Genomic DNA, 67688 nt, shown 5'->3' with positions numbered 1-67688 from the left:
GTGTCCCAGCCTGTTGGGGGGAACCCGGCAGCCTCCCCCAGAGCTCCTGGTTCTGCCCCTCGTGCCAGCTCTGCCGCCTGCCCCCTCCTCGGCGCCGAACGCAGCTCCCGCCGGCCCGGGCCAGGCCGGCCCACCTTACCGTCCCCAGCAGGCACTGGGACTCCTGGATGGCCCCGTAGCAGCCCAGGAAGCCAACAAACATCATCACAGCACCCACGGCGATGAGGATGTAGATGCCTTTGGGGGAGAGGGGGACGCTGGTGAGCCGCCGCCCCAGACCTCCCCCAGCCGAGGCCACCACTGACTCTGGAGGGTCCGAGGCACCGACGCCCGCGTTGGGGGAAGACACGTGACGCTGTGGAGCAAGGGCCCTGCAGCCCAGCCTGGCTCGGCTGGCCACGTGCACGCCACTCTGTGCCTCAGTTTCCTCTCCTGTGACGGGAAGGACACCGTCGACGCCACAGTGAGAAGTGGATGGCACCGCGGGAGCACTGGGAGAACACCGCGATCGGTGCTTTACACAGACCGTGTACCTCTGTGTGTCCCGCCACGCTCGACCCGCACCCGCTCCCAGCCGCCTCCGGGGGTGCGGCCCTGAGACCCACCGCCTGTCTCAGCGTGGGGGGTGACGCGTCTGATGCTGCGTGGCCGGCCCAGCTGCTGGCCTGGGGGCGGGGGGTGGCCCTGGCTCTGGATGGCCGACAACTCCCAGCGCAGGCGTGTGGAGGGGAGCTGGGGCCTTGCTGGCCTCCCCCGTCCCCCCACCCCGTCCCACCGCACGGCAGCCCCTGCAGTTGCGCCGGGTCCCGGGGAAGCAGCGTCTGAACTGGTTGCTCTGTACGGCTGGGGTCAAATGGGCTCCTGGCACCCCAGCCCCCGAGTGCCGAAGCCTGCTGGACGGGGTGGCAGCCAGGGCGGCCTGCCCCGACTGCCCCACACTGAGGGGCCGGCCAGCACGTCCCTGGGGAGGCAGAAAGGGCCACCAAAGGGCGGGTGCACGTGGGCTGGGCTGAGTGCCCTGGCTGCCCTCGGGAAACGCCGGCAGTGTCTGTCCCGGGCCCTTCCACGCCCCGTCCCTCAGCAAGCTGGGCACCTCCCCCGGCTGCCACGGCAACAGTGAAGGCAACGGAGCCTCCTCCACATGGCCAGGCCCCTCGTCCCCTGCCTGGTCAGCCCCGGGGAGAAGGCGCCTGGGGCCAGGGCCCACCGCCAGCTCAGAGCCCGCCCAGATCTGGGGCTTGGCCTCCTGCCGGCTGGAGGCTCAATACCCTGGGCCGGGTCTTCCCCTCCTTAGGCCCATCCTTGAGGTGTAGTGGGCCCCCCGGGTCCCCTCCCCTGTGGCCCTAGGTCAGGTTCAGCAGGGCGGAGGTGAGGGGGAGCCCAGCAGCCCCTCTAGGCCTGCCCCACCCGGCCTGCAGCATTGCAGGGCGGGGGTCCGAGGGAGCCCGGCAAACCCGCCCGGTCCCCGGCCCTGGACAAAGAGCCTTTGTGGAGGTTGCATCTGCTCCCGCCAGCCCACGCTGGGGCAGCCAGCAGCTCTGCCAGGCCGACTCTGGGATGGGCAGGGACGTGGTGGCCAGAGGGGATCGGAGCAGCCCCCACCCACTGGGGACATGGCAGAGCCCATATCCCGGGGTAGCAGCCCTGCTGTCCAGTGACCAACCCGCCGGGTGGTCCCGGCTCCCCTGGGGGCGGTTTCCCCAGCACCAGGGAAGCCGTAACTTAGGACAGGTGGGTGGGCAGCCCCAGGGCTCGAGGCCTGTTGTGGCCCATGGGGGTGCCACGTGGTCAGACACCTGCTTCCAGCACCAGCCTTGCCTGGCGCGCTGGAGCCAGCCCGGCAAGCCCCTCTCCCATGGCACTACCGCCCTGCTGGAGCCTGGCGCAGCCCTGACCCCTGCCCTCGCCCCAAGCAGCCCCGGCCAGAAGCTAGGTGACCCTGTAGCTCCTCTCTGGCCACACCAGGCCAGGCACTGACCTGTGGGCAGAAGCTGCCCCAGCCATGAGGTTCAGCCACTGCAAGCCAAGGAGAGTGACCCCTTCCAAAAACGCCCGCCCTGGGACTGCCTAACTCCACCACTGGCAAAGCCACACCCATGGCACCCAGGTCCTGGGGAGAGGACTCTTGGGAACTTGGTGGGCAGAGGCTGCCGCTGCCCCCCGGACAGGAGGGCGAGGAACATGGCCATGGAAACTGCGTCAGCTCCTCTGGTGGCCCTGGAGGACAAGACCCAGGCTTGCTGGGAGGGTACCCCCAATTCGGACCAAGCACCCCAATTATCTGGGGAGGAGGGGCCTCCCAGGGGAGAAACAGCCCTCAAGGGTTCAGAGGATACTGGCCGGGCCCTCTGACACGTGGGCAGAGCTGCCAAGGATGCCCGGCCCCCGTGCGCAGGGGGCGATGGTCTCCACACACGCCCTGGGCGGGGCAGGCTTCCCCTCCCTCCCCCTGGCACTCACACCTGTGAGGGCACCCCCCACACCTCGGGCCAGGACCCACTGCCCGCCGCAGGCTCCAGTCTCTAGGGAGGACAAGGCCGGATTGACGGGCCTACAGGGGAGGGGAGAGGGAGTGGGCAGCCACGTGACCAGGGTGTCTAGGAGGGATGTTGAGTGGCCTCCTGGGGCCCTGGTCAGCAGCCAGGCCAAGCAGGACTCCACCAGGTCTGCGGGCAGCTGCCCCCCGAGCCGGGAGCCCTGAGGCCTGGGATACACATGCCGCCTGCCCTGCCGCCCACCCCTCAGCCTGCGGGGACAGCAGGACGTCCTGGAGGCCCCTCCTTTAAAGGACAGAAACATCTCAACAAAGACTCCCAGAGAGCTGCCAGGGGCATCAGGAGGAGGGGTGCTGCTCCGCACGGGACAGTCCTCCTCCTCCTCCTCCGCCACCCCTGCTCCTGGGCGGGGCAGGCAGCCCAGGCCCCCACTCGTGGCCTAATAAGGCAGCAAGGTGCGGCTGCCTGCCGGGGCGGCTGAGTCACGCCAGCCTCCCGGCCTCTGTCTCCATCCCTCCCTGCTCCGGGCTCCAGCTGCCTCAGCTGCTCTGGGGCAGCCCAGGCCCCCAGCCCCACCCCTCCCCAGGGAGCCTCCCCCAAAATACCACACGTTAAAATAAGCAAGGTCTTGACACGGCTCCCCCCATCTTGCCAGCTGCGCCCTCCTGCCCTGGCTCAGCCCAGAGGTGCCTGGAGGGGCCCCCACACACCACAGGCCCGTCTCCCGCTCACCCCTGCCGCCCAAAGAGCCCTTCCTGGCCAGCTGCCTCCCTGCCCAGCACGCGCCACACCCCACTGCCTCTGTCACCCCTTGTCCTACCCTCAAAGCCCTCCCTGACCGCCTGTCACCTGCCGGGGGCACCGTGAGCTCATGGTCAGTCCCCCCCCAGGTGGGCACTCACCTACGTAGAAGGTGTTGGGTGCTGGCCTGTCTCCCAGCTCCAGATAGAGGAGGTTGGTGGTCTGCGGGTCATGGCGGAGCCACAGGGCCACGCCTAGGATCACACCTCCGGCCAGCTGGGAAAAGAGCAGGAACCAAGTCACACGCAGCCTGCAGCACTGTGGGAGTGTGACCGCGCCGTGCCACCGTCCTGAGTGGCGCCCCTACTGGGCGGAACTGCCTGTCGGCTCTGCGGCCTGGTGTCCGAGATGCCCCAGGGAGCCCTGGGAACCGGGCGCCACGTGGCGGGTCTTTCGGCGCCATCCCCTTGGAGCCCGGCCCCCACCAGCACCTGTGAGTGCAGCTCAGGGCAGGGTGGCCGGACAAGGGGCGGCACACGAGTTAGATGTGCGTCTCAGACACATGACCGGACGCTTCCTTAGCGTAAGTGTGTCCCAGACACTGGATGAAATATCTTTAAACACCAAATTGTAAATGGAACTCCTGTATTTTCTTCTGCTAGATCTGGCCAGAGCCACACCCACCGGACCTGCGCACCCCAGGGACTACCGAGCCCTCCCCCCGGGGGTGGTACCAGCCCAACAGTCCTGGGCTTGTTTGGGGACTGCCTGGGGAACGCTGAGAGCCCCGGGGTGGTGGGAGCTCAAGCCTCTGCTGCCAGGACAGGGGTGGGGGTGTGGTGCCGCTGGCCCTGTGGGTGGTGGCATCCAAGGCCCTCGGTGGCCTGTGTGACAAATCCCCACTGCTGTTGGCGCTGGGAAGAGACACTCTAGCAAGGAAGGAAGCGGCGCTGGGGCCTTCAAGACAGGCGGGAGGAAGAGGCTTAGCCTGGCACGCGGGGCCTGCGCACACACGCCCAGCTTTGCCAGGTGGGGTCTGCCATGAGGCTCGGCCACCCTGGGCATCTGACCAGCCAGGCTCGGCCCCTCCCTCCCGGGGGAGAGGTGTCACAGCCTCATCTGCCAATGCCCCTGGACTAGCACACACACGGCACCTCTCCAACACGTGGCCCCTGTGAATGACCAGTGACCCCGAGCCCTGCCTGCCCCACGCCAGCACCCCTCGGCCGCTGCCCGCAGACGCTCCTCCCTGGTCAGATGGGCGGGGGCCCCTTCAGATCCCTTCTGGGGTTTCTTCCAGCCCCACACCCCTCCTGCGGTCTGGGGACACTGCGTTCCAAGGACAAGGACAGCCAGTCAGTTCCAGGGTCCGTGGGGAGTACGGAGGGCCAGGCTTTAGCCCGTCTCCCTGGAAGGACATCGTGAGAATCACCTGAACCTGGTCCTGGCAGGGGCCGCCGGGGAAGGGTGCACAGGGGAGCAGGCACAGGGGGTGAGCACGCAGGGGGCCTCGGGTGGGAGCGCCTGGGCAGGTCCCGTCCCCTGTGCAAGCAGGGCCAGCCACTGAGGCCTCGCCACGCCAGCACTGGCTGCTTCTGGACACTGAGCCCACCACAGATCCGGGGCCACTGGTCAGATGCAGAAGGGAAACCGAGACCTGGGCCCGAAACACCACCTGGCAGCCCCGCTCTTGCCCCAGGGGCCCAGCGGGGCGGGGGAGGGGTGTGCTCAGCAGAGCGGTGGGAAGTTCAGGCCCCAGCAGCACGGCCCACCCCCGGGAAAGCCCACAGGGGCCCTGGGGACTCCCTGCGCAGGCAATGGGGGAGGTGTGGGCTCCGCAGCTGGCCCGTCCCCTCAGACTCCTGCTGCCAACCCCACCCCAGGCCTCCCGAATGGGGCCTGGCCTAAAGGAAGGCCAGTGGGGTCTGCGGGTGCCGGCAGCTGCGGGCTCTCACCCTCACAGGGACTGTGGGTGGCAACCCTGGCAGGACCACCAAGCCCCCTCTCTGGGCAGCCCCGCCACAGGGGTTGGCGCTGTGGTTTCTCAGCCCCTTCCTGGTAGGCCGCGCCCCAGCCGCTCCTAGGGGAGTTTGAACTCAGTTTTCAAACTTTGGTTGGGGGGGAGGGGCCCCGGCTCTCCCCACTGGGCCGTGGAGGTGCGTGACGTTGGGGCCCACGGCGGAAACCATCTGGCAGCTGGGACCCCAGTGTGCCCCTCATATGACAAGGTCTCAGGTGCAGACAGCCCGGCCTCCTCTGTGCCTGTCGCTCCCATGGGGGCCGGAGGGCGGCCGGGGTGGCCCCGGCGGGGAGGAGGAGGTGGCAGGCTGAGGGTTGCTGTGGTAACCCTGGCTTCCTCCAGCGGCTCTGAAAACATCACTTATTTTGTTTTGAATCTGTGTTCCAGAGATCGCTGTGAGACGTTCCAGGATGGAGGGGGGCAGGTGCATGGGGGAGCCCTGGCCCCATCCTGCCCTCTGTGGTCACAGAGACCTGGTTACAGCCGTGACTCAGCTGCGGAAGCCGTGGGGCTGCTGCCAGGCCGCCATCCTCCTGTGCCTCAGTGTCCCCATGCGCAAAGCAGAGCTGTGCTCGAAAGCCCCTCCATGGGTGCCAATCGCAGCCCACGCCCTCCGTGGCTGCGCAGGGACCACCCCGTCTTCCTGGGCAGCCGCCCTGGCCCCGCGGTGTGAGGGATCCCATCTAACAGGCACGTGGTCCCGGCCCTAACGTGAGCGCGAGCTGCTAACCCAACCTGGGGCCCGTGGACCTCAGGCCAAGCCGCCCGTCTGGCTCTGCTTGGGGAAGGGGCTTTCCGCTCAATCGCCCGGGCTGGGGGGAGGCTGCCCCCAGGCCCTCCCCGGGGAGGGTGACAAAGAAGCCGCCCAGCCACAGGGTAGGGAAGCCCACCTGAGGGGCCGTCAGAGAGGAGGAGCCTCCAGGTCAAGGAGGGGGCTCACGGGGGCTCCAGGGACGCTGTGGGGGTGGAGAGCACGTTCATGCTCCTGATGGTGGTGACAGTTTCTCTGGGGACAAATATGTCAAAACTTACTGAGTTGTACACTTTCAATATGTGCATTTCCTCTGTGTCCATCAGAGTGTGATTAAGTGGGATTAAATAAAGCTGTCTGAAAAAGCCCCGCACCCCCAAACCCCCGACGACTGAACTCCTCAGGGGTCAATGTTTGCTCCGGGCCCCAGAGAGCGCAGGCTGCCCTCCGGGCTCTGGGCGGGAGCTGGCGCTCGGGGCTTTCTGTGGCCAGCAAGTGTCGTCAGACACGCTCAAGTCCAGTTCCTGGAACTGCGGTTCGCAGAAAGCAAAGCCAGGAACGTGGGTGACGGCGGGCACGCGTGTCAACTACAGAAGAGAGCCCAGCGCTGGTGGGAACAGGGAGTGACGGGTTGGCTGAAGGCCCGGAGCACGGACGTGAAGCGTGACTCGAGGACCTGCGGCCGGTCCCGTGGCCTGGCTGACCCCAGGCTCACTGCAGCCTCTCTGTGCCTCCGGAACCCTCTCGCGTACACGAGGAAACAGGCACAGAGGCCGATACCCAGGGTGTCCAGCGCGGAGCTCTCGACGGTGCTAGCGACTGTCACCACGGTTGGGTTTCATAAACAAAAGTCGTCCCTCTCCCCACAGACGCCTCCCTGCCGAGAGCCCACCCGTCAGCATGGCACCGCCACCTGCCCCTGCCTCCCGAGACACCCCACGCCGCGTGGGGGCCGGGCGGCTCTCAGGAAAAGGCCCGAGTCACGTGCTGGGGTTCCCGGAGGGCCCCGCGCGAGGGTGCAGACACAGAAAGGAGTGTGCGTAACTCCGCGAAGATTCTGTTTCTGTTTCCTTCTTTCTCCTTCCTGAGAATTAATAAATAACAGAGCAGCTCTAGCCAGCGGCTGCCAAGCACACAGGGTTCCTGCCCAGCCTGTCTGCTCGTTCCAGAAAGCGGCTACAAGGGAGCAAAGGGAGCGGGTGCTGCCCGGGCAGACCTGGGACAGCCCCCCCCCACCCCGTGCCAGCCGCCACTGCCCCCTCCCCCGAGCCCGGACAGCCAGGCGCTGCGGGGCCAGGGGCGCTGCCCTCCAGCACACACGCCCACTGCCTCAGCAAGGGACGGGGATCTGGTCGCCCCCACCAGCCGGGCCAAGTGGCCACCCTGCATCCCGCCCACACGTCTGGGGGAGCGAGAACGGCACGCGTAGGCTCGCCCCCCCCCCCCGCCCCAAGCAGCAGCCGAGCGTCCCTGAGTCTCCAGCCCAGACCTGACCTGGATGCTCTTGGAGAGGGGGCTGCCAGGCAGGGGGCACGCTGTGGGCCTGGGGGGCTGCAGGCCCTGTGCCTCCTCACTGCCACCTGGGGGGTACAGGTACGTGCTGGGAAATGCACAGAAAATGCCCACTTGGCTCGGCCAGTGTGAGGTGCTGGGGGCCTGAGAGCCCCTCCTGGGAGGACAGGAGGGCCAGGGACGGGAAGGACAGAGGAAGTCCCTTCAGGGACGCTGGGACAAGCCAGAGCGAAGAGTCCCGGCCAGGATGCTTTCAGGATGGGACGCCGGGGCGCCGGGGGCGCAGGTGCTGATGCCATGGGGGAGGGGAGCTGGGTCCCTGCAGGCCAACCCCTCGCTCTCCCCCCACGAGGGGACAGGGCCCCTCAGGCCTTCCCAGGAAGCCGCAGCTGCCCCTGCGACGGGCCCAGGCGGGAAGGAAGTGTGGCGGGAAGACCAGGAATCCTCACCTCGGTCAGGAAGTGGAAGCTCCACTCACGCGGCCCCTGGCCTCAGGAAGCCGCCTGTCCCAGCATCTAAAAATAGATGCCAGGCGAGGTCGCTGGCCCTTCTGGAACCTGCTGGCCAGAGGACGTGAGGGCCCCTTCCCGCAGGGCCAGGAGGTGAGCACAGGCTTGGGGGACACTCCGCTACCTCTCAGGGCTGGGGGTGGGCACAGGCGCCCTGAGCACCAGGCCCCTTCCAGGCCACACCTCGCACCTGCTCCCGGACCTGCATCTGCCCCTCCTCTGGGAAGCCCCTCTGCCCCCTGGGCCCTGCGAGGAGGCGCACGTGGACACAGACCTGCTGGGAAGGACACAGGGCAGCTGTGGGGTGTGGCCAGCGCCCCCAGAGCCGTGTGCTTCAAAGGAAGAGGTCTGGCTGGGCCAGCAGCCCCCAGCGAAGGTGACTGGAGGTGGGTGCGTCTCAGGCAGGGACCAGCGAGTGGGTGGAAGAGCCCCAGGGCGCCCGCGTGTCTGCCCAGCAGCAGCACCTGGGAGGCCGCCGGGCACTGCCTGGCCAAGGGCTGGTACCTACTCCCACCCGGGCGAGGACACCAAGACACTCCAGACAGTGGCACTGGTTGTCAGCCACCTCCTCCTGCTGTCACTTGGGAACCTCAGTTTCCTGATCGCCCCAGTGACCCTGAGAACACCCCAGCACACTGGAGGCCGTGGGGTCGGCTCCCAGCCCAGTGCCTGCCCGGTACAGAGGAGCACTGCTTCGGGGACAGAGGGCGGGACTGGGGGAGCAGGACACTGTGAGGGGGTGAGCCCCCCCACCCTGGGCGGCACGGGTGAGTCTGCGCCTCCCAAACCACTGCCCCCTGGAAGCTCCTGGGCCCCCCCTCTAGAGCTCCAGGCTCAGGCCCCCAGCCCCCAGGACTAGAGCCCAGGGAGGGCAGGCGGCCAGGGGCCTTCACTGACGACCGCCCCGCCCCGGCCAGGGTGCCCCCAGCAGCCCCCGAAGCTGGCTGTGAGCTGCGGCACAGAATCAGCCACGGTGCCTGACCACCAACCACAAGCAACCGCCCAGGAAAGCCGTTACAGGGCGCCCGGACTCGCCCCGAGAAGTTAACGACCCAGGCCGATGCGGCCCCGGCACCACAGGACGCCCCGGGGGGCCGCCCAGCACCCACCCCCTCCGCGAGGCACAGTGACCTGAGCCTTCTTGTCTTCCACACTCACCGCAGTACTTGGGGACAGAGAGAAAGAGGGAAGCGTTCACTTCCCACGCTAGTAAAAGGGGCGCATCTCCAGAGAAGGGGGCGAGGCAGGCGGTGTGGGGGGTGTGAGCCCCAGGCTCCGGCCAGGCTGGCTCCCTGTCTCCGGGGCCTGTGTGGCACTCAGCCTGGCTGGGGCACCCTCACCACCGACTCCACGCACTCACGAGGTCCGGGCCCCTGGCCACCCAGCCCTTGCCAGATCTTGCCCCTGGGGGCAGCTGCCAGGGCACCTGGAGTGAGGCCCAACCCCCAGCTGTGGGCCCCGCCTTGTGCAGGGAGCTGCCCCCCCTGGGGGCCCACCCAGAGGACCCCCAAGTGGTCTCCTAGGACTCAGCATCTGCCCTACAGCCCACCGGTGGAGAGGCTTCTTAGGTTAGGCCCAGAAGTAGAATGTGTGTGTGTGGGGGGGGGCACTCAATAAGTACAGAAGCTTCTGGAAGCTGCCCAGCAGGCGGGTCCCACCCCATCTCACTGCACAGGCAGGAATGACTCAGAGGCGAAGGCTGCTGGGGGCCATTTGTGGGTGAGCCAGGCTCTCCGTGCAGAAGAGGGGTCCCGGGGACAAGGTGGACACCTCCAAGGCTGGAAGACCCGCCAGCACTGTGTGCCCGGCCTGGGTCACAGGGGTCAGGGCCAGAGCAAGGGGCACCTGGCCTCTTCCCAGCCCCACCCCTACCCAGGGTCCTTCCAGAACCCTGATCTGCTCCCTCCCTTGGGTGCCCGGGCTTTAAGGCTTATTAATTCGATGACCGGATCGATGACTGGAGGTTTCCTGACCGGATTTCAGGTACTGAGATGGGGCACAGGGGTGGGGTGTGTCCTTGTCTGGGCTCAGAGACAGTTATGAGGGCGGGGTGGACTCGATTCTGCAGGCAGAGCTGACCTGGGGCTGCGGGGTGGGGGCGGGAGCCAGCCCCTCACACCCAGGGAAGGAACTGGGGCTCTGAGGCACCCGCTCTGGTACCAGAAGGGAGGGTGGGCACCGTGTGGGACCAGAGCAGAGCCAGCCAGGAGGGGGGCCGGGGTCCTAGGCCCCCCAGCTCCTTGTTTGAGGGCCGTACCCCTTCCTGCTTGAACACCTGCACCGGGCCAGTCTGCCCCAGAGACAAACCACAGACTTCCTCTCTGGATGGGGCCTGGCCGGCCGTTTCCCCAGAGCTGGGCAGCCAGACAGCCTGGGGGAAAGTCCACTCCCCCAGCTCCATGAAGCCAGGCACAGGAAGTCCCCGCCCCCACCCAGAGACGCCTGGGTTGCAGCCTGGGCTGCAGCCCCTCTCCCGGAAGGATGGTGACAGACTTGCTAAGTGACAGTCATGTGCTGTCTGGAAGCGAGAATTAAATGCCAGGTAGCACGGCTTCTAATCAGTCTCCTCAAGGCTTCTAATCAGTCTCCTTCCTGGCCGGGTCTGGTCGACAAGGCAGCCACCAGCTACATTAAGTTGGAGGAGCAGCCAGTCCCAGGCGGGGGATGCTGCTCTTGTCCCCGCAGGGTCTGGTGGCACCTCTCATGCACTCCCTGGCCAGCCCGCAGGGAGAAGGCTATTGTCATACCCATTTCACAGATGTGGCAGTGAGGCTCATGCAGGCCAGGCACCTGGCTCTCCTGCCCTGCCCCCAGCTGTCCCTCGAGGTCTCTGGAACCCCCGAGGGATGGGATTCCCATGCTGCCCGGCCAGGGCCTCCGCACTGTCTCCCTGCCCCAGCCCCTGCCTCCCAGCCACGCACAGCCAGGCAGGAGGCCAGGGAACCGCTGGACCCCAAAGCAGGCTCTAGTCGGGGCAGGCCGAGTGCACACTGCCCGGGGTCCGTGGAGAGCCGGGGGTGTGAGTGAGCTTGTGTGCACAGGTGAGCGTGTGCACAGGTGAGCGTGTGCATCAGTGCACAGGCTGCCTCTGATGCCTCCGCCTCCTCCCCCAGGGGAAGCATTTTCCTCTCTAAAATGGAACTTTTAAAAAGTGCCCCATCCAGACACCCACTGTCGACCTCTTCCTCCGCCAGCCTCCTCCTGCCCGCCCAGCACTCGCCATGTCTGGGACAGCCTCAGGTCCTCCAGGCCCTGCAGGGCGCCTGCAACCCGCTCCCCAAGGAAGCTCCCCAAAGTGCTTCCTACTCTGCGGCTGGGCTCGCCTTGGCAGAGTTCCCCTTGGACGCCATGCCAACATCCACTCCAGAGCCCCCCCTGCCAAGCCCCTCCGTCAGCACTTAGGGCACTGGCTAATCCACCAACGGCCTGAGACAGGGGCCCTGAGGACCCCACTGTGGAGGGGAGGAAGCTGAGGCCCAGGACCAGAGTAATGGCGTGGGGCCTTCACCAAGGCCCAACCCCCTGGCACCGAGCTCTCATAGGACAAGCCCTGTGATGCCAGGGGCAGAGGGGGCTCCACCGGGGTGGTGGCCACAAGCACGGCCCTGCTCAGCCCTGGCTAGGCAGGGCCCACGTGGGTGGCGGGTCCACAGGGACTGTGGCCGGAAGCAGTTCTCAATGCTCTGCACTGGGCGGGCCCCTGGGAGGGGAGGGGCCGGCCTCAGTAAAGAGCGCCTGGGGATGGGATGGGTTCGGCCTCCACCCCAGCTGCTTGGGAAACTACCAGCCTGGGCAGGACAAGCTCCCCGGGAGTTGCCCAGGAGACCTCCCAGCTGGGCAGGTGGGAGGGACTCACCAGTACTGACAAGAGGGCAAAAACCCACTTCTGGAGAAGTCCCTTCCTCCGCCTACGCTTCAGCTGTCAGCCCCACACCCAGGCTCTCCTTTGGGGGCCCGGGCAGGGCCAGCAGAGGGGTGGTCCCGCTAGCCTGGGCAGAAACAGGCAAACGCCAGGCAGCACTGGTGCTCCTCTGCGGCCCAGGCCCCAGGGCCATGCCTGGGCAGGGCAAGCCCACCCCAGCCAGCTCGCTGCTCCCACTCCCAGGGCATAGCAATGGCCACAGTGACGTCCCACTGGTGTCCCCAGGCGGGCCGTGCAGCAAGGTGGGCTTGGGGAGGTGGGACGTGAGCCCCCACTCCACTCTCAGCTGGGAGTCCAGCCCCGTCTCTGTCCTCCCCCCCACCCCCCCACAATGATCCACGCTGGGGTCTTCAGCAGTCTAGATGGAAAACAGATGTCCCCAGTCCCACACACGGGCTGCAGGGGCCATTTCAGAAGTTTGCCCTCCCTGCCCCAACTGGAGAAACACACGGTCCACTGGGACGTCGACTCCTCCCTGGGAAGGGGATGGCAGCCTGGGGGCCCGGGAGGGGCTTGTGGTCACTACAAGGGGCCCAGCCAAGGGGAGGCAGGGCACAGCCACTCAGTCCTTCTGGGCCAAGAAGGACTCTCCACCCCATCCCCAATTCCAGCGCTGACAGGAAATGGAAACAAAAGGCAAAAGCCCCATCAATCACGTCCCCGTCGGGAAGACGGGTCAGCCCAGAGCAACTCTTGGCAGGAGACCGTCCTGCACCCAAGCGGGCACCCAAAGAGGACTGACGCGTGGGCACCGCCTTGCACAGTGGAGACTTGGGCACCCGCTCCGGGAAGCAGGCCCTGGTGCTCGGAGACCCACGGGTCTTTGGGGCCACCCTTTGCCTTGTGCCAACTCAGAACCGCCCGGGCCCCTCCCTTTAAAGCCCCCACAACCCCCCCCCCCCCGGGGCAAGGCCAGGGCTGGAATCTGTCTGGGTGCGGAGAGGGAGACGGTTCCCAGGAAACGAGGCCACCATGGTGCAGGCACCCCAGCACGCGGGACATCCCGGGCACCGTGAACTCCCTGTCGCGCGCTCCGCCCGAAGCCCGACCCTCAGGGCGGTCCCCAGGGTGGCGACAGCAGACGGGAGGGTGGGCTGGGGATGGGGGAAGAGTGGGGCGGACGGTCCCCAGGGCTCCGGCGGAGAGTGCGCGTCCCCCCATCCAGGGGCGGTGGCCCTGATGAGCTCATGGGGGCGGGGCGCCCGAAGTCCCGCCCTCAAGCCCCCCTTCGCCCCGTGAAGCGGGTGGTCCCCGAAACTGCGGCAAGAGGGGATTCACGGCCCCTCCTGGCCAAGGGGCGGCCGAGCGCGCGGCTCCCGGCGCGGCCACAGCACGAAGCGGGAGCGCAGCGGCGGACCCGACGCCCGCCTGGCCGCAGGGGCCTGGAAACTCGGCTGGCAGCCCCCGGCCCCTCCGTCGGGGGCGTGGCGTCCCCGGCGACCCCCCAGCCGCGCCGGGAGCCCACAGGTGGCGCCGCGACTCGGCAGCCCGGGGCCTAGCACGGCCGCCGGCCCGGCCGCGGAGGGGTGCGCCGCCCCCGGCCCGGCCAGGCCCTCCCGCCCTCCGCTCGCCCGCGCTCACCCAGAAGACGAAATTGAAGACGAAGAGCAGGTACTTGATGCACTTGGTGCAGCCCTCCACTCCCATGGCGGCGGCGGCCTGGGGCGCGGGCCGGGCTGCGCGGCGGGCGGGCGGGCGGCCGGGATCCGGCGGACGGGCCGGGGGCGGCCGGGACGGGGGCCGGGCGCGGCGAGCCGGACGCGGGGTGCTCGGGGTGCGCGGGGCGCGGGCGCGGACGGCCTGGCCGGGGAAAGCGGAGGGGTCGCGGCCGCTGCTGCGCGCTCGCTCTCTGGCCGGGCGCGCGCCCCGCTCCGCGCCGCTTATAGGCCGCCGCGCCCCGCCCCCCGCAGGCCCCGCCCCGGCCGCCCCTCCTCCCGCCTCCCGGGCGCTGGGGCGCCGCAACCGCCCCGGCGCAGCGCGCGCACTTCGGGGTTCCGGACCTACGCGCCGCCGCGGCCTCGGGCCTGGGTGCACTGTGCAGGGGTGGGAGGCGACCCCGCGCTGCGGTCCTCCGAATCACCCAGGGGGTGGCGGCGGAGCCGCGCCTGAGGACAGTGCAGCGCTTCATCTCAGGCGCCTCGGACAATCCGGGAGGGCTCCCTGGAGAAGGTGATGCGCCAGCGGATGGCTTTGCAAAGATAGTGCTTTGCTTGCAGCGCTCTTGTGGGTGGGAGCCTGGGTAGGCACGAGGCCCCGAGAGTCAGCGGGGGTGTCCGCATGACAGTCCTAGAACGCGATTACAGGCAGCCAGTCCCTTGTCCCGTGGAAAGGGTGACTTGCTGACCCCAAACACGTGCTGGCGTGTGTACCCCGCACTCTGGCTCGCTGCTTTGGGCCAGTGAGGATGTGGAGCCTGGTTCAGAGAGGGAGGGGCGCTTTCTCGCAGGGTGAAGGGGTGGAGGTTCTCCACGTCCTCCCCAGGAAAACTGATGGGCCCTGGGGCTGCTTTGTGGGCAAGGGCTCCCCTGGGGGGGCCAGGTCGGGAGAGCTGTCCTTTACCGCGCTCTGGTCCCTCTTAGCAGAGCACCGTCTGTCCTGCGCTGCCCCGCAGAATTGCAGTGACGGGCGTTTGTGTCTGGCAGCTCTCCCGCACAGTGGCTACCGGCCACCAGAGTGTGGCCACAAGGAACTGAATTTTTCATTGTGTTTCATGATAACTTAAATTTAAATAGCCTGAGTGGCCACTAGCTAATGCTGGTCAGAGCAGCTCTGTGGTAATCATCCATGCTCTACTCCTGTAGTTTTCTTGGTGATTAAATTTGTAAATTTGTAAATTTGTTTTGGCTTAATGCTTGCAATAGAGCTACAAGCACAAGTTGATACCCAGTTTTATGTTTTGTGCCTGCCAAGTACCATTATAAGAAAAGAAACTGAAGTGTTCACTGGGGGGTTTGCAAGGAGTCTTTCTGAGTAACAGGGGCACAAGAGGCCTACAGTGTGGGGAAGCGTTTCGGTGATGTCCTGGGTGCCTGCTGTCCCCTCGGCTCCTCGCTGTCCCCAGTGATGAGGACACTGCCCCCCAGAGGTGTGGGCTGTATCCTCGGCAGGGGGAGGCGGAGGGAGACGGTGACCTCACGCTCAGGGAGTGGGAGGAGGGGACAGATCCATGCACACGGTGTCCTTGGTCCACCAACCTCCAAAGCAGGTCACGCCAGCCCTCGGCCTGCTTGTTCTGTCCCCTTCTTCAGTCATGCGTCAGATATTTAGCGGTGCCTGCTGTGCACCAGGCGCCGTTCCAGGCACCGGCTGTGGGGAGCCAGGCAACTGGACCCCTCCTCTTGAGGACCTTGGGCTCTGGTGGGGGACAGTTGTCATGCCCGTCCTATCAACGCTGGAGGGAGGGAATTCCTAGGATGCCTGAAAGAGGGCACGGGGGCACCCCTGCAGTGTGGGCTCGGAGCAGCAGCCAGGCAGGGCCGGAGGAGCATTCCAGGAGGAGAGGTGAGGCTGGGGGAGCAGAGAGGAGGCTGGGCTGGGCGCAAACAGAGCAGGGGAGAGGGCCAGACGCTGAGGCCAGGTGGGTGGTGGGCTGGGCAGGCGGTGAGTTGGGCAGGCGCGTGGGCTGGCGTCGGGGCCTGAAGGCCAGAGTGGGCTGCAGCAGGGTGACTTCTGGACTGAACGGGGTGGGGCAGCAGCTAGAACTGGCCACAGGTCCCTGGAGACTCGCTGGAGGTTGGGCTTTGAGGGTTTATGGGGCCACCAGGCAGGGCTGGCACCTGTCAGCCCCACATCTTAGGTGTCCTTCCCAGCGGCCCACCAGCTTGACCTCATGAGGACCTTGGGGGACCCCTGACCGACAATGGCATGATTGTGTCACTGTCATTCTGGGGCAAGTGGGCACCCAGGGGGCGCAGTTGGGCCTAGTAGAGCTTCTGTCCTGGCTCCAGGGCACTGTGGACAAATGTGGGCTGTGTCAGAGGATGAGCGAGAGAGAGGGAAGGGCGCTTGCCTGGCAGTCGTGCCTGGGATAGGAGACCCCCTCGCTGGGCTCCCCTGGCTGGGCAGGCCCTGAGAGGACTGACTGCCTGGGGCAGGTGGGGCTGCTGGGTTGTCCAGGATTCTTCCCCTCCACGTGACCTGGGCTGGTTCCTCAGTCTCCCCATCTGTAGGGCAGGTGAAGGGCAGCAATGTGCCCACGGCACTTGGAGCAGGGCCTGGCCTGTGGGAGGCACAAGGTCTCTGGCGCCTTTACGTCACATGTGATGTTTGCCCAGGAGGCTCCTCTGCCTGGTGGAGGTCCAGGGGCTGGTGACTCCCAAGGAGCACACATTCTGTCGCGGGGTCCGTTATGGAGCCCCTGTGCCTGGACTTCCCGTGGACATACGTGCAGACCCCCAATCTGAGAACAAGCGGAGGCTGTTCGTGCAGAGCTTGCCCTAGCGAGGGAGTTGGCCCCGTCACTTGTGTCTGGCAGAGACTCAAAGGCAGGCAGGGAGGGGGACAGCTTTATATTTAAAAAGAGGGAGGGGAGAGTTTAAAATCCAAAAAGCAATCAAAGTAATACCCCACATTAACAGCATAAAGCACAAAAACCATAGGATCATCTCCATAGATGAAGGGAAAGCTACCCAACAAAACCTAACGCTCTCTCACGATGAAAACACTTAACTTACCAGAAATATTAATAGAAGGGAACGTCTGCCCCGATAAAAGCATCTGTGGAAAGCCCACAGCTAAGGTCACACTGATGCTGAAAGACTGAAATCTTTCCCCCTAAGATCGGGACACGATGGGGTGAACACTCACCAATTCTGTTCAACCTTGTGCTAAAGGTTCTGGCCGGGGCAATTGACAAGGAAAATATGTAAAAGGAACCCATATTGGAAAGGAATAAGTAAAATGCTAATGGTCTGAAGGTTTATGTCCCCCCTAAATTCGTTTGTTGAAATCCTAACCTCCAAGGTGATTATATTTGGAAGTGGGGCCTTTGGGAGGTGGTTAGGTTACAAGGGCAGAGCCCTCATGAGTTGGATCAGTGCCCTGAAGGAGGTCCTACAGACCCCCGGCCCCTTCCTGCCACTGCGTGAGGACACAGGAAGCTGCCCTCATCAGACACCGAATCTCCTGGCACCCTGATCTTGGACTTCCCAGCCTCCAGAACTGTGAGAAATACATTTCTGTTGTTTATAAGACACCCGGTCTATCATATTCTATTGTAGCAGCCCAAATGGAATACGGCATAAAACTCTCTATTTGCTTATCATATATTGTATATAGAAAACCGTAAGAAATCCACTAAACACCTACTAAAACTAATAAATGTGTACAGCACTGTGGCAGGATACAAGATTAATATACAAAAATCAATTTCATTTCTGTACACTAGCAATGAACAATGCAAAAATAAAATTAAGACGACAATCCCGTTTATAACAAAATAGCAAAAGGAACAAAATACCTAGGAATAAATTTAGCAAAAGAAATGTAAGGCCTGGACACTGAAAACTACAAAATATTGTTGAAAGAAATCAAAGAATACCTAATTAAATGGGAATACAGCCCGTGGTGGCGGAGCAGACTTCCTATTGTTTAGATGGCAACACTCCCAAACTGATCTGCAGATCCAAGGCGATCTCTGTCAAATCCCTAGCTGGCTTTTTGTAAGTTGGTCCTAAAATCCATATGCAGATGTAAGGGCCCCAGAATAGCCAAAACAACCTTGAAAGGGAAGAACAAGGTTGGAGGACGCACCGCAAAGCTACAGTAGCCGAGGCAGCGTGGTACTGGCGTAGGGACAGACATGTAAATCAACGGAATAGAAGCGAGACTCCGGAAACAAGCCCTCACGTTTGTGGTCAGCTGATTTCTGACGAGGGTGCCACGGCAACCCAGTGGGGGAAGGAATCGTCTTTCCAGAAGTGTTGCTGGGAGAGCTGGACGTCCACGTGCAGGAGTTTAGTTGGATTCTCTGCCTTGCAAACACAGCAGGAAAATACCTCCTCCTAGAACTTCCCCGGTGGCGGTTAGAGATCAGTCCCGCGAGCTCGCTCACCAACAGGGGCCCCGCAGGAGCTCTGTTTTCCACAACCTCTGAAAAAGCCTAGTGAACGGAAGAAAGATGGAATGCTCTGTCTTTCGAAATTGTTTATTTGAGAATCTGCTTTTCCAGAGTTGCTGAGCAAACAGCAGGAGGACGAGCTCCGGCCTCAACCACCTCTGGAGGACAGAGTCACGTCTCCGGCGACGACAGGGAGGGCAGGAAACCAACTTTTGGACTTGCACGTCCTTGCAGTTCTTGTTACCTACCTGTTGCCGCTTTTGTTACCAACTGACGGTGGTCACGATTTTTTTCTCTCTGCGTCCCCCTTAAAATCAGCGACTTGCCTCGCTGCTGGCCCCCCTTCTGTTTCTTTGGGACCTCATGACGTCTCCCTGCTCTCTTCCCCCCCCCCCACCCTTCTCTCTTTCTCTCTCACTCTCTCATTCTCTCTGTCCTTCTGAGAAGACAAAATAAACTTGTTTACTTTCATATCTTAATCTCTGAGTGAGAAATCTTTCTCCACCTGCGCCGTGAGCACCTGCCAGCCCTTCCACCCTGACATTTGGTGGCCCGCCCGGGGACCTTTCTCTGCCCCCACACGGGGAGAAGTCACTTTTCTCCCCAGTGAGGGGTGGGGGAACTGCCTCGTTCTCTCATTTCTCCACCTCCGGCCGGGGAGCTGCTTCAGTCTCGAAACTGCTCCCTCCTCTGCGCAGTTCCCGGGACCCTCTCGGTGCCTTCGAATCACTCAGAACTCAGCGCGTTGCTCGGTCTCTGGCAACTCTGGGAACGGTCACATGCACGAGGTGGAGAGTGGCAGCTTTCTCGTCTGGTCAAGAGAAACCCGGCGCTGGGTCTGCCACACAGGAGGGTGGCATGGGGGGACACTGCCCCCATCAGTCTTCACCCAGACCCAGGGACGCCCGGCTACGGGGAAGACTTCAAGGTCACAATCTGAGTCACAGTTCGGGGACGCCCATTCTCTGGCCCAGATCACTAGGTTTTGGTGTGACTTCGGGGGACGCCTGATGTCTGATCAGACCTTCAGTGGCCATCTGAGTTGGGGACGCCCTCTCAGACTTCTTCTATTTCCACGTATGACCGTCCCCAAAACGTCCTTTTCTTCCTGCTAGTTGCCGTCATGGGCAACTTCGGGACTCATTGGCCCCAGCCCAGACGTTCAGTAAATCAAGTGACCAGGACAGTTGGCCGGAGAACGTATCCCTGCGTGAGGCTACTTGCCCTCTGTGTGGCTGCTGGCCGGCGAGGGGTCTAGACTCCACCCTCAAACTCTCTCTGAACTCGCTGGACGTCCTGGCCGTGGCTCCGCCTGCCTCCCCCCTGCGCCTCTGTCCCGGCCTCACTTCCTGGGTGCTGTTTCTCTTTCGGGTTCCCTGTCCCTCGTTCCTCCTCTCCGCCTCCGCTTCTCCCGCCTGGCTGCACCGGGCCGGCTGGCCGTTCCGGACTCCCTCCCCTGCACACCCGCTCCTTTCTGGGCTGCAGGGTCAGAAGAGGCTGTCGACAGGCACCCAGATGGGGGAAGCCAGGGCGAAACGCCAGCCCTTTTCCTGTCTGAGTCCTTCTCTTTCCTCATCTAGATCCTGACACTAGGGAGGGACAGTCCCTCTTGGCCAGGCACTGCATCTCCCAGTCGGCCCCAGTATGCAGCGTAAGCTCCAAAAACTTGAAAAGGGGCCTCAGACTCCACGAGTGGAACTTTAAACCTGGCCTTCACGGTCGTTCATGGGGGGACGGGGAGAGGCAGAGGGAAAGAGGTGGGACTGACACAGCCCCGAAAGCCAAACAGGCTTGCAGATGGCGGCTGCCATTAAGCGGCTCCCAGAGACAGGCAGGAGCCCCACAGGCTCGGGCAAGAGGACATCAGGACTGCCACCCTCTCCGGGAACTGTACCCTGCTTTAGCTGTCACCAGTTAGGTCCCTGGAGTAAAATGCCCCAGGAAATGGGATCCGCCAGGACCGTGCCCCGTCTGACAAAGCAAGGCCGCTGGAATGACTCGTGTCCTCTTCCCAGAACAGGAGCTCGACCTGCGTTCCCGCCCTGGCTGCCCCGCCCTGGCCGGCGTCCTCCACACCCACGGACCCTCGGAAACCGCTGCGGAACAGACCGAACTTCGACACCCCGGGATGGCCGTGCGTTGGGCGACTCTCCGGCACAGGAAGGAACCCGGGAGCCACGTCCGCTGCTCGTCCTGAATTCTCAGGCCTCTGTTTCCCTCTCCTGTCCCCACGGTCAGGGTGAAAGGTAAAGTACAAGCCCCTGTGTGTCCCACAGCTTCTCTGTCCACTGGGGGGCAAAGTCTTTGCCCACCCGTTAGTGCTTCCCTGTCCCCCCCGGCCCCGGAGAAGAGCTCACGGCCCCTCCCTCGGACTCGGGGGGAAGCTTAACTAGAACTCCGCACGCGGCGTTTTCCTTGGGGTGCTCCGAGCTTTCAGACTGTAGAACCTTCTGCCTTGTTCCCCCTGAGAGTGTCTCCTTCTGTATGTCTGTATACTTCGTGTCCACGTATGTCATGTGTATGTGATGCGTCGCTACCCAAATACGGGAAAGAGCTCTAATTAATTGGCTTAAAGAAAACATCAGTGCTTACATCAAATTGTATTAAAGACATTGAAAGAACTCAAATGCCTTTTAGTTCACCTGACCTTGGTAACCTTTGATAAATGAAACTGGTTTTAAAATTATTAAAGTTTAAATGTTTAAGATCATAATCGATACATCAATGAAAGTAGCTACGTAGGAGATGACCACGGATGACAGTCGTACTATAGAAAATTTTCTTTGCCTCTTTGGTGACTGGCCTAAGAGAGACAAGATTTTATCCTTTGTCAAAATAATCCCTATGTTATTTCTGTTGGGTTTTAACTACTAGAAAACCTTGCGGGTTAAGGTTTACACCCGTGTACCATCTGCATTGCCCTGAGAATCTCCGACAGACTGTCACTCTTGGGTAAATGAAAGCCGCTGTTTCAGAAGTGACCTGTGATTCTGTTCAAACAAATACTTTAGACCTGTAATGTTTGACAGGCTTTCTAAGAGCAAAATTCTGGATTTGTTCTTTTAACCTCAAATTAGCTTTTAATAGTGAAGACACTAGAAGCCCAAGAAAAAACTCATTAGGTTTGCTGGTGTGTTAGACCATACAGAAAGGCATCATCAAATATAAAATGGTATTTAACTTTCTTTGAGTTGCATTTATATGAATATATTCTAAGTATCTGCCCAAGGCTGTGTGAGATTCCTAACGTTCTGGTAGGCCTTGGTACATATCACCAGTGATAATTGCATATGCCTGATCAGTTGGGTGCCACAGAAATAACCCCGTCTCCTTTACGTCCGTAACCCTGACTACTACGAGGTCCTTTCCACCCACGGAAGGTGGTGGTTCCACTTTGGTTCTTCCTAAACAACAGTTTATAATCAGCTGTGGCTCAAGATTTGCTTCTTTAGACAAATGTCATGGAAAGAACTGAAAATATTTTTATGACTTTTATTTAAAGCATTACTCTCTTGCTTTGTTTTCCAAAGCCACTGAAGTATTAAATAAATAACAAAGTTATCTCCAGGATTTAGACGATTAAATTCCTCCTGGCCCGACGTTATTCATCCTCTCCAGGCCTAAGCACTATCCCACATATCAAACTGTAAAAGCCGATTTCAAGAAATGGAATTAGTAAGTTCGGTTGGTTCCGTTGTCTTTCTCTCCGCCCCCCACCTGGCACCTACCTGCCCAGAACAACTCCCTGCACAGCTTCCTAAAGGGACCGCAACGCAACGCCTAGAAGCTACATTTTACTCAAGGACTTCCCGGAACGAGCTGGGCTCCCCTCTGTTTTAAGTAATTCTCGCTGCTTCCACCACTGTGGCTGAGCTTTGGGAATGCCGTCCGAGGGTCATCTCTCCAGACTCAAACCTACAGACCCTCCAGCACCTGCTTCCGCCCACCGTGAACTCCCTGAAAGCCCAGCCCATCACGGACACCAGACTCCGATTTACTCGACAGGAGCCTCAGGACCGTGAGCGTTGCTGTGCAGTGGGATAGGGACAGCTCGCCATTCCTACACTTCTGCCTCGCTCAGGTACCAGGCTTATTCCCTTCCTCCCACGCCGAGGACCACAGGAACAGTCTGACTGTGCCCACCCCCACCGCGGGCATAATGCAGCGTCCCTCTTTGCCTGTGGTCCAAGGGGCCCTCCGCCTTCTTAAAATTGCTGACCCTTCTCAGTCCTGTGCAAACTGTTGGGTATGCACCAATCTCTCTCCACAAAAGGGGCTTGTCCCACTGTCCCACCTCGGGAGTGGAGTCAGCCAGGGCCCTATGTAACCTCTCCTACTCTGATAACATGGGGTCCCCTATGAACCCAATATCTCAACTTGCAAGAGGCTGGCTCCTCCCAAGCCATCTGTACTATAGAGGTAGGCTTGATCTCCAGGGAGCAGTGTCCCCTCGGTCCCACTGGTGCAGCAAGCTCCCCTGTGCCCAACAGTTCACCTCGCCTGGGCCCTGTGGAGGGAAAGTTCTCTGGTGGCTCCCAGGCTTGCGATCGCCCTTTCCAATTGTCTGCCAGCCGCGTTTGGGTCACAGCCCCTGCTCGAATTCCTTTCACAGCACATACTTTCCTAAACCCCATAATGTTACCACCCGTTGGACTCAAACAGGTTGCTCGGAAAAGACCATTTGTCCCCCACCTCCGTGATCGTGCCCCCGTAAGGGACATAACTTTTGGTTCCAACCTGATAACATCAACCGTCAGGAATGTCGGAAACTAAAAACCTCGCAGGGGTATGAAGCGGGACGGAACCGACTGTTCCTTCGTTCAGCTGGGCACATAACCTCTCCGCTGTTCCTAAGTACACCTCACGCTTGCCCCCGTCGGCTGGCGTGACTTTAGCGTCCACTTATCAAGGAATAGAGCACTTTAGGGACCACCTTACGAGATCTTATTTCAACATACCCACTGATATTTGCCTAAATCCCAGAAATCAAACTTATTTTCTTTATGGATCAAATGCTCGTCTGTGCCTCCTGGCCGACGGGACTGGAACCGTGCTCCGGCGAGCACGCTCCCTAACCCCGCTCTCGTGCTCCCTAACCCCGCTCTCGTGCTCCCTAACCCCGCTCTCGTCGCTCCCTAACCCCGCTCTCGTGCTCCCTAACCCTGCTCTCGTGCTCCCTAACCCCACTCTCACTCTCGTGCTCCCTAACCCTGCTCTCGCTCTTGTGCTCCCTAACCCCGCTCTCGTCGCTCCCTAACCCTGATGCCTCACACCGCCGTGCCAAGCCTGAGGCCTTTGTCACCCTTGCAATATAAGGGAGACACGTATACAATGCTATTTCCTATTTCTTTATTAATCAGTCAAAAAGAAACACAATCTAACCTTAAAAACATTCTAAAGAGGACAGATACACACTCCATAAACAGACACCTTCTATCGACTTCGACTGGTGAGATTTTAAAGTCCATGTTTAGTCCTAATTCTCTTGGTTAGCGCCTTTATTGGGCCCCTTGTGTTTCTACTTTTGGCCTCATTTTCAGACCCTCCATTCTCCACTATCTAATAACATTTATGCGAAACCAAATTCAAGCCTTAGCTTTTTCTCTCCAACAAAGGCCCATCCCCCTCGAACCTAGCTGTCAACACCGTCCATTTTCAATCCCCCCTTGATAATCCAGATGAACTGTCGGGAGGGAGAGCATCGCTCATCCACAGCCAGCAAAAAACAGGTTCAAGAAAAACACCTCCACCCTGATCCTCAATTTTCTGAATTCCTTTTAAATAGAAATTAAATTTTAATCAAAAAAAGAAGAAAATAAAAGGGGCAGCCTTACAAAACAACAACAACAAAATACCTAACCCCACATAGAAAAACACCTAATCCTACAACTTCCCCAACAACGGCCAAAGATCAGTGCTGTGAATTGTCTGACCGACAGGAAGCCGACAGGAGTTCTACTTTACACAACTTCTGAAAAAGGTAAATGAACAGCAACATAGATATAAATATAAATCTCTCTCCTTAGAAATTGTTTTTCTAAAAATCTGCTTTTACAAAATTTCTAGATAAACAACAGAAAAACAAGCTACAGCCTCAACCATATCTCGAGGACAGAGAGACATCTCCTGTGATAACCCCTGCTCCAACAAAAGACAAAAAACTAACTCCTGGACTTTGACATCCTTACAATTTTTATTATCTACCTGCTGCCGCTTTTGTTATCGACTGACGGCGTCACCATTTTTCTTCTCTTTGTCCCCCTGAAAATCAGCGAGGCACCGGCCTCACTGCGGACACCGCTTCTCTTCCTTTGGGACGCCGTCCCCCTGCTCTCTCCCCCTTCTCTCTCTCTCTCTCTCATTCTCTCTGTCCTTCTGAAAAGATCAAATAAACTTTTTTAGTTTTATATCTCAGTCTGTATTAGGGTGCTCTAGAGACAGAGCAATAGGATCTAGATAGGTAGGTGGACGGGTGGCTAGATACAGATGGATGGATGGATAGGTAGGTAGGTGGGTAGGTAGGTAGATGAATGGATACATAGGTAGGTAGATAGACAGGTAGGTAGGTAGATAGGTAGGTAGATGAATGAATAGGTAGGTAGGTAGATAGGTAGGTAGGTAGATGAATGAATAGGTAGGTGGGTAGATAGGTAGATAGGTAGGTAGGTAGGTAGGTAGATAGGTAGGTAGAAGAATGAATAGGTAGGTAGGTAGATAGGTAGGTAGGTAGATAGGTAGATGAATGAATAGGTAGGTAGGGAGATAGATAGGTAGGTAGGTAGATAGGCAGGTAGGTAGGTAGACAGGCAGGTAGGTAGGTAGATGAATGAATAGGTAGGTAGGCAGATAGGTAGGTAGATAGGTAGGTAGGTAGGTAGATAGATAGGTAGGTAGGTAGACAGGTAGGTAGGTAGATAGGTTGGTAGATAGGTAGGTAGATAGGTAGGTAGGTAGATAGGTAGGTAGGGAGGTAGATAGGTAGGTAGGTAGATAGATAGGTAGATAGGCAGGTAGGTAGATAGGTAGGTAGGTAGGTAGATGAATGAATAGGTAGGTAGGGAGGTAGATAGGTAGGTAGGTAGACAGGCAGGTAGGTAGGTAGATGAATGAATAGGTAGGTAGGCAGATAGGTAGGTAGATAGATAGGTAGGTAGGTAGATAGATAGGTAGGTAGGTAGACAGGTAGGTAGGTAGATAGGTTGGTAGATAGATAGGTAGGTAGGTAGATAGGTAGGTAGATAGATAGGTAGGTAGGTAGATAGGTAGGTAGGGAGGTAGATAGGTAGGTAGGTAGATAGATAGGTAGATAGATAGGCAGGTAGGTAGATAGGTAGGTAGGTAGATGAATGAATAGGTAGGTAGGGAGGTAGATAGGTAGGTAGATAGATAGGTAGATAGGTAGGTAGGCAGATAGGTAGGTAGATGAATGAATAGGTAGGTAGGGAGGTAGGTAGGTAGATAGGTAGGTAGGTAGGTAGGTAGATAGGTAGGTAGGTAGGTAGGTAGATAGGTAGGTAGATAGGTAGATAGGTAGGTAGGTAGGTAGATTAGGTAGGTAGGTAGATGAATGAATAGGTAGGTAGGGAGGTAGATAGGCAGGTAGGTAGGTAGATAGGTAGGTAGGTAGATAGATAGGTAGGTAGGTAGGTAGATGAATGAATAGGTAGGTAGGTAGGTAGATAGGCAGGTAGGTAGGTAGATAGGCAGGTAGGTAGATGAATGAATAGGTAGGTAGGGAGGTAGATAGGCAGGTAGGTAGGTAGATAGGCAGGTAGGGAGGTAGATAGGCAGGTAGGTAGGTAGATAGGCAGGTAGGTAGATGAATGAATAGGTAGGTAGGGAGATAGATAGGCAGGTAGGTAGGTAGATAGGCAGGTAGGGAGGTAGATAAGCAGGTAGGTAGGTAGATAGGCTGGTAGGTAGATGAATGAATAGGTAGGTAGGGAGGTAGATAGGCAGGAAGGTAGATGAATAGATGGGAGGGGATTTACTGTGGCGACTGCCTCACGCGGTTATGGGGCTGAGAAGTGCCAGACACGCTGTCTATAAGCTGAAGGACCCGGGAAGTGGTGACGAGGACAGGGCCCGAGAGCGTGGGGGGCTGCGGGTGCCAGCCTCAGTCCGAAGGCTGGAGCAGCCGGAGTTCTGCTGTGTGGGCAGGACAGGACGGTGTCCCTGCCCCAGGGGGGAGGGAGGACAGTTCTTTTCTCGGCCTTTTCCCTCCACCCGGGCCAAGGCTTGCTGGGCGAGCCAGGCCTTCCTCACCGCTGCGACTTGCGTGTGCCTCGTCCAAAATTCACGTCGAGACGTGACACCTCGGCAGTGGGGCGTTTTGAGAAGCGGTGAAGGCGTGAGGCTCTGTCCTCGAGAACAGGCTCATGCGCTTGTGAGAGGCTCTGGGGACAGTCGCCCCCACATCATGCTCCCACCACCCGCCGTGGGGACACGGCATTAGTGCCCCGGATGAGGCGCAACAAGGTGTCATCTTGGAAGCGGAGTTGGGGGCCCCCGCAAGACGTGAACCCACCGTGCCTTGACCTTTGACTTCCCAGCCTCCGGAACTGGGAAGTAAATTTCGGTGTTATAAATTATGAAGTTATGGGTGTTTTCTTACCGCGGCACAGACAGACTGAGACACACAGTCAGTCCACTCACTCAAATGCCAGTCTCTTCTGGAAACACCTTCCCAGACGCACCCAGACATGACGCCTCACCAGCTCTCTGGGTGTCATTTAGTCTGGTCGAGGTGACATCGAACCCCCGCCACCGCGGCTGGCCACCGCGGCTGGCGGGGCGTTCCCTGCGGCGTGTCTGTCAGGGCATTTGAATCGGCGGCCTGAGGAAGGATGCTCTGTCCTCCCAACGCGAGGCGCAGGCCGGCAGGTGGAGGCCCGGCAGAGCAGGGGGGACCTCTGTCTCTCTGGGACCAGGACACCCTCTCCTTCCCTCGGACAGCAGAGCCCTGGTCCTCTGGCCTCGGACTCTGTCTATGTATCATCTGTTCGTCATCCATCAGTCGTCTGTCTATCACCGATCTACCCGTCTGTCCCTTGGCTGTTCTGCGGAAACCCTGGCTGACGTGTGCACCGGTGAGCCCAGAGGGCAGCTGGCCTTGGCCACGGCTGACACAGCCCTTCCTCCCTCTGTTGCTCCTGCCCTCGTGGAGGACACCTCTGGTCTCCGTGGCCTCCCTGGTGGGCTGACTGGGACCCTCGGTAGTGCGGGCTCTGAGCTCTGGTCACCGCCCCTTCGCAGGCCTGGGCTGCCGCCCTCGTCCCCTCGCCAGCTAAACAGGCAGGGAAACAGCAAGGACCCCGACCCCCGAGTGGACCCGGGCACCACGTCACCCCGCCCCACCGCGTGTAGCTGAGTCCTGCTGCTTCCTGACGGCCACCGGTCTCCCCTCCCAGTTTGCGGCCCACTTGTTTTGCCTGCTGGTCTTTGGGGACAAAAGAACCCAAGGTGACCAGGCACCGTCTGTACCTAAAGTCCAGGGGTCTCTCTGCCCATGGGTGGAACTGTCCTCCTCTGGAAACCAGGACCTGTGACCCAGGCAGCATACGGTGCAGGGGACAAGTGCAAAACCCCCAGGGGCCGCTGAGGGTGACGGCACCTGAGGCCACTTCTGCTCCCCCCACGGTGGCTGCCGGGCTGGGGTGATGGCTGCCTTGCACAGCGTGACTCCCCATCCTTAAATGGCACAACCCAAGCCGGCCTCGGTGGACTCTCAAAAGGCTGTCCCACGGCGCTGTGGGACCGGCCGCTCCGAGTGGTGTGGTCTCTGAGGGTACCAGAGACCCTGTGGCCGCGTGGCCCTGCTGCCCCGCCCACCTGTGTCGTCAGGCGGGTCCCTTGGTCCAAGGCACTGCTGCTCAGCCCCTGTGATGGTGGATGGGACGCTTTATCAGTCCTCGGAGGGTGGGGTTGGCTGAGACCCTGCGGCCAGGGAAGGCCAACCGGGAATAGGAGTCACTTCCAGGGAAGGTGGGGAGGGGTCCCCAGCAGCGCCAGCTTGCCGCCCGCTGCTGACTGGTCTCTGGAACGGGTGGTGCCACGGTGGGGGCTCGGCGGCAGCTGAGTGGGACGTTTGCAGCAGCGGCAGCTGGTCAGCCTTGGCGGGGGACGGCGGGGGGCTGTGCTGCTGGCCCCACGCACAGCCTGCGTCTCTGCCACCAAAGCTCTTCCGTCCTCGAGCCCAGTGGGCCAGAGTTTGGGTGGCCAAGGCCAGAGGCTGGTGGCATCAACCGCTGAGGCCATGCTGTTGAATCGGTTAGCTCCTTCCCTGCTGGTTGCGTCTGGTGGACGTACACACGTGGTGCCAAGACCACCTCATGTGGCCTCCCCCCGGGGCAATGGCAGAATGACGATGGCCCCTGAAGACGTCCGGGCTCCTTTTTAATACGGGTGGATTGGAACTCTGCCCGTCGCTGGCCACACGCCGACCCAGTGCGCCTCACTCCGCTCTTCGCTGGGCCCACCGATTCGCACGCCTGTCTCGGCCGGAACCCCCACGGCTGCAGCCAGAGTGACGTCTGAGCAAACACCTGGGCACCCCACAGCCCCATCAGGCTGACACGTAAGAGTAAAACTCCCCGTTGCGGTTTGCAGTGGTCTGTTCCGTCCTCCGGGAACGGGAGGCACGAGGGGACGTGTCGCGCCGCAGTTGCCAGCAAGTACGACACGACCAGTTGGAGTTCTTCCAGCAGTAGTTTAATGAGGCACCTACAACAGTTACATGGCGAGAGACCTCGAACAGGAAATGCAAGCTGCTTTTATAGCCCCGGATAGGTGTGTCCCACAAGCGTGTCCCACAGGGATAGGTGGAGGGCCTGACCACGCATGTCCTGGGCGGATACACTAGGAGGCCTAGACCGCTCCCCACAGCTCCCCCTTTTGTTTTTGCCTCATGGTGAACGGAAGCCCCAGTCCGGATCTAGGGTCACAGTTCACCAAGGGGCGTATGGTCACCACTCTTCAGTGCAATGAGCGAGAGCTCATGAAGGTGCAAGGGCTGACCACAAAACAGGGGTCGCGCGCCCTTCCCGGTGCAATGGGGACAAGCCCTCGGGGTGCAAGGGCCACGCCATGCTGTCAAGGGGAAAAGTGGTAGTTGCCGTCCGTATGTAACATGCTTATCCACACTCCAGGAGGAGAGCCCTCATGAAGGGCAGCAAAGGCTTGAGCCATGACCACTCGATCCCTTTGTTGCTGCCAACGGACACGCATGAGCATCTAGAACACGAGGCCAAAAAGCAAGACATCCCAGCAGGCCCAGGGATCCAAGACCTGCCCATTCCCGAACCCCGTGTAGAAGCGACAAAAAGGTGGGGAGGAGGCCATCAGTAAGCATAGGATCTAACCGGGTAGAATTAATATGGGTGATTTCTAGTTGTAACTGAGTGGCTAGCTTGGAGAAATTGGCAGACCAAGAGCCCTGTAACAGCCGAGAAAGCTCTTTAGAGAGATTGGCCGCCTGGGAAAGGTTAGAATATGGGATCGAAGTAATACACAATCCCGGCAGTCGTCGCTCGCAACCAAGCTGGGCGAGCTGTACCAAACTGTCCACCTGTTCTTGAACCAAGTCCACACGTTGATTTAGGAGCATAATCCCTCCCGCCAGGTGTGAGTTGATAGAGCTTTGTGTGTCCAAGGCAGTTGCTACCGTTGCTGACAGGTTATTTAGGACCTGTGCCGTTTGTACGGCGCCCGCCGCCGCGATCGAAGCGGCGGTAAGGGCCGCAGCGGAGGCCGCTGCAATAGCAAAGACAAGAGCTGTCACGCCAAAGTCCCTACGATGTCGAAAGAGAACCAACGAATCCGGTGCGTCAACCGGCCAGGGGACGTACCGGGGCATGCGTGCAACCATGGCCATCCTGTGTTCTGAGGCATTCCAGCAACGTGTATACGTGCAGTTTACAGTTGAGCAGTTAAGGGTGGCCGTATGGTTTTCCAGGCGGGCCACAATCCAGATGAATGGAGGCCAGAGACAAACAGGCGTGGGACCGAAGGTCACGTTGGAAAACTGAGCGCCTGACGCAGCGGTCTCAAATGTTCACAGTTTTGTGTAACGCAGGCCACATCCCTGTCACAAAAGTCCCATTAGCAAAGGTCCCGTTGCGGGGACGCGGCCGGTCCACCCAAGCACCCGTCTGGTTGGCAAGAAGTATACAGGACAGGTTGCCGTTAGTCGGGATAATGGTAGTAAAGCACAAGGACCCAGCAAGGATATAGGATTCATTGCCGGGAACCGCTCCAGACTCGTTGGACCACGGGAGGTAGGGAAGTCTTAGGGAAGCATTGGTAATAAAGAACCGGGGGAATATCTGCGAATCATGAGAGGGGTCTCGGGAATACAGGCAGGATGGCCCAATGACGTTTCGCCCTGGACAGCACTCCCAGGGCGAGGAGGGTCATGGTCAGGGAAAGCAGAATCCGCCACAACAGCATCGTCGTCAGGAGCCGGCGAGGAAGCAGCAGGATGACTGAGGCGTCGCGTGAGGCGTGTCGGAACCCAGATAGGGTCCGGGGCGTCCTGTGGAAAAACACAAACAGCTCCCCTGGATCTGCTGAGAATCAGATCCGGTCCTTTCCATTGATTACAAAGCACATCTTTCCACATCACCCGCTCGGAAAGGGGGGGGCCAGGATCCACATGGCGATCTGCCGCCGAGCGACCACGATCATCCAGCAGCAAAAAATTTAAAGTATATAGAGTAAGAGATAGGGCAGATTTGGGAGACCTGCCACCGCCCAAAGCCCCAGCCTCCCCCTTTTGTTTTTGTAAGTAGACTTTGATTGTGCCATGGGCGCGTTCTACAATGCCCTGGGCCTGGGGGTTATAGGGCAAGCCAGTGCGATGGGTAACGCCGAGACGGCGGCAAAATTGTTGAAAGGCCCGGGAAGTATAGGCCGGGCCGTTATCAGTCTTAAGGACCTCAGGCTTGCCCCAGGCAGCCCATGCTTCTAGACAGTGCGTGACGACATGACAGGCGCGCTCTCCAGCTAAAGGAGTGGCGTGGATAACCCCAGAACAGGTGTCTACGGACACATGAACATAAGACAACTTACCAAACATGGGAATGTGAGTGACGTCCATCTGCCACACCTGGAGAGGCCGAAGGCCCCGCGGGTTGACGCCCACGGAAGGTTGTGAGCGGAAAGGTGCACAGTCCGCACACTGGAGGACCACTTCCCACGCAGAGGCGCGGGGGAGACCAAATTTAAGGCGTAAAGTACAAGCTGGGACATGGTACAACGAATGGAAGTTGCGGGCACTTTCCAAAGGAGAAGCAAGCCAACATAATTTCGTGGCCCGATCCGCCAGGGCATTGCCGGCAGCCATAGGTCCAGGCAAGAGCGAGTGGGCCCGAATATGAGTGATAAAGAACCTCGCACTGCGCGAGTGGATGGCTGACCGGACAGCACAGAATAAAGAGAATACCGTGCTCCGTGGGTTCAAGGCGTGAGACACCTCCAACAACCGAACAGCCTGAACAACATAGACAGAATCAGAGACAATGTTGAGTGGTCCTGGGAAAGTACGGAGGACCAACTCAACGATGGCACATTCCACATGCTGAGGGGAAGAGTAAGGAAAAGAAGCGGTGAAGGCCTGGCCATTGACAACATAACTACCCGTACTATTAGAGGACCCATCAGTATAAACTGTAGTAGCATTGGGAAGAGGGTCAGAAGACGTGACACGGGGGAAGATAATCTGATGTCGCAGAGCAAACTGAAGAAGAGGGTGCTTGGGGAAATGATTGTCTATAACACCAGAAAAAGAGCATCGAAGGACTGCCCAACTGTCTACCGAGGCACAGAGAATCTGTACTTGAGCTCTAGTATAGGGGCAATGGAGAACAGAAGGATGGGCCCCAAAATGAGTTAAGGAGAGTTTAAGCGCAGACAACGCGAGATCAGCAACCACGGTAGGATAGTGCTCAATGGCCCGTCGCGGAGAGGTATGCGCGTGAATCCAGAGCAGAGGGCCCTCCTGCCAAAGAACTGCAGTAGGTGTCTCCAAAGAGGGCAAAAGGCAAAGAGAAAAAGGCTGATCAGGCTGGATCCGAACCAACTGGGCGTGCTGTATCGCCTCCTCGACCAGCCGAAGGGCCTGTCGTGCGTCAGGAGTCAGAACGCGAGGGGACAATATATCTGAATCACCCTCCAGCACCCGGAACAAAGGGCTCAGCTGTGCTGTGGCCAGGCGAAGATAAGGGCGAAGCCAATTGATGTCACCTAGTAACTTTTGGAAATCATTTAGGGTGTGAAGACCATCTACCCGAATAGTAATTTTTTGAGGACGAATGGACAAGGGGCCTATATGGGCCCCCAAAAACTCCCCTATATCACCTTCCTGAACCTTTTCGGGTGCTAAGTGCAGCCCGTAGGAAGAGAAATGAGCACACAAAGTGGCATAAGCACGGTGAAGATATGAAGGGTCGGAATGACAAAGATGGCATCCTCAAATACAGGAAAGCACTGGCTGACTTTTCTCCGAACCCGGTCAGACATGAAAGATGTACCTCCCCCGCCATCAACTGGTGGGGGAGGGGCGGAGGCATACGGAGGCGGGCGATAACGCTCCGCCTCATACGCCGTCACCGCCTCCTCCAAGTCCGCCTTATCGGCCGGAGAAAGCTCCGCCTCCCTCTCGCGAGACGAGGAAGAAGAGCGGGACAAAGAAGAGGAAGAAGAAGAAGAAGACAGACGGAGGGTGGCCATTTTACAAGCCACGTCCTCCCTAGATAACGGGCCGGGCAACGGGCGTCCCCGTCGCCTTCCTGAGCGCCCTCCCTTGCGGGCGGCTCCCTGCTTTTCTTCCGACCGGGTTCTCGAACGCCCCGGCCGGTCCGGACCACCCTTATCCCTTTCTGACATGCTATCTTGATAGTCACTCAGAGCCTGCTGCCCCTGCTGCACTTGAATACTACAAGGAGAGTCCTCTAGGCAGGTGCGCACCAATGCCCAAATAGGAAGGACGCACTCTCGAAGGAGCCCAGTAGCATGGGCACAGCGAAGGTCCTTCTCTAATTTATCCCAGCTCGGAACGGTGAAAGAGCCCAAGTGGAGAAACCATGGTGCCACACGATCTACTTCCTGCATAAAATGCCGTAAGACACACTCGGGGATTTTCAACTCTCGTGCAGCCAAAAGCTCCTGTAGAGCACGGAGCAGCTGGGCGCTCGGGGAATTCCCCATATCAAAGCACTCTCGGGGGGGGGGGGTCCGACCCTACCTCAACTACTGCGGTTCTGAACTCACCTCTAATGAGGTCGTCTCCGCCTGGTGCAAGAGTTCCCGGGTTTCGGCACCACTTGTCGCGCCACAGTTGCCAGCAAGTACGACACGACCAGTTGGAGTTCTTCCAGCAGTAGTTTAATGAGGCACCTACAACAGTTACATGGCGAGAGACCTCGAACAGGAAATGCAAGCTGCTTTTATAGCCCCGGATAGGTGTGTCCCACAAGCGTGTCCCACAGGGATAGGTGGAGGGCCTGACTATGCATGTCCTGGGCGGATACACTAGGAGGCCTAGACCGCTCCCCACAGGGACGCGCCGCCTGCAGCCCTTAGGGCTCCCCGAGTGGCTCATCGGACCCCTCGGAGGCCTGAATAGAGCAAAAGGCTGAGTGAGAGGCGCCCGCCTGCCCGAGTGGGGACAGTGGCTTTTCCCGCCTTCAGACTCGAACTGAAACATCGGCCCTTCCTGGGTCTTGAGCCTGCAGATTTTTTGACGGGAACTTACACCGTGGGCCTTCCTGGGTCTCCTGCTGGCTGCGGGTCCCGGGTCCTCAGCCTCCGTCACTGTGCGCCCGTCCTTGCAGCAAGGCCCTGTCTGCGCACACGCATGTCCTCCTGGCTGTTCTCCGCAGAACACTGGCTGCACACGGTGTCCTTGGAGCTGCTCCAGCGTCCAATGCGGAAGGCAGCAGGGCGTGGCCGAGACCCCCTCGTGCTCATCTTCTCCCAATTCCCGTATCCCTCCCGGGGGGACAGGCCACCTGACACAGCGGCCCCCCGACCCCTGACCCCCACGTCCCACAGGCCTCACCCCCACCACTGTGCCCACGGGCGCCTGTTGGACCTTTTTAACCTTCAGCTTCGTTTCTGAGATGTAGAATCTGAACCTCTCCCACTTCCAATCCTCCCGGTGTCCACGGCGCTCACCTGCTCTGCCGTGGGCGAGCCACTCTGCCACGGTGACGGCTTCCTCCCCGCACGGCGTTGCCTGCACGGCTGGGACACGGGGTTCTTCGCCTGAAGCACACGCTGGCCAGTGTCCTCGGCGCCTTGTCAGTGGGAGCCGCCGTCGGGCTCCCTGAGGGCCTGTCAACCTGCACCGCGGGGCCCCGCCTGCGTCAGGGACTGCGGAGGGCTGGGCAGGGCCTGGGGATCTGCGTTTCCGCCACGTTCCCAGCGGCGCGGCTCGTCCGGGGACCGCACTTGGGAACGAGGCTCCGTGGCCGTGACAGACACAGCCTGATCCCAGGTGCTTCACTCGCACGAGGTCTAACGTGGGCTGAGCAGCGCTTCTTCTGGCTTCATTTGGCCTCAAGGTCACCCTGGAAGGGGAACGACAGACCACGTGGGAAGTAGTTGCGTCACTTCCTCCTGCTCCCCATTGGTCCGAGTGCAGTCACATGACCCCCACGTGACCACCGTGGGCTTTCTGTTTGCCTGGGGGAAGAAACAGCGGTGAACATACGGTGTTGTCTCTTCTTCTCACTCATAAAACACGTCATCCACTGCCCAAAGCCCACTAGTCCCTACGTCCCCCTCCAGGCCCAGACTCTGATCAACGGGCTGGATGTGCCTCCCCTGGCCCAGCGACTTACTGACCTAAATGCCGAGTCACCGTCCTCCCATGACAGGCTGTTGGTGACCCCAGTCCTGCACCGCTGCTGGTGTCCAGGGCCGGCCTGGACACGTCCCGCGGGCGTGTGATCGACCCTGCCAAGGTCAGGCAAGCTGAGCCAGAGGCCCGAGCAGGAACAGCTGGCTGTGCACCGCGGAGATGCTGCAGGTATTTGCGAACCTGCGTTTCCTGCCACGGTAGCACCTGCTTCAGAGAGCCGGCTCTGGATCCGTCGGGAAGGGCCAGCCTATGCTGTGGGACGACCTGGCACTGCCTGGGCAGCCCAGGTACCGGCGGTGACAGTGACAGTGGAGGCTGGAACGACAGGGACCCGTGTGACGCTGGGCAGAGATTTGGTAACAAACACTCCTGGCAACCTGGGAGGCAGGACACAAACACCTGAGCCGGCACCCCGAGGCGGGAGTTGGAAAGGGCGTGTTGTACGCACTGGCGCCGCCGGCTGCTGGGAGGGCGGAGCGGAACGCTGAGCTCAGGGTGCCCGGTGCGCAGGGATGGCGTCGCGACGGCCCGGAAATCCAGAACGTCGCAGGGTCAGAAGGGCCAATTGCCTCAAGAGTCGGGATTTTAAAAGCTTTGGGAGACAAAGGCCCAATCAAACGCCTGGGTTGGGTCGCTCGGCACAGGACAAAGATCAGATTAAGGCCCATTCAGGCCCGAGAGCCTTCTGGCAGCCGCCATTGAGCCGCGGGAGAGGAGCGGGACAGAGATGCCTGGTCTCGGCCTGCCGCGTGCATCGTTGGGCTCGCATGGGCTGCGCTGTGTCCGGCCCAGATTCCTGCTGAAACTCGACACCCAGTGCCCCGGCACGAACAGGCAGGGCTTTTGGAAGGCGAGCTGCCCACGAGGCCTCCGCCCCATGGGGAGGACGAATGCCCTTACAAAGGGGGGGACCCGCTTGGCCCCCTTCCACCCTCTGCCCACGAGGACACGGCGGGAAGGCCCTCGCCAGATGCCAAGGGCGGCCCCAGACTCCTGGCGTCCGGAGCTGTGAGAAGTGGACGTCTGTGGTTTATGAATTGCCCGGCCGGTGGTATTCTGTCAGCGGAGCACAGAGGGACTGAGACAGGTACCAAGACAGGTACTGAGAATGGTACCAAGACGAGGGATGTGGCTGCCGCAAGTACCTGGAGGTGCAGAAGCCGCTTTGGAGCTGGGCAGTGGGCAGAGGCCGCGGGGGTGCGTGCCAGGAAACGCCTACCCTCTTGCACATCTCGGACTTGTGGCTAAAATCAAGGGTAGGAAAAGCCCAGATTGCTGTGAGCAGAGTGTTGTGGGTGATTCTGCTGAGGACGCAGAAGGGGACAGCCGGGGTCTTCTCAGGGGCTCTGGGCCTACGGCGGGGACGCAGGCGCGGCTGGCCCTTCCCGGGCCTCGTTTCCAATCGGCCCAGCACTTTGGAGGCTGCTGACGTCGCCCGGCCCCTCCCCCGTCCTCCTTTGCCGTTTGGGAATCTGGATCCCACGGCCTGGAAGTGAACAGGCCCCGGTGAGGCTTGGGGACCCGAAAGCTGTGGGGGGAGGCACGGGGCTCCCTGACCAGCACCCACTTGGCGGCCAGGAGGGGCCTCTCGGACCTGCCAACCGAGCCCCGCGGCCCCCCTGGCCACTGTCACTTTTCTCATAGGACAAAGGCGCAACCACGGCAGTTCTTGCCGTTGTCCCCGCTGCCTGGAGACGTGCAGGGAGGAGGTGCCCGAGAGCAGGGGGAGAAGCAGCCCTTGTTCCTTGTGGGAGGTGGGACGGGAGCCCCACGCATGTGCCTGGGCCTTACCCGACACTCGGGCCTGGCGTGTGGGGGCTGCGGAGCGTGACCTCCACCGCCCGAGGGCCTGCCCCTGCCGTCGGCCAGTGAGAAGCCCACATGGCCCAGCCGCCTCCTCCTGACAGCTGTGCCTCAGTTTCCTTACATGCGAAACAGCGCAGGATGGCGCCAGGGCTCTCCTAGGTCTGGGGGCTGGGGGGGGGGTGGCCAGCGCCTGGGAAGCGCTTGCCCTGGCGCTCAGCTCCCAGCAGCCCCTCCCCCCCCCAGCAGGCCGTTACCGCTGGCGCTGGAGACCAGACGGGGCAGAGGGGCTGGTGGCGGCATCGCCAGGCCTCCCCACTGCCCTCACGTCCGTAAAACTGTGAAACGTGCCCACGTGCACGGAGGAGCGTGTACACTGTACGTGTGCGGGTCGGGGAACAGCAGCAGAGCCAGCACCCGGCCAAGGACAAGGACGTGGCCGGCCTCATCGGAGCCCCTGCGCGCCCATCCACGGGGGTCTCGGCAGTGCGCTGTCCAGGGTGGGAAACCCTGGTGGCCCGTGCACACCCAGCGGGAAGGAAGGGCGGACTGCCATGAGGAGGCTTCCAGGAGGACAGGCGCTGAGCGGAGCCCTGGCTTAGGTCTGGGGACACTGGGGCACCCTGGGAAGCCTGTGGCCAGCCCGGCCGGGGCGCTCGAGGGACAGCTTTGGGGCCAGAGCAGGGCAGCTGCTCCTGATAGCGCCAGGCCGGTCTCCCGGGCTCAGGGGCAGGTCGGGGCCCACTGTGGGCTGAAGGTGTCCCCCACTGACCCGATCAGCGGGTGTGCGGGGCGGAGGGGCTCTCGTGGTCTTGTGTCCACTCAGGATGAGGACATAGGAGGGCTGGGCCAGGCTGACCTCCCCACGGTGCCCCTCGAGGTCCACTGCCCACCCAGGGCCAGACAGTCTCAGCCGACATCTCTCTCCCCACCAGAGCGATCAGAAGTCGATAACCACAAGATAGTTTAGAACATTCATTCCAAACAACTGATGGGAGGCACGAGAAATTGTGATGGAAATTTTAAAATGCTGGAAGTGAAAGGTATTGGAAAAAACCACGTTAAAAACTCGCGGGATTCAGAAGCAGAGTTTGGGAGGAAACCGTCCCATGTTGGGCGGAGGCCGGGTGTTAACGGGCCGGGCTAAGGATGCAGAATCAGCCCAGACGATGCGGAACGGAGGAGACAGCAGTAGTGAAGGCGAGCAGCACCAGCGGACGGGGAGATGCCACAGAGGGGCTGGAGCCAGCAGCTTCCTCGGAAAGATTCATACACTAGCAACGTCCGGCCAATCAGGCCACGGCAAAACAAACGCCACGTTGGGCCACGAAAGAGGGGCCACGTGCTGATCCCCCGGAGGCGAAAGCAACGCAAGAGAACATGAAGTTGGCGGTTTCTTACAGATCAGCGCCACGGCGGCAATCGCCCTCTTGGGCATTTGTCCAAAAGAAGTGAAAATTTATGCCCATTCAGAAAACCGCATGTGGATATTCACAGAGCTTTATTTATAATAGCCCCAAACCAGAAGCAACCAAAATGCGCCTTACAAAGTGAGTGGCTGAACACCGCGGGCGTCCATGGCAGGGACTGTTGCTCAGCCACAGGAAAGAACAGCGTTGATACTCACAGCCACGCGGGCAGACCCCGGGAGTTACGCTGCGTGACGCGGGCCGTGGACCATGTCACGGTTATTACACAACATTCCTGCTGGAGCCGGAGAACTGGCCGGTGGCGGCAGGGCCGGGGGCTGCGGGGGCCGGAGGGGTCCGTGGGGGTGGGGCAGTTGCCATTCCTCATGTGACCGTGGTTCCCTGAAGATGCACGTGCGTCACGTGAATCACATGTGATGTGATCACGCAGAAACACACACACACACGAGCGCATGTGTAACTGGTGGAATTTGGACAGCTGTGTGGCTTGGACAAATGTGGCCTCCTGATATCAAGGCCACCGTTGCGTCACACAGGATGCTAGGGCTGAGGGAGTGGCCGAGGCTGCGCGGGGCTGCCCTGTGCGTTGCTTTGCAGCCTCTTATGAGTCTAAAATTGCCTCCAAACAGAGTGTTAAAAAAGTGTAAGCCATGATGTTTGAAAACGTCAATGAAATGAAAGCCTTGCTAGAAAAATATAAATGGACGAAACTAAAAAAGAAACAAAATTAAGAATCTCTCCGTAGATCCTAAGCCATCCCATCTGATGAAGGAAAGAGATCATTTTCCCAGAGAAGGGCAGCTAAGGACACAGAAAGATGGGCAAAACCAGCGCACCACTATCTGGAGGTTTTATAAATAGGATTCTCGTCGTAGTTAAGGTTTGGTACCAAAACTGTTTTTAAAAAACATTTGATATGTTACATTGCTAAAAACTGTAGCTTTTAAGAGTATGTTTATCTTTGGCAATTTTCTCAAAATGTGATGCGTGATACGTAAGGCCGGGAATAAACGGCCTTGCATTAATACACGCAGACAGCAAGCCAAGCAGCGTCTATCGCCGCGCCATTTCTGCGGGGCAGAAATCTGAGCGTGGCTTCACGCCGAGCCTCCCAGCTCAGGGTCTCCCCAGGCTGCCCTCAGCGTTCGGGGCTGTGGTCTCCTCTGCAGGCTCAACCGGGGCCGGCCCACGTGGAAGTTCATAGTGACTGAGGCAGATTCAGCGCCTCGTGGGGGTGGACGAGGGCCTCAGTTGCTCTCTGGCCGCCTGGGCCTCGCCGAGGATGCCGTCAGTAGCAGAGAGCAAGGGAGGGTGAGACACGGCCAGTTCTGCAGCCCAAGCACAGAAGGGAGGAAGGAACCTCCCGTCACTTTCGCCTGAATCTATTTGTCAGAAGCGAATGACCGGGTCCGGCCCACACTCTAGAGCAGCAGCCCCCAGCCCTTTTGGCATGAGGGACTAGTTTGATGGAAGACAAGTTTTCCACAGACGGGGGATGGGGCTGGGGGTGTCGTGGGTGGTGCGGAGCTCAGGTGGTGATGCCAGGCCCGTTCCTGACAGGACCCAAACTGGCAATGGGCCAAGGCTGGGGGGTTGGGGACCACAGCTCTAGAGGAAGGGGTGGCACATGGGTGTGACTACCAGGAGGTGGGTTCCTTGGGGTGGTTTTAGGGGCTGCACAATCAGAAACCTGCCATCTGGCAACACTGGGTGAAATGGTGATTCAGGCAAGGAGCGTCCACAGACGCTCTGGCCAGGAGGAGACTGTTTGCTGGGAACTGGGTGGCCCAGGGCACCCACGGTTGGTTGCTGGTTGCAAAGAGAAGACATAACTTTACGAAGATGTCTTAGTCTGTTTCTGCTGCTATAACAAATAGCACAGACTGGGTAATTTATAAACAATAGAAATTTATTTCCTCACAGTTCCAAGGGCTGGGAAGTCCAAGAGCAAGCTGCCGGCATTCAGTGTCTGGTGGGGGCTGCTCTCTCTGCTTCTGGGACGGTGCCTTGTCACTGCGTCCTCCAGAGGGGACAAGCACTGCGTCCTCACGTGGCAGAAGAGCTGAAGGGGGAGGGGGAGTGCTGTGTGAGCCTCTTTGGTGAGGTGTTAATCCAGTTTAGGAGGGCAGAGCTTGCACCTCCTGGTCACCTCCCAAAGGCCCCACCTTCTAATACTGCCACACTGGAGACTAAGTTTCAACGTGAATTTTGGGGAGAACACAAATATTCAAACAACAGAGCAAATGGAAGTATCTGGCTGTCCGCCGGTCACCTTCACTTCACTAAGGAGACATCGTGTGACTTCCGTGCAGGCCCCAGGGTGCTTGGTCCCCAGCACCACCTGGGGCAGATTCTCTGGGATCCTCAGGCCTTCGGCTCGGACCTCCAGGTACTGGGAGGACAGGTGAGAGTGGAGCAGGCAGGACGGCACCTTCTAGCAGGTGACCCAGGCTCCTGAAGCAAGTCAGCGGCTTGGGAGAAAGATCTAGAGGCTGCTGAGGAAGAAGCTGTTGTAACTTTAAAGGACTCAGAGACAGTCCCAAAGCCCAGGGCTGGATTAGATCTTGGCCTGAACAAACAGCAGTGGTAGTTTTGGGGGGACTTGGTGAAAACTGAACATAGATTAGGCTCTCAATGCTATCAGGGAGTGACTGTTGACGTAGCTGGGTGGGTAATGGAGTGTTTTGTTGGCAAATGTCCTCTACTTTTAGAGATAAATGCTGAGCTTGCTGAGCTATTTATGCTTGAGGTGTCATGGTCATGATGTTTGTGGCTAAATTACAATTACTTTAAGAGACTTCTATATATATACACGTGTATACAGAAAGAGAGAGAGAGAGAGAGCGTGCACGCAAGGCAAAATGTTTACCATTGTTTTAGTCTAGGTGCTGGGTGTACCAAGGTTCCCCAGAGAAACAGACTAATAAAATATACACATACATCATATATCCCATACATGCATATCACACACACATACATCATATATCCCATATGTGAATATCACATATACACATACATTATATATCCCATACGTGCATATCACATGTACACATATGTTATGTATCCCATATGTGCACAAAGCCAGGCGGGGTCTCCGTGCTGCAGGCCAGAACGGAGCCCGGGTCCTTCTTCCCCAGGAAGCCTCAGTGTTGCTCTGAGGTCCCCAGCTGGCTGGGCGAGCCCCAGCGAATGGAGGGCGAACTGCTTCCCTCAGAGTCACTGATTTAAACGTTAATCACGTCTAAAAAACCCCTTCACAGCAACGCCCAGACTGGAGTTTGACCAACAGCTGGGCACCGTGGCCCGGCTGAGTGGACACCCAGAATTGGTCATCGCAGGGGAGACCTGCATGCTCCTTGCATTACTGTATTAAAATTTTCATAAAAAGGTAAAAAGCAAGATATTTATCCACCAGAAGTCACCGTAATGAAAGTCAAACCGCTAATCAGGAGACAGTATTTATCGTTATGTATGAAGACACCCAAAGAGACTCCATCGCAGGTGGAGGGAAATCATAGGGACAGATGATGTCCACCCACCCAGCAATACGGAAGAACTTCCCCACAAATCAGCAAGAAAAGGGATGTGGCCCAATGTGGCCAGAGGCGAGAGACACAAACAGGCATTTCCCAGAACAGGACACAAAAATAGGGAAGAGAAATCAGAACCGTACTGCAGGAACATTTGACACCCGCCGGACAGGCCGGAGAGCCACACTGGTGGCGGGTTCGCATCCCGGCCGGCGCCGGCGCACAGCTGACGGGCGCCGTAGCCCCCGTGCACGGAGGGCGTGTTCCGGGACGCCTGGCGCCGTGGGTAGTACTGAACCCTATAGATACTAGTAGTATGTGTTTTTCCTACACCTGTGATGACATCTAATTTACAAACTAGGCACAACAATAATTAATGATAAAATTGGACAATTATAACAGCACATGATAATAAATGCAAATATGGTGTCTCTCTCTCAAAATGTCTTGCTGTACTCACCTGTTTTCAGACCACAGTTGACCGCACGTTGCTGAAACCATGGAGAGCGCCGTCGTGCTGGGGACCACGGTACACACACTGGGCGGGCGCTTCCGTGCTGCCCAGCGGAGGGGCCTGTGCGCACACGCAGGGAGTCAGCGATCCCCCTCCAGCTGCAAGCCCCAACGCAGAGCTTCTCGACCCGTGAGCTGCTGCCCACCAAGGGGGTCTCACGTCAGGTAGTAGTGAAGTTGCAGCTGTAGTTGTTCCGAGTTGGAGCAAATCAATGCGGCTTTCACACCTGCGACAACCGCTTAGCCAGTGAACACCTGTTTTTGTTGCTGTTGTGCTGAGTCCATCCCAGCCATGCAGGCAGCTTGCTCTCACCTGGGAGGGCCAGTAGCACGGTCTCTCACGGGGATTACATGCACACGCTGGCTCTCAGCCATAATTTAGTCCAAATGGACCTTGGCCACTTCCCCCGCCCACGGGACACTGTGTGGATGGCCCCGGAGAGCAGGAGGTTGTAGGCCGCTTTGGCAAGAACGTGTGTAGCAGAGTGAGAAGTAAAACCCGTGAAAACGGAGGCTCAGGCGTCCTCGTGCAGTTCCTCTCTGGGGTACAGAGAACTCAGGCACGTCCCTCCACGGGGAAGGACCGGTTGCTACCTTGGGTCGTCTGTGCACAGCGCTTCTTGGAGGAAACAAAACTCCCTTCGGGTGTGTGCTGTACCCAGATGGCCCAACGGGTGGCCCGCTTTGAGCAGGAGGCAGAGCGAGCAGAACGCCCAAGGGTGCAGGCCTTGCTGTGGGCAGGCTGAGCCACCCGGCTGTTGTGACCCAGGGACCCAATGGTCCCAGTGGTGCCTGAACAAGCAGGGTGCCCGTGGAGCCTGCACAGGCTGTGACAGAGAATCGCAGTGCCTGCTTGAGTCTGGGGGCAGGTGGAGGCTAAGCCCCGTCTGCCGGGCAGCAAGTGTGACCTGGGCCGGGCAGGCCAGGCGCTCTCTATTGCCAGGCGAGGTTGGGTAACTGGACTCTGATAAGGTTCCCGGAGCCCGTGGCAGGCAGGCGGCTCCTCCTGGTGACTCGGTGCCATCTGGCGGTAGACACGGGGTAGGAAGGGAGCCGCCATGGGCCCAAACACACGACTCCGCCTTACCGAGCCCCCTGTCACCCATGGCTGGACACTGACTTGTCATCGCACAACTCTAGGCCCCAGCGTGGTCCCGTGCTGCACAGGGGCCAGTCTCGACCCGGCCCCGGGCTGACTGGCGCCTTCCTCCGTGGACGGGGAAGTGGTTTTCTCGCTGCCCTCGGCGCTTCTCTGCTCGGATATGCTTCCGCGGCTGGAGCCGCTTCTGGCCTTTCCTTAGCGAAGCCTGTCCCCGTCTGACCCTTTTCCAGCCGAGGAACTGAACTTACAGCCACAGGAACGGGTGGCGGGATGATGCCGTGGGCTCCGCAGGGTGTCCCTTGACCCTGGGGGAAGGGCTCTGGCTTCTCAGGACCAGTTAGGACGGCGGGAGACACCGTCACCAGAGTGTCGTGTCCTGCAGGACACGGCGCCAGGACCTCATGACTGTACAGCTTCCCCCACGCCAGAATGCGCAGGTGGGGGCCCACGGGCGGCAGCGAAGGCAACACGTCTGCAACCCCCACTGGCGAGACCTCCACGGAGTTTCGCCTCTTGGCCCCGCAGGTCCTGCTGTCCTGGTTTGGGGACTTTAGCAGTGACGAGGGGATGCTTTGAGCCAAGGCCAGACACCAGTATCATTGAGCTGGACGCGTGGGCGCCACCTGGCCATCGTGGGCTCTTCTGCCGTCAGGGAGGCCGTGGTGCCGGCCGGAGCAATCCTGAAAGAGGAAATGGGGCGTTGTGACTCGACACGGTCCCGTCATCCCACAGCGTCTGGGGGCGAGGGTGGGCGGGGGCCCCGGCAACAGGCCCTGCAAGGACTCGGGGGCTGGGCCACCCAGAGAAGCGGCGCGGGCAGGCGTGGACACGAGCGGCGGCCTCACCACCCACCGCGGAGGTGAGCGTCCCGCACCTTCTGCTGAAGTTTCCTCTCTCGTGTGGTGTATGAGCCCGCGCAGGAGTTGGCGAACCTCCCTGCCCGCTGTGCTCCTCTCACATGTGTCTCACAGGCTGCAGGACAGTGAGGTCCCCAGGGGGAGCCCGCGAGGCTTTGGGGGCAAGGCCTGTCATTTGCACTTGTCGGGGTGCTCTGTTGGGGGACACTCTTGATTTTGGAAGCGTGTGTGGGAATCAGCGTAAGTGTCATTGTCAACACAGGGGGTGGGGCGCGCCGGCTGTCATAAGACAGTCCTGATTTGGGGGAACCCCCTGTGGTCTTGGTGGGGGCAGGGCCACACCCCCTGCAGTGGGAGTTCGAAGGGCCCTGACACCCCTTGGCTTTCGCCAGCTACACTGAGGCCTCGGCCTAGGCTGGGCCAACTTGGTTCCACCCAGGAGTTAGGACTTTGAGCGAATTGTGCAAACATTTAGGGACAGTTAGAGCTAATTCGCCATAAGGTGGCTTGAATGTCCAGTGAGAGTGGCCGCGGCGGGCAGAATTTCCAAAATCCTGGCCCTTTCCCCGGAACGTCCTGCCCTAATCCCTGGATCGCGGTAAATACGGTATGATCCCTCCTTCAGAAATCCTGGCTCAGGCTGCCACGCGGACGGACTCGAGGACACGGTACGGAGTGAGGAGCCGGACACAGAGGGACACAGAGGGACACAGAAGGACAGACACTGTGTGACGCCACTCCCAGGAGGGCCCGAGAGTCGTCAAACCCACAGAGACAGAAAGTGGATGGGGGTGGGGGGCTGGGGCGGGGGAGGGGAGCTAGTGTTTCACGGGGACAAGGCTTCTGTTTGGGACGATGGAAAGTTCTGGAGTTGGGTGGTGGTGACAGCTGCACAACAATGTGACTGTGCCTAATGCCACTGAACTGCGCACTTAAGAACGGCAAAGACAGTAAGTTTTACGTTATGTATATTTTACCATACTTAAAAAAACACTCGTCCAGGCAGGGAGATTGTCGGGGGTCTAATCTTCCCCTGGCGCCTGCCGGGGGAGAAGTCAGCGGCGCTCGGGGCGTGGAGCCAGGGCGTGGGGGCCCCAGTCCCGCCACCACGGGCAGCCCATGAGCCTGGAAGCCCACACAGCGGCACAGCCCACCTGGCTGGACTCGGGAACTGTGAGCCCACAAGCGAGTGTGGCTCAGAGCCGCCGTGCCCGCGTCTGGGGGGTCCCGGGGCTGCCCGCGGGCTGGCTCCCCAGTTCTCACTCCCTCCCGGCCCTCCCACGGGTTCCTTCCGGCTGTCCCTCTGGCTGGGCCCCCCACCCCACCGTGATGTCGGGAGACAGCCTGGGTCCTCCCCTACGGATCGCGGCAGGCCGAGGGCAGGCGGCGGCAGGACAGGGGCCGAAGCGGCGTGTCCGTTGTCCTGGAGCCGCCGAGGGCCTCTGAGTCACCAGCAGCATCTGCTCCACACGGGGCTCGAGTGGCGGGTCCGTCCTGGGAGTGTCTGAAGAAGCCAGGCTCCTGGGGCTGGCAGCCATGCGCTCTGAGGAGCAGAGGGGAGCACAAGCCTGTTCCAGAATGTTCTAGAGGGGCCCAGGAGGCTGTTGTAGAATGCAGAGGGGCCACGCGGGATGCCTGGGCAGGGAGGGGCCCAGGTGGCCGGGGCAGAGTGAGCGCTGGGGTGACCGGAGGGGGCAGGCCCGGGTGGTGTGGGGGCTTCCTGGCCACAGGTCTGGGTCCTCCCTGTGTCCTGTGCAGGGGGAGCCTTGGGGTCCCCAAGGTGGGCGGGCCCCAGAAGCACCCACCCCTCCTTGTTGCTGTCAGTGGAGGTGCATTTGTGAGGCCAGGTCTTGGCGGGGGTCAGGGGAGCGAGAGGGGGTGCTGTGTGGGCCGTAGAGTGGGGTGCATGCTGGTCCGGAGGCTTCCCAGCCGCACCCCCTGGCCAGCCACCCCCACAGTGCTTCCTCTAGAGCACCAGCCTGGCAGACGCCTCCCGGGGGCTGGGGCCCAGGGGAGAGGGTGGGGCGGGCAGGGGCCTACCGAGCGGCCAGCGTGTATTTGCCTTTGCGGTCCAAGCTGCGGCCGGAGCGGACGGCAAACCAGAGGAAGGCGCTGAGCAGCAAGGCGCACCCCTGGAGGAGACAGGTCGCCGGAGCCACCAGCAGCTGCACCAGCTGCTCAGGGAGGGGCTCCCCACCTCCCGGAGTGTCTGGGTGTCTGCACGCCACAGGAGGCAGGGGCCCCCCCAGCCCATCTCCCTGGGCCCAGGGGACAAGCCACGCCCAGGGCCGGGGCTCCCACGGGGTGAGGGAAGGGGCTGAGGCGTACCGTGAGGGCCAGGCCGATGCCGCTCAGGGTGGAGAGGACACTCTGGTAGGGCCTCAGGTGGCTCCGGATGCCCTGCAGGCAGTCCTGGGAGGGGGCAGCAGGCATGGCACCCGCCCTGACCAGCCCTCCCCGCTCGGGCCAGCGGGACCAATGCCAGGGCCGTGGGAAGAGGGGGTGCAGCACATTCCCAGGGGACCACCCCAGAGCTCTGGGGAAAAGGCGACACCAAGTGGATGAGACCGGCCTCTGTGGGGTCCCAGGAGCTGCTGCTCCCCCAGCTGCCCTGAGCTCTGGTGTTGGGGTGTTGGGCCACATGTCTAGCTCCCCAGTGAGGGGGTCTGACTCACTCTGGTCCCCAGCACCCAGCCCAGGGACCAGAGGGTGCTGGCTGTCAGGGAGAGCAGGCGGAAGGGTGTGGGGTCCCCACACTGTCCCGGGCCCTGGCTCCATCCTGGGCTTCCAGTGCTACCCCAGGGCACACATCTGCTGGGAGGTGACGGCGGTCTCTGAACCACCCAGACGCTGACATTTAGTTTGGGGCAGGACTCTGGCATTTGGGGCAGTGTTTCCGGGACAGACCTCCGTCAGGGCACGATGGTCTCCCCATCTGCCCCCCCAGGGCAGGCCTTCCTCCTGCCCGGCCTGCCCCCCAGGGCAGTCCTCGGTCTGTGCTGGCCCGTGCTGCGTCCCCGCCATCTCGGGGCGCCCGAGGCTCCTGTTTGCAGCTGGGGACCTGGAGACCCTCCTTGTGTGGAGCAGGGTCCCTAACGCTCAGCCCCGCCCCGGCGCTGCCGGGCCCTGCTTTGTCCTGTCCCTGGCAGCCTCATCCCGCACGGCCCTCCCCTTGCAGGGCCCGAGCCGCCCTCCTCTGGCTGTTCCTTGGAGGGCTGCCAGGCCCTCTTGCCAGGACAGGGGTGGGTTTGTTTCCAGGACGGCAGGCCAGGGAGGGGCGGAGTGGGCGGGGAGGGCGGCCAGGGAAGGGGGGATCCAGTCCCCTCCAGGCCTCAGGGAGGAGGGGCTTCCCTGCCTGTGGCGCCACCCCGCAGCTCATTGCTGAGGCCGCACCAGGTCCCCGCTGACCCTCCAGCCTCAATTCTCCTCCAAGCAGCCCCTCCAGCTGCTCTGGGGCCCCTCAGGTGCCTGCCCTTCCCCCTAGACTGAGCCGACCACCATTGCTCTGTGGGCCCTTGGCACTGAGACCTAATCTGTGTGCTTCTAGAGGCTTCCACGGACCAGGTCTCAACTGGGCTTGGGCAGCCCCACCTGGAAGTGGTGAAGCAGGGGGTGGAGCCTGGGGAAGGGCCTGGCCTGCCGAGCCCAGCCTGGCCGCCCGACGGGCTCCATGCGTGGCGAAGCCTTCAGTGTGGCCCCCGATCACACCGGAACCTTCCCTGAGCCCTTCAGCGGGCAGGTCCCGAGGGTCCAGGGGAGGCGGAGGGGTGGGAGGATGTCCCTGCATCGTGGGTTGGGGCCCCAGAGTGTCCGCCCCCAGGGGACTTGCCCGCCTGCATCCGGTCCGGCCCTCCTCACCTGTCTGGCCGCCTGCTCTCCCTGACACAGGCCGGCGTCCGAGCGCCCCAGAAGGCTGAAAGGAGACCTCTTCCCACAGCACAGGAACTGCAAGAGCAGACGGGAGGGTCTGATGGGGAAACTGAGGCGCCACAAGGACTAATGGGCTAGATGGAGGCCAGGGCTGGGGCTCGGGGTGTGGCCGCGGCTTCTGCAGGGGGCACCAGCCACCAGGCAGCAGGGCCGAGAGCCCAGTCACGGTGCGCGGTCCCCAGCCCGCTGGGAAGGGCGCGTGCTTGCTGTAAACCTCAGCCGCCCGTCTAGAAATCCTTCCTCATTTCTGAACGAGGGGCCTGCCCCTCACTGTGCACTGGGCCCCGGGGCCCGGGCGAGGGAGAGGGACGGCATGGCCTGTGTCCCCAGATGCGCCTCCGGCCGGGCCAGGCCACTCACTCCGGGCCCCTCTGTGCCCATTCTCGGGATCCGGTCCACGCAGCGAGGCTGACCTGCGAGGGGAGGGCCGGCCCCCACGCTCACCGCGTCCTGGATGGCCACTAGCTCCTGCTGCCGGACGCGGGACGCCGTCTTCACCACCTGGTCATACACCAGGTCGTAGGTGTCCAGCGCGGCGTCCTCCACCTGCACCAAGAGCCACATGGGGAACTCGGCCGTGGTGGGAGGCCCAGTGCCGAGGGTGTCCTGTGTCCCCGCACCAGGCGGAGCCCCGGTTCCTGGGCAGCCAGCCGCACCCCCCGGCCGCAGTTGTGGGGCCTCCCCCTGCCGTAGCGGTCAGTGCGGCCCCTGCTGCCCCAGGAGCGCCTGCGGGATGGAGCAGAGACTGGGCTATGGGCTTGGGGGTACGCAGGGGTGCCCCACTGCCGTCCACCCAGAAATGGGTGGTGGGGCTAGGCCTGGGCCAGGACTTCAGCTCCCCCAAAGCTGGGGGTGGGGGTTCTAGGTCTTTCCTCAGAGTAACCAGCTGCATCCCCGAAAGCCCAGGTAGCTGGACTCTGGGTACGGCCTTTGACCAGAGGCGCCTTGGGCAACTGGGTCAGATCTAGGCGGCTGGAGCCACTTCGGGGCAGGAGATGGAGAGGAGGATGGTGACAGGGGCCTGCCACACTCTACCTTTGCTCTACAGCCCAGCCTCACTGGGACCACGTCTCTGCCCCCAAGCACCCTGCTGTGCCTTTGCTGTGCTACCCCCCCCCCAAATGCTGAGTTACTCCTTCAGAGACACACTGGACTCTCACCTCCTCCAGGAAGGCTTCCCTGACTGCCCCAGGAGTTGCTGGTCTCCTGGCGCAGGGCGAGGCCCTCTTTGAGCTCCCTCTGGTGCCTCCCTCCCACCCCCAAGCCGTGCAGGCAGCCGGGACACCCTGAGGGGCTGTCCCAAAGGGCTGTGTGGGAGAGGCTCTGGCCACTCACACCTGCCCTCCAGAAAGGGGGCAGTGGAGGCTCCGGCCAGCTCCGTCCAAGCCCGGATGTGTCGACAAGTTGGGTTGGCTTCCTGTGCCAAGCACGGCTCCTGCACTGATGAATCCTCCCTACTGATGGCCGGTAAAGTCAGACATCTCTCCGTGGGTCGACGCCAGCCCAGCCAGCCTTTGTGCTCCCCGCCCGACGGAAGGCCGGCAGCGCCTGGGGGGCCAGCGCCAAGCTAGCCATGGCCACCATTGGACCTGGGCCGGGCCCTTGCCGCTCAGCTTCCTTGAGGGGAGCTGGCCTGGCGCGTGTCCTCAGGGGGTGTCTTGGGGAGGCTGGGGGCCTAGAGAAGCCGGCTCACGGCAGGCACGGGACCCCCACCCGCCCCCTCATGGCCCAGGGAGGACCCGAGGCCTCCAGGGCTCTGGGCAGGTTGTCCTGGGCTCTGCAGCCTTGGCAGGGGTAGCAGCAGAGGGGGCTGCCCTGCCTGCCCCGCTCGGCTCCCCACGACCAAACCCCACAGCCTGGCCCGGGGGATCTGGAGGGCCAGGCTTGCAGGTGGTGCTTCACTGTCTGGGTTTGGGGGCTGTGGGAGGCTGAGGCGGGTTCCTCCTGAGGACGGCGGGGTGCGCCGGGGGCTCCCTGTTAGGCTCCGAGGTTCTGAGCTTCATTTCCAGGGCCCCAGGGGGTGCCCAGGGCTCATCCCCAAGGCCGGGTGGTCCCTGGGTAGTTGCCTGGGCGTGGGGGCTCCCTGTGCTCAGCATGGCACAGGCGGCTCTGGGCCCGGGGGGCCTGTGGGGAGCTGGTCTCTATCCTGCGGAGGCTCCAGACCGCGTCTGACCCTCTCCCTACGCGCTGTACTTAATCTGCGCATGAATTATTCAGGGGAGCCGGCAATCCATCTCGCGGTGCTGCAGTGTCTGGGGACGCAGAGCTGCGCAGAGTGGCGCTCAGGCCGCAGGGAGAGCGTAATTAATAGCCTCACACTCTGCGTCCGTCCCAGCCTGGGCCTCTGACCTCCGGCTCCTAAGTGGCAGCTGGAAAATCTCCCGAGCGGGGCTCCCTGGGGGGGTGCCCAGTCCTGCCAGGGCTGGGGTCTGTGGCCACAGGAGTCAGGGGACAGCCTTCCCTTCCCCACCAGCCTCAGCCCCGCATGGCTGCCCGGTGAGTGGTCAGGGTCTCTCAGGGGGCCCCTCGGGGGTGTGGAGGGAAACTGGGGCCCCCAGGCCCCCCAGCTTCACCAGCGCAGGCAGCTCTGGCCCTGAGGCCTTTCCTCTCGAGGGGCCGCTGGACCCCGCTGCGTGGGAGCCCGAGGCTGGAGCCTGCCCGGCTCTGGGGGCCCTGACTGCGGGGGCACAAGGGGGGATGTGCAGCCCCCCATGCCCTGGGAGCACACACTCACATCCAAGCTCACGGCAGCTCCAAACTAGTCCCACCTTACGGCACCCAGCGGGGCTGGGGGCCGGGGTGGGGCAGGGGCTGCGGGAGGGTCTGAGGAAGCCTCCCCAGCATGGGCTCCGTCCCACCCTGCAGCCCCCCAGGCAGGGATCTCAGGGAGGGCCTCTCTCACAGATGAGGAAACTGAGGCCCAGGAAGGCTGAGGGACTTGCCCAAGGAGTCCCGGAGAGGACCCCAACTTCCAATCCAGTGCTCCGCCCAGGCCAGGGCGCACACACGCATCACGCCAGAGGTCAGGACCCACCGAGGGCCCCACCTGGGTCAGGCAGGGGCTGGGAACCGACCCCGGCAGGCCTGCGGGAGTACTGGGCCCACGAGGACGTTGGGAGGATGTGTGGGCTGGGACGGGGCCAGGGAAGGGGCCGGCGGCGGGGGTCCTGCTGTTCCTTCCCTTCCCTTCCCTTCCCGGAGAGCAGCCCCAGCTGGGCTCCGTCCTGGGGCCCCTGGCGGGCCCCTCCCTCCAGAACCGCGAGTCCTGGGCTCAGAGTAAACACAGTGAGTGCTGGGGCGTGGGGAGAGGCCCGAACCAGCCCCGGGGTACCCTAGCCGCTGTCTTCACCTGGGCCACCCACACTACAACCCAGACCTGGAATGGGTCAGACCACCCCGTGTGGACAGGACACGTGAGGCCCAAACGCTGGCCTGGCCAGCTTGCCCCCTGAGACCGTGGGACCACCCCTCAAAGCCACAGCCATCTTGCAGGGGCCTGGCCCCTCCAGGATCCTCCTGGGCCTCAGGAAATGGTCTTTCTCCCATCCAGTCTAGGTGGGTGACCCCAAGCGAGGCTGGGGTGGGGGGGCCCTTTGGGGTGGGGCTTCAGCAGGGAAGGGAGAAGGGGCGGTGGCTCCAGGCACAGTGCGCGTCACCCGGGAGCTGCTGCCCCTCTCCCACCACCCAGCTCTCTGGCCCCTCTGCAGCCCTGGCACCCCCATGCCCAGGCAGAGACCCCACGCCCAGGCAGAGACCCCACACCAAGCCAGAGGCCCCGAGCCCAGCCAGAGACCCCCGTGCCCAGCCAGAGGCCCCGAGCCCAGCCAGAGGCCCCGAGCCCAGCCAGAGACCCCCGTGCCCAGCCAGAGATCGCCACACCCAGCCAGAGACTGCCCCACATGGTGGCTGGCCCCCGACTGTCACCCCGAGCATGGGCCCCAGGGGCTGCCCTGTGCCCCGTCCCCTGCGCGGGGACTCCCAGTGCAGGACGGGGACATCTGGAGCTCACCTGGGTGGGGTTTCGGGATCCCCAGAAGGCCACCTGCATCAGGACGCAGAAGCCCAGGGCGAAGCTCAGGAAGGCCTGCGGCAGAGGGCGGCGGGGGTCATGCCGTGTGGCAGCACCGCACCCCTGCCCAAGAGGGCAGTCACCCTGGGGGACGGAGCCCCGCCCACTGGGCAGCTCCCAGCGGGGACACTGACCCAGGGAGCACCAGGCAGGGCCTCCCTGTGCCCGAAATCCTGCCGGGAGAAGAAACTGCCGCGTCTATAAGGCAGGGACACCGAGGCTGCTCGGTTTGGTTTCATTTTCTGAAACGCCTCGCAGCTGAGCCGACCTGGGGAGCAGGTGGAGCCCGTGTGACTCCCCTGTGGTCAGCTCCCCCTTTCCCTCCGCACCCCTGCCGGGGCCCCTCGCTCTTGCCGACAACCTGTCCCCAGCACTGGGGTCAGGAGTCCTCCTGCGGAACGTCTGTTCCAGCGCGCCCCACACTCTCGAGCAGCGGTCCCGCGCTCCTGAGACCCCTTTGCAGAGGCTCAGGAACATTATGCACGTGTCCCCAACACACGTCTGTGGACCACTTCAGAGGGTCACCCCAGAGTAGGGGCCCTGGGGACCTCCCCCTGCCATAGTTTCACCTGCCACCCGCATGTTGGGGACCCGAGGATCTGGGTGTCTGCTGACTCTCCTCCTAGAGCCCCGGGGGGCCGCTCTGGCCTCTGGCCACACACCTCCACAGCCACCTCCCCTCCCCACGAGCTCCAGGCACGTCCCCCCAGACTGTCCACAGACTAGGGCGGTTTGTGACCGGGCTCTCCTAACCCAGGAACCTCACTCAGGGTGACACCCCGGAGAATACATGACCAACAGGGGACAGGCAGGTGCCCGTGGATGCAGAGGGGCTCACAGACGCTGGCCGGGGCAGGCTGGGACCAAGAAACAGCCCTCGCTGGGGGAGGCTGAGCAAGAGGCCTGTGGGGAGAGCCAGCGCCACCCCGAGCAGCCCCCAGCACAGCCCAGCCCCAGGGCCAGCCCTGCAGGGGCGTCTCCCATGTCCCCACCTGCCTGCCCGGAGGCTGCAGGGCCTGTTTGGGGGACGCCTGGGGGGCTGCCTCCTCCTCCCTCTCCTTCCTCCTCCTCTTTCCTCCCTCTTCCTCCTCCTCTTTCCTCCCTCTCCCCCTCCTCCTCCTCTTCCTCCTCTTTCCCCCCTCCCCTTCCCTTCCTCCTCCCCTTTCCTCCCCTTCCTCCTCCTCCTCCCCTCCCTTCCTTCTCCCCTCCTCTTCCTCCTCCTCCTCCCCTCCCTTCCTTCTCCCCCCCCTCCCCCCTCCCCCTCCCCCCTCCCCCTCCCCCTCCCCCTCCCCCCTCCCCCCTCCTCCCCCTCCCCCTCCTCCTCCTCCTCCTCCTCCTCCTCCACCTCCTCCTCCTCCACCTCCTCCTCCTCCTCGCCCTCCTGGCTGGCCTGGCCACCGCTGCCTTCCCCATCTGGAAGCTATCACTCAGCTCTGTCTCCCAGGCTGGAGGCCCTAAGCCAGCTCCGGAGACCAGTATTTTCCAGAAACCATTTCATTCCTTAGGAGGAAGAGAAGCATCACCGCCTGCCCCCTGCTCCACCTCTCCCCGCCGAGGGTCCTGGGCAGGGGACCGGCCCACCCAGGCCTCCCCAAGGCCTCCACTGTGTACATGGAAAAAAGTAAACAGACACACAAACAAACGGACCGGGGAGGTCCACTCTCCTGGCCCAGCCAGCTCCTCGTTTCCTGTTCGAGAGGCCAGCTGGGGAGAGGCCGGGGAGAGGGGAGGGGGCAGGAAGGGGCGGCAAGGGGGGCAGCGGGCACCGGCACGTGGGAGAAAATCTTTCCACCCTCTGCTCCCCAGCCCCGGCCCTCCTGCACGCTGCAGACACACGGGGACAGGCCAGGCCAACACGCATGTCACACCAGCACAGCCACAGGGGCAGGTGAAGACAAGCCACAGGGACACTCGCACACGCGTGCACACACACATGCACACGCACACACACGCGTACACATCCGCACGCACTTGTGCAGGCAGCTCAGCAGAGCAGCCATCTGGGGTGGGGTCCCCAGGCGCCCTGCGGTGGCCGTGCTGGGCTCCTGTCACGCTGGCCAAGGGCACTGGGGTTCAGAGGGGTGTGCGGGAGCCCAGCCAGCTGCGACTGGCGTGCCCTCGGGACCCCATCCCTGCACGGGTGTTCAGCTGGGGGCTCCCAGGCTGTTGTAGAAGCCCGACCCGTGTAACAGTCACCTGGCCCTGAGGCTGGCGGGGACACAGCATCAGACCCACCTTGGCCACAGATCAGGGCGCTGAGCTGACCTGCGCAGGGGCAAGGTGGGCTGAGACAGAGGGACGGAGCGGGGCCCAGCGCCATCTCCCGCTGCTGCCTGCGCGGCCCCAAGCCCGGCACCACGGCGGCCCCTGGTGGCCAATGCTGCAGCCCCAGCACGGTTCTCTCCAGGCTGCCCTGGAGCCCTTGGCCTGGCCCTGCTGTCACCTGCTCTTCTATCCAGGTGTCCCTTCGCAGGCCACATGCCTCCTGGGGGGGACAGGCCACCTGCCCTCTCCTCTCCCCACTGGGGCCTCCTACCCCGCCCTGAAGCCAGACTGCACAGGCCGGGGTTTCAGTGCACACCCAGGCCAGCACGTCCCCGCCCGCGCCCCCTTCTCCCTCCCCGAGCAGAAACCCCAGTTAGCACTGGAGCTGCCGGATCTTCTCTGCTCCCCTTGGGCCTAACCAGGGCCCGCTGGCTTCAGCAGCAGCCCCAGGAGGTGACTCTGTCCCTAGCCTTGGAGATGTTTACAAACCAGGAATCATTCAACAAGCATTTGCTGAATTCCCCAGGTGGGCTGAGAACCCCGTCAATCCTGGGGACCCAGGAGGCTCTGCCCTCTAGGGTCCCCAGAGTGGTCTGACCTCTGGGCCACCAGGGAAGCAAAGCCCCCAGCACAAGTTCCCAAGGGCCTCTCACCTCGTGCACCATGGATGGGGCTGGGGTGGGGAGGGGGCATGCAGGGGGTGCAGGGGATGCAGGGACATGCAGGGGGTGCAGGGACATGCAAGGGGTGCAGGGGATGCAGGGACATGCAGGGGATGCAGGGACATGCAGGGGGTACAGGGGATGCAGGGGGTGCAGGGACATGCAGGGGGTACAGGGGGTACAGGGGATGCAGGGACATGCAGGGGGTGCAGGGGATGCAGGGACATGCAGGGGGTGCAGGGGATGCAGGGACATGCAGGGGGTGCAGGGGATGCAGGGACATGCAGGGGGTGCAGGGGGTACAGGGACATGCAGGGGGTGCAGGGGATGCAGGGACATGCAGGGGGTGCAGGGGATGCAGGGACATGCAGGGGGTGCAGGGGATGCAGGGACATGCAGGGGGTGCAGGGGATGCAGGGACATGCAGGGGGTACAGGGGATGCAGGGACATGCAGGGGGTGCAGGGGGTACAGGGACATGCAGGGGGTACAGGGGGTACAGGGGATGCAGGGACATGCAGGGGGTGCAGGGGATGCAGGGACATGCAGGGGGTGCAGGGGATGCAGGGACATGCAGGGGGTACAGGGGATGCAGGGGATGCAGGGACATGCAGGGGGTGCAGGGACATGCAGGGGGTACAGGGGATGCAGGGGGTGCAGGGACATGCAGGGGGTGCAGGGGATGCAGGGGGTGCAGGGACATGCAGGGGGTGCAGGGACATGCAGGGGGTACAGGGGATGCAGGGGGTGCAGGGACATGCAGGGGGTACAGGGGATGCAGGGGGTGCAGGGACATGCAGGGGGTGCAGGGACATGCAGGGGGTGCAGGGACATGCAGGGGGTGCAGGGACGTGCAGGGGGTACAGGGGATGCAGGGGATGCAGGGACGTGCAGGGGGTACAGGGGATGCAGGGGGTGCAGGGACATGCAGGGGGTGCAGGGACGTGCAGGGGGTACAGGGGATGCAGGGGGTGCAGGGACATGCAGGGGGTGCAGGGACATGCAGGGGGTACAGGGGATGCAGGGGATGCAGGGACGTGCAGAGGGTGCAGGGACGTGCAGGGGACGCAGGGACGTGCAGGGGACGCAGGGACGTGCAGGGGGTGCAGGGACGTGCAGGGGGTGCAGGCGGTGCAGGGACATGAAGGCGGTGCAGGGACGTGCAGGGGACGCAGGGACGTGCAGGGGGTGCAGGGACGTGCAGGGGACGCAGGGACGTGCAGGGGACGCAGGGACGTGCAGGGGACGCAGGGACGTGCAGGGGACGCAGGGGGTGCAGGGACATGCAGGGGACGCAGGGACATGCAGGGGACGCAGGGACATGCAGGGGGTGCAGGGGGTGCAGGGACATGCAGGGGGTGCAGGGACATGCAGGGGGTGCAGGGGGTGCAGGGACATGCAGGGGGTGCAGGCGGTGCAGGGACATGAAGGTGGTGCAGGGACATGCAGGGGGTGCAGGGACATGCAGGGGACGCAGGGACATGCAGGGGACGCAGGGACATGCAGGGGGTGCAGGGATATGCAGGGGGTGCAGGGGGTGCAGGGGGTGCAGGCGGTGCAGGGACATGTAGGGGGTGCAGGGACATGTAGGGGGTGCAGGGACATGCAGGGGGTGCAGGGACATGCAGGGGGTGCAGGGACATGAAGGCGGTGCAGGGACATGCAGGGGGTACAGGGACATGCAGGGGGTGCAGTGACATGCAGGGGCAGGGGGTGCAGGGACATGCAGGGGGTGCAGGGACATGCAGGGGGTGCAGGCGGTGCAGGGACATGAAGGCGGTGCAGGGACATGTAGGGGGTGCAGGGACATGCAGGGGGCGCAGGGGGTGCAGGGACATGCAGGGGGCGCAGGGGGCACAGGGACATGTAGGGGGTGCAGGGGGTGCAGGCAGTGCAGGGACATGAAGGCGGTGCAGGGACATGTAGGGGTGTAGGGACATGCAGGGGGTGCAGGGGCAAGGTCTCCAGGAGCAGAGGGTTGGAGGCTGGAGGGAAGTGACCTCATGGCTGGAATGAAGGGCGGGAGGCTGAAGGGTCAGCAGGGAGCCCAGGACACTGGGGAGAGGGGAGGGGCGGGCCCAGCAGGGCAGGGCCGGGCCTGTGGGGTCTGGGTGGCCCTCGAGGACCAGCAAAAACCATGACAGGAGCCCAGGTGGAAGAGCAGGTCTGTGGGCCACGAGGGCCACGTCCATGGGGCTGTGGTCGAGGAGCCTGTGGGATGTTGGGGTGAGGAGGCCCCCGGAGCTGGGGAGGCCGGTGTGGCGCTCAGGAGGGAGCCGGGCTGGCACTCGGCAAAAGGGGTTTCCTTTGCCTGGCCTGGCATCCTAACAGAATCAGGTTCACCCAAGCCCCATGCCGGACCCTCCCAGGGCTTGGAAGGGTCCCAGGGCTGGGATCCCACAGGGACTGTTGTCGGTGTGTGGATGTCGGGGTGAGGTAGGGCCTGCTGGGTGGGCCAGGCTGGCCATGGGCAGGGCCCCAGGGTGGCCGGCATCCTTGGGCCTGTGTTTCTGTCTGGACACTTCAGGGGTGGAGTCTGCAGGCTCCTGGAGTCACAGCCCTGCCAGCTCTTGGTCCCTTCCTGGGGGCTGGGGGCATCTGGGGGCACAGAGGACTTACCCCGGCCATGAGGCCCTGGGCCTCCCTCACGGTGGCTGCGGCGCTCAGCACGGCCCCCAGGCTCAGGAGGCCTGCCAGGCTCATTCCGGTGTAGAAGGCTGGCAGGAGCGGGGGAGGGCGGTTAGGGGCGCCAGGACAGGCCCAACCACACAGGGCCTGGGTCTGAAATGCCACTTGGGTGTCACGGGCGGTGCTGGACTTCTGGGGAGGCTCTGGGCCACGTGTCCCGTCAGACACAAGGGGCCCCCACCTCCTTCCTGTGCTGCCCAGGGGACCTGCGGGGAGCGGGAGGGAGGCGGCCACCCCTCCCCTACTGCCTGCCCTACCCTCCTGCCTCCAGGGCTATCTTGGAAGCCACAGGCCCCATTCTCTAGTGACAAGTGGCCTCTGGGGCTGTAATCTTACCAGTCCAGACTGGCCGTGGGACTGGGAAAGGCAGTGGGTTATAACGCAGCAGGGCCCCTGGCGCTGGGTCTGCCAGTCCTGACCCTGGGTGCAGCTTCCCCACACCCACCCCCCCAAACTGCTGCCTCCCCCAGACCCCCTGAGCTCCTGCCTGAGGCCCCTGCACGTCTGGCTGGCTCCACCATCCCCTCCTTAACGGGCCTTCCTTAGCAGGCCCTGGCCCTCCCCGCAGCCTCTGCCCCCTCTGAGCCTCAGCAGCCCAGGTGCTCGGTGGGGGGTCAGCCCTTTCCACAGACCCGCGAGCCTGGCCTCAGACAGAGGACCTGCCAGACACAGCCTCCCTGTGCCCACGCCCCTGTGGGCCAGAGACCCAGGAGAGGAGAACGGAGCCGGTCCCCCAGGCTGTGCCCAGTGGAGGCAGGACTCCAGGGCAGCCTGTCCCTGTCCCGGCCACCCCCCTCCCCCAGTTCCTGCCCAAGGCCTGGCTGCACTCCAGGCCCCTCCCCAGCCACCTTGACCAGCCGGGACCTCACCTACCCCAGCAGTGCACGGTCTTGTACGGGTTCCTCTCCAAGGACGCGCGGCTGAGGACAGCAAAGTGGGCCCCAAAGTAGGTGAGAACCGCCACGGTGGCCATGGAGAGGCCCAGCAGCTGCAGGCGGGGCAGATTCAGGGGGCACAGGCTGGACGCAGGGGAGGGAGGTGAGGCCCAAGAGGGCAGGGCCTGGGGCTTCTGGGTCCCCCAGCCAGGCTCCCTCCAGCTTCCTGGTCTCTTATGGGGCAGGCTCCACTGCAGGGGATTCTGGGTGTTTCTGGGGTGGTCTCCACCCCAGACACCCCACCACACACGCACACACATGCACAGACACGTGGACAAGCAGGCGCTCACACGCTCACTGCCCTTCTGTCTACAGAGTGAGGCGTGGGCCCTCCCCGGCCTGTGAGAGCAACCCCTGGGCAGGAAGTGGGGAGCCCCAGAGCCCCACAGGCAGCGCCCTCCACCCCGATCACCAGCCACTGAGCCCTGGCCTAACTCAGGCCTCCTCCGGGCCCTGCGCTGCCCTCGGGAGGACAGATGCTGCCCACAGGGGTGTCCTGTCCAAATGGCCACAGCTTACTGGCCATCTGCCACCAGGGATCTCTGGCACATCTGCTGGGGCAGGACGGGGACAGTGGGGCTGGCGTATAGGAGGCGTAACCACAGTGCTGATGGCCTGGAGACGGCCCCCCCAGCCCTCTCCCCTGCCCACCTGCACCCCCCACCCCTCCTGCCCGACCCACTTGTTACCAAGACAAAGAAGCTGGTGACCAGCATCTGGCACTTGGCAGCCCTGACTCGACTCCGAGGCCCCATGGTGGTCCCTCTCCCCTCCTCTCCCCTGCTGCTGTGGTTTCCAGTGGGCAGGGGCCTCCGACCTCAGCTGCTCACCCAGGAGGCTGCCTCCGCCCTGGGTCTCTGCGTCAACACGCCCCTGGAACCGAGCCGCCGTGCCCGGAAGAAGGGCAGGCAGGAAGGGGCGGGGTGGGGAGGCCAGCTCCCACCACCCTGACACCCCCGCCCGGCCCAAGACACCAGGGCGTCTGCTGACATCTGAGGCCTCTCCCAGGAGGGCCTTGTTCCTGCTATGGCCACAGAGCAGGGCACTGGGATCAGACCCAACAGGGGCAGGGGTGGGTGGGTGGAGGGGACAGCACTTGGGCAGGGGGTGAGCTCCCTGTCGTGGGGGTGTGCAAGTCGGGACTGGACACCAGAGAATCCTGCCTGGTGGCGTAATCCTGGAGGCTTCTGGGAGATGGGGGTCTAATCTGAACATCATTTTGAGGTGTTCTTACAAAATACCATTTGAAATGTTCCATGACAACTAAATTTTGAAAAGGTAATTCGATTTTATTTATTTATTTATTTATTTATTTTTTTGAGACAGAGTCTCACTCTGTTGCCCAGGCTAGAGTGAGTGCCGTGGCGTCAGCCTAGCTCACAGCAACCTCAAACTCCTGGGCTCAAGCAATCCTCCTGTCTCAGCCTCCCGAGTAGCTGGGACTACAGGCATGCACCACCATGCCCGGCTAATTTTTTTCTATATATATTTTTAGCTGTCCATATAATTTCTTTCTATTTTTAGTAGAGATGGGGTCTCGCTCTTGCTCAGGCTGGTCTCGAACTCCTGAGCTCAAACGATCCGCCCACCTCGGCCTCCCAGAGTGCTAGGATTACAGGCGTGAGCCACCGCGCCCGGCCGGTAATTCGATTTTTAATGCTTTAGGGGCACAAATGGGTAATCTGGAGCAGAGCTGTCTAGGGCTGAACTTGCTGCCTCTTCATCTTATAATGCGGGGTCCCCCTGGACACGGGGGACCTCAGCAGGGGAGGAGGCCCCCGAGGCCATGGCAACCCCTCAGCCTTCTAGAAGCCAGCGGAAAGCCCGCCACTGGAGGGATTGCTCAGGCCACTCCTCCCTCCCCTGCTGAGCAGAGGGGCAGCCGGGACCCCACATCCGCCCTGGCACCTTCAAGCAACCCCTCTGCAGCTCTGGCCCCAGGAATTCCTGCCTCAAGTCTGTGGACAGGTGGTGTCCTGTCAGGTGGAGGACCCCGTGACCGTGGCAGGCCAGGCGCCTGGCATATCTGGCTCGCATCCCCTGCAGCCCTGCAAACCCCCACCCCTTTCCCGCAAGCGGAAGGGCCCCTTGTGCAGCAGACGCTGTGCCACCCGCTGCCCACCTGCTCTGGCCTCCCGGCGGCTGCCCACTCACTCTGGACGGCAGTGCTGGCCGAGGGAGCCAGGGCCAGGCCTGAGGGGTGGGCGGGACACAGATGCCCGAGCCCCCCCACCACCACAGAGCCTGTCCTGAGGGTCAGGCCTGGGCCTGGGTGGCCTCCTGTCTATTTCCAAGGAAGATGTCAGCTTGGATGTGTGTGGGCGTGTGCATGTGTGTGCATGTATGTATGTGTGTGCATGTATGTGTGTGCACATGCATGTATGTGTGTGGGGGCGTATGCGTGTGTGTGCATGTGTGTGTGTTATGGTGTTTGCCCTCTGGGATTTCCTTTTCCTTGATCCTTCCCTCTTTCCTCTAATAATTAACTGATTAATTAAAAATAGTTTTGTCTCAGGATCCCACTGAAGAAACTCCAGAGCCAAAGCTGGAAAAATCTGAGCAACAAAACGAACGTGGTCACATGGGGTTGCAGCCCATGTGTCAGACAGCACTGCGTGAGCAAGTGGCTGCGCGTGAGTCCGGGAGGGAGAGGCAGCGGCTCCTCCTGCCAAAGCCCAGGCGATGTGCGGGGACCCTCCTCCTCGAGGGTGGGGGCGGAGGGGCCCAGCTCCCCTCCCCATAATGTGGGCCGCACACGAGACTTCCTCCCAGAGGGTGCGGTGTGGATGGGGACGGGAGTGGAACCCGACGGAGGACCTACGCCAGGAGATGGAGGGCAGTGCCAGCCGCGAGCCACAGCCCAGTCTAACCGGAGGAAAATGCCAAACCCAACCAAGGGGCGTCCTCCAAGCCCCCGCCAGCCCCCCAGCTGCCCAGGGCCTCAGGAACAAGGAGTTTCGTCCACCACCGCCAGCACCCACTCACCTGCCAGACGCCCCCCCAGCGATGCCCCTGTCCTGCGCACCTGCCCAGCCGGGCACCCCCCATCGGTCCTGTTCCGTCTCCCACCCGTCATGGAACTGTTTACCCCCCAGGTCTCCACGTGCTGGCTTGCTCCTGCTGCCTCAGTTTACCTGGGTGGGGTGGGACTTGCTTCTCCTGGGCCCGGAGGTGCCAGCCTGGACCCTCCCTAGAGCAACCCCGAGGGCGGCCCAAGAGATCATCCCAGCAAGAGGTGGGACGAGGACGACAGGCCAAGGCAGAGGACTCGGGGCCAGGGAAGGACCTGAGCCCCCAGGGAGCCTCCCCGAGAAGCCACAGCAGTGGGTGTGGGGGGCCTGTCTGCCACGCTGCCACCAGGGCAGTCACAGGGGCCCTCTGTGTCCCCTGGGGATCCTAGGGTGGACAGGTGGCCCACTCAGGGTCATCCCTAGGGGTCACAAGCCGAGGGTCAGAGCGTTTTCCTGCTGCAGGGAGGGAGGACGAGCACCCCTCACCTGGGGGCTTCGCAGCAGGGCAGCCAGGTGCTCAGGGCAGCGGGCGCCGCCAGCGACAGGACCGGGCAGACGAAGGCGAAGGCGAAGGCGGCGCCCTAGGCCTGCCGCAGTCGGCACCGGCAGTCACAGTGGGCCGGCCCGCAGGGACTGCGCCGCGCGGACGGTGCCACTGGGACAACAGTGGCCTCCGGAGCCGCCCTTGGTCTGCGACAGTGAGGCAGTCGGGCCCGGGGTCCTGAATCCCCGAAGAGTCTCGGCCCTCAGTGGAGTCCCGGCCCGTCGGCCAGAGCCAGCGTCCGGGGTCGCAGAGCAAGAGCTTCCGGGTGAAGGGGGCGGGTCCTTCCGTCTGCCCCCGCCTCCCCCAGGGGGACCTGCAGCCATTTCTGTCTTTTGCGAGGTGGCGTCTTTGCTGTGGCGAATGCCCCTCGTCCTTCACGCACCTTCGCAGAGACCCCCGCAGCCAGCTGCTTTCCTGCTAGGCCGGCGACACACCCTCCCTGTCCCGCCTCTGGGGCAGGTCAGCTCCGTGTGGCAATCCGGTCCACAGGGACCGTGTCAGCTTCCCCTTCCACGGGACGTCACGCTGGCCCGTTACACGGACGCTGTCGTGCCGGGGGCCGGGGAGCAGAGCCGCAGTCCCCCCACCCCCACCACCGACAGCCGGGGAGCAGTGTGCGCGCCGGTGGGACCTGCGGCCGGGATGAACCCACCGGGGTCGGGCGGTCCGGGCACGTCCTGATCCACGGCTGGTCCTCCCTCCGGCTGAAGAAGAGGCACAGCGCATAGCGGGCCTCTTTGGATCTTGGAGGTGGCTCATAGGTGATATTCTGTCCCGTTTATCAAGGGACCGGACACGCGGTCAGTTTTGTGTGAGGCCCAGAGCAGGAGAGGCTGTGTGACAGGACCAGGCTGCCACGCGAGCCCTGCCATCCAGCCACGTCGCCCGCAGACCCCGTGGTGTTTGAGGTGTTGGTGGCAGACGAGGACGCTGTCCGGAGCCTGTGACAGCCCAGAGCCTTAGGATTCGGGAACAAAGCTCTGCCATCCTCTGGATAACTGTCCCTTTGAGAACCGGACTCTGGCTGGTTCCAGGCCTCAGCAGAGACTGAACGCGCGACCTGGATTGTGCGCCGTGGATGGCGTGTTGTCGGGATGGCATGTTGTCAGACCCCCTGAGCCACGCAGGTGGGCACATGGATGGACGCAGAATGCATAAGACTGGGCTCCAGCCGCCCTGAAGGCACAGGTAGGTCACAGAGCCGAGTGTCCCTGCCGTGCGTGGTACCCACCCCTGCTGCTGGACCGTCCCCCAACCAGAAACCTGCAGCTCCATAGGCAGCTCCTGTGCCTGACGACCGAGGACGACAAAACCCAGTCCTGGTTCACCGGGTCCTGGCTCACCCAGTCCTGGCTCACCCGGTCCTGGCTCACCCATTCCTGGCTCAGGGATGGTTTGCACGACGTGTAGGCACCGCCCAGAAGGGGCCAGAGGCTGCTGCAGGCCCTGGGGACAGGGCTGCAGGCAAGGGCTCCCAACAGGAGACGGGGGGAGAGGTCAGAGTTACAGGTTACCCCAGTTCTCGGTTGGTTACTCATGGCGGGCTGGATGCCCAGTGCCGGGAGGGTGTCCACTGGGAAAATGGCGGGAGAAGGTCCGGGAAGTGTGGTGTGGTGAGACCTCTCCACAAGGTGCAGGCGTGACAGTATCTGTGACCCACGTGAATGGTTGTCAGAGAGCTCCCGCCTTGGCCGAGGGGACACTCGCTCACCAGGGAGACAAGATGTCTGTGGACATCACTCGGCCTCTTCCCCCGGCCACCCTGTCATTGCCCGGCGGGTTTCTGGGGGACGTGACCGTGGCCGTAGGGATGGAGGCTATGCCTGGCTGGGCACACAGACGCCCACTCTCCGGGCTGATTCGCCGAGTGCCCTGCCCGGTGACAGCAGAGACTGACGCCGCTGCCCAGTGTGTCCGAGGGCTCCTTGCGGAAGGGGCACTGCTTTGACCCCACTAGAGTACACGCGGGCTCCAGACGTGAATGGCTTTCTTGCCCCAGCGCTTTTGCCGAAACCGCCACCTGTGCACGTACAGCCATCAGTACCTAAGTTTAGAACACCAGAGGGAGGACGTGGTCTGCCCGGAGGGGGATGAACACGACCCTAGGACGGGCAGGGATCCTCCTCTGTGGAGAGGGGTGGGGTTTCTGTTGTGCAGGCTCGTTGCACCTTGTTAGGCACCAGCGTGGTTGTGTCTTTATCCGGAAGCTAAGGACGGTTAAATCTGTGCACTGGGCCTGCAGGACTGCACTTGCGTGACAGGTGCAGAACAGGCAAACCGCTGCCGGGGGCTGCGGCCTGGAGGTGACTGCTGATGGCGAGGGAGCTTTCTGGGGGCTGCTGCAAGTGTCCTGAAGTTGGGTGGTGGCGGTGGCTGCCCGTCTCTGGGAAGGTGCTAAACCCACTGCCTTGAGCACTTTAAAAGAGTGGATGTTACGGGACGTGAATTGTGTCTCAGTGGAGCTGTCGAAAGGAGCAGAGGAGCAGGGGGAGGCCGAGGGGACAGACTCGCAGCGTGTCACCCTCTCTGAGCTGCCAGCATGTTCCCCAGCACTCCAGCTGCCTGTGGGGCGAGGGGGGCCACGAGACCTGCTCTGGGGGCCGGGGGGAGTGGTGGCCGCCCTCTTTTCAGCCTGGCCGCTGCCCACACACTGACTTGGCCCCAGCTGCGCTCCTGGGGTGCAGGTGGCCGGGCATCCTCCCCTGCCGTCCAAGCCCTGCCCACCGCCCTGTCCCCCTCAGAGGCCAGAGCACCCCGCCTACGGTCGAGGAAGCTGCGTCCCAGATTCCGAGTCATTCCTGGGGGGTCTGGGCTCCCGTCAGAGTCACCAGTGAGCTCCACACCCCCAAACCCAGACGACCCCTCTGTGCTCGCCCCGTGCAGCCGCCCACGCTGGGCCCCGCGTCCCCCGTCTGTTTCTGTCTCTCGCTGGCTCCTCCTACTCCCCAGTGGTCCAGACACCGGGGTCCCTCCCAGCCCTGTTTCTCTTCTTACTCTTGCTCCTTAGATGGGTCCATCAATCCCCATGGACCCAACTGCCACTGAGTACAGGGGACCCGCCCCTCCCTGGAGCCCCTCCCTGGAATTCCGACGGCTGCCTCCCACGTCCGTGCGGCGAGTTCCTGGGTATCCCCGACCCTGGGCACCAGCCTCCCGCGGCGTCCCGGGCGGTGGCTCGAGCCCCTGGAGCAGAGACGCTGACGTGAGCTGAGACCCCATCCCCGCCTGCCGGCAGCCGCGCTGATGGTTTCTCCAGGAGGCTGTGGCAAAACACACATAACACAGAGTTTACCATCCGAACCATGTTTCAGCGCACAACTCAGCGGCACTAAGCACATTGACGGTGTTGCGCAGCCACCGCCATCGTCCACCTCCAGAACATCTTCCCGAACCGAGCTGTGACTCCCCGGCCCCTCCCCGGCCCCTGGCGCCCACCTTCCTACTTTCTGTCTCTATGGGCTTGGTGACTCTGGGGACCTCGTGTAAGTGGAATCACACAGCGTCTGCCCATCTGTGTCCGGCTCTTCTGCTGAGCTCCGTGTCCAGAACGGTTTCAAGTCTGTGCCTCTTCCCTGGAGCCACCGTCACCTCTTGCTCATCTGCCCACGACAGCCCCCCAGCTGGCCTCCCTGGCCCCTGCCCCTGCCCCATTCAATCCGCCCACACAACAGGCAGTGCCACCCTGTCAAAGCTGGCACCGGCTGCCGGCATGAGGACCTCGCCCAGGCTGCCAGCTTCCGACCCCAACCCAGCGCTGCAGAACCTGCGGAGTCTAGAGGGGGAGGGCAGGTCCCAGGACACATCAGCCCTGTGGGAAGTCTCCAGGGTGTGGCCAGCTGGCGTGCACGTGTGTGTGTGCACACGTGCTTGCGTGTGGCGGTGGTGGCTGCAGCCTGGGGAGAGGCGGCTGGAGGAAGGGAGGGACAGCAGTGGCGGAGGCTTGTCTGTCCCCCTCCCCAGAGGTCAGCGGCAACGGCCGGGGTCGGGGAGACCAGCAGGGCAGAGGACGAACCCTGCGTGGGCACTGGGGGACTTGTGCAGGGCACCCGCCAGGTGGGCGCTGGGGGTGGGGGGTGGGGCTCGTGCAGGTGCGTGGGCTGGTGGGGGGAGTCGCAGACGGAAAGGAAAAGGGAGAGGAGGAAATACTGAAGAAGTAACAAACACCCCAGCCAACGGGAAGCCCGCGGGGACAGATGAGGGAGAGCCTGATGCGCTGTGTGAAAGTTTGAAATGTCCAAGTCCTCCAGTGGCCCAGAGCTCACCAGCAGGTGGCCCACGAGGACAAGGAGAGGCGCGTCGCTGGCGAGAGCAAGGCAGGACGCGGGAAGTAGGGGAGTCCCGTTTCCAAAGCAGGGGGGACAAGCAGCGTCCGTGGCGGGATTTCCCCAGAGCAGAGTTATCACCGCAGTGCAAGGCGGGGGAAAATCCCGCGCCCAGCAGCCCGGGCGGGTGAGGACACGGCACAGGAACCCCGCCTCGCCGGCACCCTGGGGGACTCGCTCAGCCAGAGAATTGGATTCTGGAAGATGCCGGCAAGGACGTGATGGGGAGGGGCTGAGGAACCTCCCACGGTGCCTGCAGTAACCAGCGTGAAAACACGATAAACAGCGCTCACTATGGCAACAGAACTGGAAGTTTGCAGAAATTAACGTGACAGGCATAGGCCAGACCCCCCGTGGAAAACACGACACGCAGCTGAGGACCATGGTAATTATTCGAGTAAACAGACAGGCCTTTCCTGCAGGGTTGCCTGGACGTCACAGAGATGTCACAGGTCCCCAGCGACACCTCAGCTGGGGGTTTGAAATTCTTGATGAGCTTGCTCTGACAACGCTATCCAAGTCCACGAGCACCTGGGTCAGCTTTCAATAAAAAGGCTGGGCACGGTGGCTCGCGCCTGTGACCCCAGCACTCTGGGAGGCCGAGGTGGGAGGATCACTTGAGGCCAGGAGTTCAAGACCAGCCTGAGCAAGAGCGAGACCCCATCTCTACAAAAAATAGAAAAATTAGCCGGGCATCATGGTGTGCACCTGTAGCCCCAGCCGCTTGGGAGGCTGAGGCAGGAGGATGGCTTGAGCCTAGGAGTTTGAGGTTGCAGTGAGCTGTGATGATGCCATGGCACTCTAGTCGGGGTGACAGAGTGAGACCCTGTCCTAAAACAAAACAAAAACAACCAACAAACAAAAGAACAGAAAAGAGGAATTTGCCCCGTCTGAAATTAAGACATGAGATGAAGCTAATATCAGAATCCCAAACCACATGGGATTAGCACAAGAACAAAGTTGGACCAAAACCAGAGAGCAGAGAGCGTGGGAACGGATTCCCAGGCACACGTACCCCACGCCAAAAGATGCTCATTTGCTCGTGACTGCCCTCTGTGAAGTGAGAAGCAGTCAAACAAACAAACAAAAATTCCATTAATTTTAATGGGAAAATTATGATGTGCTGCAGCCTAACCCAATTCCCCTCAAATTTTCACAG

At 61.8% G+C, this 67688-nt stretch overlaps 2 protein-coding genes and 1 long non-coding RNA gene across 8 annotated transcripts in view; all 3 read right to left on the bottom strand.

The window, feature by feature from the left end:
- The window catches only part of CD81 (CD81 molecule), a 16939-nt gene extending 2747 nt beyond the window's left edge, over positions 1-14192 (bottom strand). The window contains exons 1-3 of one of the 4 annotated variants that reach the window (XM_069471822.1): positions 14088-14192; positions 3398-3512; positions 140-237 (exon numbers count right to left, since the gene is read on the bottom strand). In XM_069471822.1, coding sequence (XP_069327923.1) covers positions 140-205 — 66 coding nt within the window. In that variant the 5' untranslated portion in view covers positions 206-237; positions 3398-3512; positions 14088-14192. Of the gene's footprint in view, positions 1-139; positions 238-3397; positions 3513-13531; positions 13787-14087 lie in introns of those variants that run through there. The other 3 variants (XM_069471820.1, XM_069471821.1, XM_069471823.1) reach the window with 3 other exon arrangements.
- A 16193-nt stretch (positions 14193-30385) lies between these two features.
- LOC138384723 (uncharacterized) lies at positions 30386-42556 on the bottom strand. Its single transcript, XR_011233681.1, has 3 exons — positions 42093-42556; positions 33276-33401; positions 30386-30540 (listed from the first exon to the last, which is right to left on the bottom strand). It is a non-coding gene; the product is annotated as an uncharacterized lncRNA (long non-coding RNA).
- Positions 42557-44941: 2385 nt separating this feature from the next.
- TSPAN32 (tetraspanin 32) lies at positions 44942-59461 on the bottom strand. Of its 3 annotated transcripts, XM_069471819.1 has the most exons (9): positions 59342-59461; positions 58591-58705; positions 57649-57746; positions 52044-52118; positions 48479-48580; positions 47963-48049; positions 46433-46516; positions 46145-46236; positions 45403-45647 (listed from the first exon to the last, which is right to left on the bottom strand). In XM_069471819.1, the coding sequence occupies exons 1-9, from the start codon at positions 59405-59407 to the stop codon at positions 45461-45463; spliced, it is 906 nt and encodes a 301-aa protein (XP_069327920.1). In that variant the 5' UTR covers positions 59408-59461; the 3' UTR covers positions 45403-45460. The 3 variants fall into 3 exon arrangements, with proteins under 3 accessions (XP_069327918.1, XP_069327919.1, XP_069327920.1); XM_069471817.1 differs by lacking the exons at positions 58591-58705; positions 59342-59461 and having other exon boundaries at positions 44942-45647; positions 46145-46640; positions 57649-57819; XM_069471818.1 differs by lacking the exons at positions 48479-48580; positions 52044-52118; positions 57649-57746; positions 58591-58705; positions 59342-59461 and adding an exon at positions 48395-48446 and having other exon boundaries at positions 44942-45647; positions 46145-46640.
- Positions 59462-67688: the final 8227 nt, after the last annotated feature.

Source organism: Eulemur rufifrons, chromosome 6 (assembly GCF_041146395.1).
Source record: "Eulemur rufifrons isolate Redbay chromosome 6, OSU_ERuf_1, whole genome shotgun sequence".
Taxonomy (NCBI): Eukaryota; Metazoa; Chordata; class Mammalia; order Primates; family Lemuridae; genus Eulemur; species Eulemur rufifrons.
This window is presented reverse-complemented; position numbering and strand designations above follow the sequence as displayed.

What these genes read in the sequence shown, in the direction of transcription:
- TSPAN32 (XM_069471817.1), bottom strand. Translation starts at nt 57,732, where the DNA reads ATGAGCCTGGCAGGCCTCCTGAGCCTGGGGGCCGTGCTGAGCGCCGCA. An exon ending in CCCAGGGCCTCATGGCCGGG is followed by an intron (nt 52,119 to 57,648) that starts GTAAGTCCTCTG and finishes CCTCTGCCGCAG; the next exon opens with GCCTTCCTGAGCTTCGCCCT. An exon ending in GATCCCGAAACCCCACCCAG is followed by an intron (nt 48,581 to 52,043) that starts GTGAGCTCCAGA and finishes CTCTTGGTGCAG; the next exon opens with GTGGAGGACGCCGCGCTGGA.